The sequence below is a fragment of the Orbicella franksi genome, chromosome 8 (genome assembly GCF_964199315.1).
Source record: "Orbicella franksi chromosome 8, jaOrbFran1.1, whole genome shotgun sequence".
NCBI lineage: Eukaryota > Metazoa > Cnidaria > Anthozoa > Scleractinia > Merulinidae > Orbicella > Orbicella franksi.
The window spans coordinates 14,930,874-14,987,813 of NC_138152.1; the positions used below are offsets into that span (position 1 = coordinate 14,930,874).

The 56,940-nt window shown below is 41.2% G+C and overlaps 4 protein-coding genes and 1 pseudogene across 5 annotated transcripts; 4 read left to right on the forward strand and 1 right to left on the reverse strand.

Moving 5' to 3' along the window:
• The first annotated feature begins 1,610 nt into the window (after positions 1-1,610).
• LOC145494182 (steroid 17-alpha-hydroxylase/17,20 lyase-like) lies at positions 1,611-20,379 on the forward strand. The gene is made up of 4 exons (XM_081473641.1): positions 1,611-1,993; positions 14,229-14,386; positions 14,998-16,034; positions 20,233-20,379. Exons 1-4 carry the CDS (start codon positions 1,797-1,799, stop codon positions 20,377-20,379), a joined length of 1,539 nt encoding a protein of 512 aa, XP_081329767.1. The 5' UTR covers positions 1,611-1,796.
• Positions 20,380-25,844: 5,465 nt separating this feature from the next.
• Positions 25,845-32,803, forward strand: LOC145494754 (steroid 17-alpha-hydroxylase/17,20 lyase-like). The gene is made up of 4 exons (XM_081474323.1): positions 25,845-26,154; positions 27,253-27,410; positions 28,888-29,918; positions 29,995-32,803. The coding sequence occupies exons 1-4, from the start codon at positions 25,958-25,960 to the stop codon at positions 30,139-30,141; spliced, it is 1,533 nt and encodes a 510-aa protein (XP_081330449.1). The 5' UTR covers positions 25,845-25,957; the 3' UTR covers positions 30,142-32,803.
• Positions 32,804-34,971: 2,168 nt separating this feature from the next.
• Positions 34,972-42,610, forward strand: LOC145494950 (steroid 17-alpha-hydroxylase/17,20 lyase-like). 2 transcript variants are annotated; one of them, XM_081474522.1, is made up of 5 exons: positions 34,972-35,145; positions 35,374-35,635; positions 37,648-37,805; positions 38,449-39,479; positions 39,555-42,610. In XM_081474522.1, exons 2-5 carry the CDS (start codon positions 35,439-35,441, stop codon positions 39,699-39,701), a joined length of 1,533 nt encoding a protein of 510 aa, XP_081330648.1. In that variant the 5' UTR covers positions 34,972-35,145; positions 35,374-35,438; the 3' UTR covers positions 39,702-42,610. The 2 variants fall into 2 exon arrangements, with proteins under 2 accessions (XP_081330648.1, XP_081330649.1); XM_081474523.1 differs by having other exon boundaries at positions 34,972-35,635.
• Positions 42,611-44,887: 2,277 nt separating this feature from the next.
• Positions 44,888-46,631, forward strand: LOC145494951 (uncharacterized). Its single transcript, XM_081474524.1, has one exon. The coding sequence runs from the start codon at positions 45,485-45,487 to the stop codon at positions 46,475-46,477; it is 993 nt and encodes a 330-aa protein (XP_081330650.1). The 5' UTR covers positions 44,888-45,484; the 3' UTR covers positions 46,478-46,631.
• Positions 46,632-48,511: 1,880 nt separating this feature from the next.
• On the reverse strand, positions 48,512-50,583 carry LOC145494184 (steroid 17-alpha-hydroxylase/17,20 lyase-like; annotated as a pseudogene).
• Positions 50,584-56,940: the final 6,357 nt, after the last annotated feature.

The following is a 56,940-nucleotide window of genomic DNA, read 5'->3' on the forward strand; positions in this document are numbered from 1 at the left end:
ATTTTACGTACAATATATATTGAGACAAGCGCTTCCACATTGGAAAAGAAGTGCTGTCTCATAAGAAACCATACCTATAACCTTGAATGAAATGCAATGGAAACGCGTTTGTGAGCTCGTACGACTTGAATACATGCAAATTTTTCCAGCAGGCAAATCAACATCAAGATCTGGGCGTGAGAGAAGGGGGGGGAGGGGGGGAGGAGGGGGGGGAGAGTACTCTATGATTTGTTGGGCAGGAGTGTCCTCTGTGACCCAAGAACCTTTAGCCTTTACCACTCCATGTTTTGCTGCAATTTTGCCACCCTAGCTATTCTGGACGTATGTCTTTGTGATATGTGTGCAAAAAAAAAAAAAAACCCAACGAAAAAAGCCTACACTTTGTGAGTTAAGTGCGACCTTGCATGGTACAAACCCGGCTTGTTTTAACAGCATTTAATAATACACCAGTAATTGCAAGTTCACCAATATGTTTCATCTCTAGATTACCTAATCCACGAGTTTGACCATAGGTCTCCTTTGATTTTATTTTATTATTTTTTTAATTTAGGCGGGTCAACCAAACAACCGGAGCTTCCCCCTTCCCTCCCCTTAGATCCGTCCCAGGTTGTTACAATCACTCTTTATCAGTTGACGCTTCAATTGTGGTATCAAAAAACTGCTTCATCATTCTACAACAAGTTGTTATCATTTTTGCGACACAGTTACCATAGCAACAGTATGGCATGCACTGTAGTGCAAATTAACACGGGTAATTGTATGTAAGCTGGAGCAATTAAAAACTTGCTCCACTTATGATATTTGAATTTTTTTCCAAACTGCATTCGTTTAAAGGCTTGTACAATTGTGAGAAAATTTTGAAATATAATGAGTAGTGTAGATTCTTAATTTAATTTTGCACTCCCATTCATACAATGTTCAGTGTACCAATTAATTATTTCATGATTAAACAATCACCCACAAACTCACAATCCACTTTTGAACTTTTTTTCCGCGGTTTTATTTACAGGACAGACACTTTAAGTACTTACAGAACTAATATTATACTAGTACACAATACACTTACACTGTACTTCCAACTTACACGATATTTACACCACATACACTTACACTACTTACTATAAATAAATTACAATACAATTAAAATGCAATTGTATAAATATTTCCTTGAGTTTACTTTTGCTAAGGAAACGACTTTGAGCTACTTTGGTTTGTATCGAATCAACTTTAGATGTCTATCGAATCGACTTTGATATGTATCGAAACGACTTTGTATCGATACCACTTTATATCGAAAAGACTTCGATTTGTATCCAAACGACGTAGGTGAGTACAATGAGCATTGTTATACCTCCGAACTCAAATACGTTTTCCGATTAGAGGAGAACGTGTCACATGTCGTGGGTCAAAACTCACCAACTCCCTAGGGCGAACAAAACTCATTAACTCCCCACGAAAACAACAATTTGAACTTTCGACTCGCGCGTGATCAGGTCGTGCTCCTTGAAACCGCGCCAAGCCGGCGTCAAGCAAACGATTTCTTCGCATTTTTTTTTTTTTTTTTTTCAATTTCTGAGTTCTGAGATATAACAAAGCACTTAATGGCTGGTCCCGCGGGAAACAGTGAGTTGTGTTTCCCCTCGACCTCATTGAGCGTCTCGGGGAAACAAACTCACTGTTTCCCTTGGGGCCAGTTATTAAGAACTTATTATTCGGAGTGTCAATCATCGACATTGCCTTTCTTCTCTAGAGACGAGATCTGCATCGCGTGATCCATATATTTGCATATTTCGAAGATGGAGCTGCTGTTATCAGAATTTTTTACTCTTGGAAATATTTTCCTTGCCATCGTGTTCTTGCTGATTCTCAATCAACTGATTGAGCTGTATCAGTTCAGGAACATGCCGCCGGGACCACGCCTGACAAGTTTGCCTTTAATAGGAAATCTGTTGAGTTTTGAAACTGGAGAAAGCCTTCGCGAAGCCACAGCGAGGTTTGTTTACACAATTACCGTTAAGTTCCGATAGTAACGACCCTTCGAAAGTAGCGAGCCCCCGAAATTAACGTCAATTTTTTGTGGCCGCTAGTAAATCCCGAAAGTAGCGACACCCCGAAAGTGGCGCCCCCCGAAAGTAGCGACCTCCCGAAAGTAGCGACGCTCCCCCCCTCCCCCCGCGAAAGTAGCGAGACCAAGTTTTTTAAATTGTATACCCTATACCTTTAATTTGTCAATCAATAGTCAAAATTTAAATGTACAATAATATGTTTGTGCAGTGTCACAAATAATTTACGATAAGGTACTTTAATTTAAAACAAGGGGAAGCTTTATGCCCCCATTCGTCCTTGACATCAGTTCACCGATGTAGCGATGTAAGAACTAAACCGGTATAATTTCGTATTAACAACAGGGACGTTTCTTCAAATTGAAATTGAAAACTCTATATTGTTTTCGTCGATGAACATGATCGTGTTTCTTTCAATCAAATGACACTGACTCTGCGATACCGGTACGGGGTACAGACTAAAACGCAGCGGTGCGTCATGCAGTACAATCGAGGCAGTTTAGCTTTCCTCCTCTGAGTCAGTGAAGAACTCGATCTCCTCTATGTCGGCTGATTCACCCATGTTGTAGTTCGGTAAACCATCGATATTTATTTCACTGTCCCTACTACCGGAAATGGGTAGTGAAATTCCACATTTCACAAATAAACGGATAACTGTATCTTTCAGCCGGCGCGAGGTCTGTTGTCATGCCATACCCACCCATTTCGTGAAAAGCACATGCCGATCACCAGCAGTCACTTTTCCCGTCACAAAGCGCTCTGGATTTGGGGACAGGCATTCCGTGGCTAGTCTGTCAACACTTTTCTTAAATTCCGCATTAAAGGTAGCATCGAGTGGTTGAACCTTGATCGTTGCGCCCGGAGGTACAAGCCCCAATGTCGTCTGGCACTCTTGCGTCAGAATGGTCTTTACCTTCTCTGTTGTTTGAGCTCTATGCACATCATAGATAAGAAGTCTGTCGTGTGGTTGACCAAACATGTTTGGCTTCTTCTACATATTTCTAAGCCAGAAGACCATCATTTCGTCGTTGCACCACGCGTTCTCTTGGGACTTGACTACGACTCTTGGATCACACTGCCTCTTTTCTCTGTCTGGAATTCTTAACGATAAACAAGGGTTTGATGCAAGGCTTACCACCGGCAAATATGGTCAATTGCACGATACACTGTCTCTTATAGTGCAGATGACATGAAAAATAATTTGAGTTTATTTAAAAGGCATTTAAAAACAGAGAAGAATGGCGTTTTTCTTTTTGAAATATCTTTTTTCGTTTTAGAGATATTGACTTTTTTATAGTATGCAAATTTGATCAGTGATGACGTCATATTGTTTGCAACTAAAAAGTGGTAAAATACTGAATAACTGATATTTCTGGAAATATTGAAGCAGTGTTCTTGAAACTTGGCACCACAAATGTGCATCACAAAAGAAACAAAATGACACCCTTAGTGCTGTTGCCATGACAACAATTTTGCCGCTGGTGCTGCCTTAATAAACACTGAAATTCCCAGTTTTTGTCTTAAACCAAGAACCATCTACCCCACCCAATCTAATGATGGGATTTAAGACAATATGGGAACTATGTCTGTTCCAAGTAGGACCCTTTGTCTCACTTTAGAGGTTGCAAATGAGGATATTTGGTTTTTTGACAGAAAGAGAGTGGAGCCGAAAGAGTTGCTATGGCAACAGCCCTAAGGGTGTCATTTTGTTTCTTTTGTGATGCAAATTTGTGGTGCCAAGTTTCAAGAACACTGCTTCAATATTTCTAGAGATATTGTTTATTCAGTGTTCACGAAGTGTTTCAGACTGTTTCTGTGCAGCATTTGCCAGTCCGGGATCGTTATCAGATTTGATAACCTCGACCAAAACAAACCATTAACCAATCGCTGCACAAGTTTTCGTTCACGTGACATTATTTGGTAGCAACAGTGTATAATTCAATATGGCGGTCGACGGGGCGCTGCGATGAAAGGAGTTACTTTTTTGACAACATCACAATGCAATTTCATTTAATTAATTGTATGTTTGCTTCACAATAGGTTACTGAATTATGGAATAGAAACAGAGATGTATGGAAGAAAACGGTCTTTGTCCAAAAGCTACTGCGAAAAGTTTCATTTTCAGATCGACACCGTATAATATTTGTTCCGAGTAAAAACACACGAAGGTAGACAACAGTTATTCTGTTCACAAAAGCGTTGTTTATTGATACTAATATGATAGCTTCTATTTTCACTCAGTCTTCATTTTCTTGGTAGTTGGTGAAGCTGGCTGTTCAACAGTCTGTATAAAATATAAACGAAACACTAACAGTAAATACATCTTGAGTTCACAAATTGACACTGAACAAGTTGCTTCTATATTCCAAGCGGAGAGCTGTAACTGAATTTCGTTCAATTTGCATGAGCGAAGCGTGGTTAGGACCGAAACATCTCCTACTATGATTCATTACTATGAAATGGAAATAAAAGTATCGAAACAGTTCGCGACCCTCCCTCTGTCGACTCTCTGTCTAGATATACTGATGATAAAATAGCTTACCTCGATGGCCATATCCCATCCCTCGCCTAATTCCATTTCTGCGATTGCTAATTCAATCCCCTCTGCCGTGCTGTACATTTCGTTTCCATCTTCGTTGTGGGCTCGCCTGATATGGTTCTGGCACAACAACAAAAATATAGCAGGTATATTTACTTTAATTTGTGATACACCTCCGTTCAGTGGAATGGGTACATGCAGCACTTTATGTCGTGAGATGTGACAGTAAACTTGGAAGTCTTGGCATTTCCGGAAAAAAATTGTTTTAGTTGTAGATCAGTAGTCTATTGTTGTGCATTCGGTGATATGGAAAAAAGCTTTTAATGACCGATTCATATAAAAGAAACTATAATTCACGTAATATGTTTTCGTACCATAGTTCACTCGCTAAATCCAACAATAAGCTTCATTATATAACGACTGGTGTGCCAGAAAACTGACCTATTTTGGCCGGCATTTCCGGAAAATATTTCAGGACCGCGAGTTGTTAAAATTGACTCTAAAATATAGGCAACTTACCCTTTAATGTGATTGCCGATTTTCCGGCAGTCCGAAAGGTGTTTTAGTTCCCTGTTTAAGAAGTATTGCACCGGGCCTATCTGTCTTCCAGCAACTTCTCTCAAAGTGTAATTTTGCTTAGCGCTCTTGGATACCAGACTGTGGCACGTCTAGAAGTGTCTCGGGTATTTCTCTAATTTCTGGCAAAACACAATGAAGTGCGAACGGGTCTTTGTTTCCAATTTTCAGGAAGGACATGAAAAGGAGTTCCTTCTGGCCCCTTGATTTTGAACTCATGGTAACCCTTCAAAAGAAAATAAACGACTAATGTTAGATTCGCAAGTGGTTTCCCGACCACCTGGACTGCCGTACCATGAATCGAGCGACTCACTAAGAGCTATAATTTTTTCTGAAGGGGCTTAGATGATTTATGTAAGTTACTTACATTACTTAGTTGCTATTTTGATTATATGGGTACCAGCATCCGCCATCTCAATACCTAGGAACACATCAGTTACAGCTGTAAATATGGCCGCCGTTACGAACAACACATCGCAAATCAAAATACCCCCGCGCACTTTTTTCACAGATCGTGCACAACACTACAAACACGTTAAATCCCAAGAATATGGCGTGAAGATTAACGACATATTTTTTGTGATTTTCGCAAAAATCTCCAAGTAACTTAAATCTAATGACAAAATGAAAAACATACCTGGTTTGGACGCAAAATTGCAAGCGCTGTTTCACTTTACGAGTAGCATTTTACATCGTTTACGCTGGTCTTCAACCGCCATCTTCAAAACACCTGAGGCTCCCTCTTTTCTGGTAATTATCGAATAGAGTTATGGGTAAATTACTCGAGTATAATCGAACAAATAACGAGCAAAGCGAAGTGAATACGAAAATTCCCGGGTTTTGAAATGGCCGCCATGTTGTGACGTCACATGGTTATCAAATCTGATAACGATCCCGGACTGTTTGCTGGGCGCCGCAATCTGATATCACAGCGTGATTTAGCAATCAAACCAGTGGTTTGAAATTTTGAATTCCACTCCTGGATGCAGCTGCGCCATTAAAGTGCACCTAACACCAAAAAGGTTTTTTCGCTAAAACGAATCCACTTGTTATTCGAAGCATTTGGGCGAAAAAATTTTTTGAATATGGTTGAATCGTCGATTTTCTATGCCCTTTCAAAGTCGCGCTTAAAGTGCTGCAAGACCGCGTTTTAGGGAGTCTGGGTTGGCGGTTGCTGATGACGTCTACCCAGGAGCCAAACATAATGGCGCCTCCGTCAGCTCTCTTTATTTGCTCGAGAAAATGGCAAACAAAACTAATCGTTCCAATATATTTTGGAACTAAAACGGCCAAGTTTTGTTTCAGAATCATTTCTTTTTCGTCACTGGAGTGAGAGTTAAGTTTCGATTCGGAAGAATCCGAAATAAACTTCGATCGAGCACGTTCGACAACTGTGAACTCTCGCTTAGAGCTTTGTGAGCAATTTGCAATATTTCAAGCGACGACGGAGAAGACTTCTTTGCGGACGAACTGCTTGTATATTAGAAATGGAAAGCTAGATACGAAGTGGAGGAGCAGGCAAACGAAAAGCTGTAAAGAAAACTCAAGGACTGCTTTGGATGGTAATTTCGTCACCTAAACAGAAGATTCCCACGCGTGTTTATAGCCCGTTTACATTTGTCCTTAGCGAGAATGTATTCTGCCAAGGTATGGTTGTTCTGTTAAATCCAGTTTGTGTTTTACTTTCTGGATTGCTTCATGTTCATAAGAGCGACGTAAGTGTTGCAGTTTTCGAGACTTGATGACCTCCAAAATACTGGCTTCGATCGATTGAAAATCGTAGAACTGTTTTAGACCTGTAGTTTTGAGGCTGCGGGAAGAAAGGCGGAAGGAAACATTTCATACAATTACCGATTTCACATTGTCACGCGTTTTAATTCGTAACTCCAAATAGCCAATGTAACTTTTTCTCAAAGTTTGCAGTGAAATTCGTCGGACAAGCGAAAATGATGTGTCTCCTGAGCGGTCCGCAGATAATGTTACGCGGTCATATTTTCGACGCTATTGTACAGATTACGAATACGAACTATTGCACAGAATGTTTGTCGCACTGCTGATTTCCAAGCCTTCGAAAAACTCTGTGAGTCTAACAGTTTTATTATCGTGTAATTCTTAAGGATTAATCTTCGACTTTTATCTAAATCGAAAGAGGAATAAGTGTTGGGTGGCAGCGTACCGTTGCGACCTATATTTACCTATCATGATCAGTACATCGGTCGTAACGCTTCTTGATTGATCGCACAACTTTGCCGGCTATGTTATAAATACTGCGGGACTGGAAGATATAGGTTGTCGGTAGTACTTCTACGAATTGCTGGTTGGCTTTAAGCAGAAAATTTTGAAAATAGCGTTTGAAAGTCTGCGGAACAAATTAAAGGGAGAGTTCTTCAATGGTTCTCACGGACTCAGTTCGCTTGTTTCGGTTCGACAAAATCAACCACCGTTTACGTCTTTATTGTAGCATTGACCGCTCATCGCCAGTAAGTTGTACAGTATATCTTTCTTTATATCTGGGATATTGCTACAACAGCCGATAGCACTTCTGGAAGGCGTTTCTGAGCACTTTTTGAATGTTTACTGCACCATCCTGAAGGAAATGCGAGGACGTGAGATATTCAACCTTCCTGGGTAAACGTCACAACAGCCGCTGGACCCATCCTCCTCAAACTCGGTCGTGAAACAAAATGGCGGTGTTTTAGAGCTATTTTCGAAATTTCGTCGGGGCACAGAAAATCGAGGATTTAACCGACACCAAATTTTTTTTCGCAGAAGTATTTCAAATAGCAAATTCGTTTTAGCGAAAAAAAAAAAAAAAAAATGGGGGTTAGGTGCACTTTAACTGTTTGCATCGACTTCGAAACCACCATTCCTTAACCTTGACACCTTTCCCAGGTAGTTCCTGGAATTCCTCAAATAATTTCTTCTCCACGTCCGGAAAAGCTGTATGCCGACCAGCTCCTGCCCTTTTCGCTTTGCACTTTAAATTTCTAAGTTTATGTTCTTGGTTGATCCATGGATTGTGTGTGCTAGCTTTGACTTCGAAGTTACAGCGAGCTTTAAACTCTCTAGCGGCCTTTGCCTTGTTTTTGTATTTCTTGTAGAGATCTATGAACTCGAACTTTTGTTCCCTTGTCCACTGCTTTCTCTTGTCAGGGACCTTGATATCAGTGCCTTTGCTGCTACTGTTTGTCTTTGTCTTAAGGGCTTCGGAGACTACGCCGGTTGAACTTTGCTCATTTTCTGTTTCAAACTGATCTGGCCTGGTTTCGTGGGAAGCCTCCATATCCTCTAACACTGATTCATCATTGGTATCACCACGATAGCCGGCAATGGCAGTATCGTTGCATTTGTTACAAATTCCAACCTTACTCATGGGCTTAAATTCTGGCTCATCTTCAGCATGAGTTCTGAATTTCGGGAGCACACAAGACACAAACGGTTAGTCTACGGTTGTCTCACATCGTATACATTAATATTTTGTAATGGTTTCCGAGAATATTTGCACAATTTGCCTCGAAAATTTTCACACAGAATATGGAAAGTGTGTCGTCACAGTACCGCTGTTTTCTGAAACTTCGAACAAAGAGTTTTCTAATGTTTTGTGTAAAAAACCTGTCATTCTCATGGAATTATTTCTCGAGTTGAGAATTGTTGTGATTCAAGATAGTGAAGACGGCAAAAGGTCTGTCTACAAAAAATGCGCTAGGAAAATAATGAGTTGCTACAGAATGTTTACGGAGTTACGGGAGACATTGGCGGGTGGTAGGGCCCTCGACGAGGCGAAGGAAAGCGCTCCACGAACTCCTTCGAGAGCCAGTCCTAGAGGTTGAATTCCTGTTCGAGGCCAGCGATCCCCAACTGGAGTGACTTCAAAGGCGAAGCGGCCAAAAAAAGAGCACTTGTGAAAATGAAGATGAAGGGGCTCAGCGAGGACCTTCAACAAAAAGAGTTCCTTATCAAGAAAACCGGCTCAACATTGATAACAGTAGGCATTGTTATAAGACCTAAAATTGGTCTTATATGGTCATTTTGAACAATGGCGGTATAAGCTTCTAAATGCCCGCGGGAGTTTTTGAAATTTCCGATTACCATACGAGCGCGAAATTTAAACGATCGGAAAGACTGAATGGAAGACAAATTCTCCCGAGGGGAGATGGTATTGGTAAAATCCTGTCGGTGCAAATAGTTGCGGTGGGGTGGCTGGTAGGGTGGCAGTTGTACACATGTATTTAAAAGTGAAAGTAAAATCTGCCGACAAGTAAGGCATCGTTTTGCTTTAAAATTGCTCTAACCTGGTAAACTCACCATGCGTGGGAGTGAAAGTGAAGTTCGCATTTGGCTAGATTGCGAACAGGCTCTCTTATGCTCCAAAACCCATAAGATCAGTGTAGGATGAACGCGAAAATAGCGAGCGCGATAATCGAGCGGCAAAGCTGCTCGCTTCGCGCTCCCGCTGTTTCCGCGTTCGACCCACGGATTGAAAAGCAGGAGGAGAGACTGCTCTCAGTCGAGCATTCGGCCACAGATTAATAGCTCTTAACAGCGCTTCGAAGCTCGCGCATCTTTCCTCGCCGACCGATTGATGTCCACAGCGATTTCCAGCGGAAAGAAATCAGGGAACAAATAATTAAAATTACAGACGCGATGTTTTGGGTAGCGTTTCTCCGCTCTTAAGTAATTTCCGCTTTACTCTCAACGTATTTTTTGTGAATCACGACCCCACCGTTCTAGATTTGTTTACTAAAATTGAGTTCATTCAAATGCCGCGCTTCATTCATCAGGTTAAGTGTTCTTTTATTAGCGTGCATGAAAAGCATTATCCCCGCCCTCTCCCACTATTTCCTCCCACTGGCTAACGCTTTTGTAAAATCATTAATCAATCTCCTTCAAGAAATTTTAGTCTTACTCAAATACTTACGATATATATTCCCCGTTTAACCCTGAGTAAAATTTTTAAGTTAAACTTGAACATAAATTATCAGAATTCGGTTGCAACGGTCAATTGCTTTGGAAGAGATTTATTCACGAGAAGTATCTATTATCAGTCTATGAATAGAAAAAAGTCACACCTCTGTCGCGTGCAACGTGTTTCAGTGATTGAAATCGAAGAAAAACGCACGCGCTCTTTGACCAAGGATGTATATTTAACATCAGTTTTTTTCAGACAAATTCACGAGTAAAACTTTTTTATTCGTTAATGGTTACAACTCTTCGATACCTTATTTCATTTCCAGACTGATAGTTGTTCTACAGAAAAGATCACACCTTCGTTTGCTGCGAGCTGGATTGAAAACAACGGCGCTCTTTCACAACTAAAAAGTCACACCTCGTTTATAAAGTGCCGCGCGCTCGACTGAAAACAGTTGAGTCAAAATCTGGACGCTCTGCGAACACTCAAAAAATTGAAAACGAATAACTTCCATGACGATTGCCAGGTTTTAGAGAAAGATTTATACGCGCAAAAACAGAATTTCAGTCACGCATTCTTCACTCTAACCACCGCGCGGTCGACTTAATAAAAAGCAGAAAAGTTATAACGCCGCACGAATGACAGACAAAGAATGTTTTCAGCAGCATACCTATTAAAAGGAGTCGGAATTAGAATAAAAAGGGATTTAAACCGGGGGTTGTATTTAGAGAGACGTGGTCCGAATGCGACACATGTGGATAATTAGTTTTTGAATTGTGATCACCTCGATGTGCACAGCGGCGGTCAATTTGCCTTGGGGTACACCGGTGAGAATTGACTTTACGAGAGAAAAAATTATGCTGCCCACCCCCAAGTGCAGCTTAATTGTTCTGCCGAAAGTTTTCCGAACAACGGCGACGATTTTGGTTTGGCTTCGGACGAAGTCCCTCAGGGTTACCAAGAACAACAGGCTATTCAGTTTTGCTGAACGTGTGATGTTGAGCCGGAACAATAGACCATTTCTTGATACGCGGTTTTCTGACCAATACCCTGAGCTCGACGGTGAAATAACAAGCCTGGTGAATATCCCGACAGAAAAGAATTTACCACCAATCGAAATGCTTTTACTTCCGGTAGTGTGACGTCATGTTGCATTGTGTATTATCCAATCAGCGTAACATCCAGATTTTGGATGTTGGACATAAGCCAAGTAAAACGTTTGTGTCAGGCCTTTCTCTGCAATTTCCCCTACCCCTACCCTCTTGCTAAGAAAGGCCTGATACTCAGATTATGAAGATGAAAAACACCAACGGCGGCGAACAAGATACGACTACATTTGGACACGTGCCTGATAGTCTAGCGGAGGTCCTGTACAAGCCTTTACTGGAAAAGGAAATCAAGATGACTTGCCGTGCATCTGGCCAGAGCAGGAGTGCGCCTGATGGTGTATGGGTTCAAAGAGGAGGCATCGTAATTCCTTGCGTTTATGAAATTGGCGTCAAGAAAACACTTAGAAGTCTAAGGAAAGAACTGAGAGACAAACTAATACAACTCGTCCCGACCACTGACAACACAATCTAGGAAGACATCCGGAGCCCACCCATGTCGTAGTTAAAACATGAAACTGGTTAGACGAATTTTGTCTCATTTGTTTATTAGTGTTGATATTGATTTATTTTATTATTGCTGTATTTATCATGGTTACCTTCTTTTATGAAACACAATCTATACATATGGAATGCAAATAAAATGTTGTTCTTTTTTGAATTTTATGTTGTTCATTTTAATTTCGGAAAAAAGCTCGCGCCAGCTCTATTTGTAAACGATTTTTGTTCCCCGAAAGTAACGACCCCCGAAAGTAGCGACCCCCAAAGGCTGCTAATATCGAAAGTAACGAGGGTCGCTACTATCGGAACTTTACGGTAGCTATTAGTTCTGCGTGTGATTTACGTTCTTTATGATTATTACTACTAATTTCGCTAGCCAGTTTATTGAGGTGGTTTAACGGTTCACCGAACAACTTGCAACGACGAAATTGAACTCCGTGTAAAGGTCATGTTACATCAAAAGATTTTTAACGCAAAATTGGAAATTTGGGTAGCAACTGCAACATCGCCCCGAGCTCCATGTCGCATCATATGGATTCGTAACGTAATATTGTTGCGTTAAAAATCGGGTCGTGTAACAGTGATAACATTGATGAAAAGCCTTTATTAAATGGCTTGTTTCTCATAATTAACGCGTATGCATTAAGTGTACTAGTAACTGATAACTATCAATGCAAGAGTTTGTGTTGAATTTTCAATCCGACCAAGCTAGGTATCTGGTCAGGATATCGAGTATGAATTTCTAGTCAGGATCTCAAGTCAGGATTTTTCGAGTTGCTGGTCCTTCGTAATCGTTTCGTTTTAAGCACGTGAAGCCGTTATAAATTTTGAATTATTTGTAGGGTTCGTATGGTGACCCATGCTTCCTTTGAACTCCACTCACTTTAAACATAAATGATTTTAGTCCGGTTCTATTCTCTGCTATTAGTATTATGATTGATTGATTAATTGATTGATTGATTTCGGACTCTTCCTCACTCACTGAAATCAAAGTTGAAGTGATTGAATAAAATGTTGTGATGAGTGAACTCGATTTACTCACCAAGTGATTTACTATAATGGCAATGGGTCCTTTCGTGGATCGTTCTGACGGTCCACAGTTAGGCCCTCGGTGGTTGGGGACGCGGAAATAAAAGAGGGCGAGCGAGAGAAAAAACGAGGGAGGACTAAGTCCTTTCTTGTTTTTCTCGGTCGCCCTCTTTTTTCGCTCCTCCCCAACTACCGAGAGCCTGCACCAGGTTAGTCCATAGTGTATTTTGGAATCTTCAAGCTCACACGGGTCGGTGATCGACCACAGGCTCCTTAGGTTTATTGTTTGTAAAGCTCACGATGGCCTAAGTCGTAAGTAAGAGTTCCAGTTTCTGTGATGAAATTATAATGCTATGTAACGTGCAAATATAGAACGTTGGATTTTGAGATCTATTACAGCATTTCAAACTCTTTTCTCTGCAAATCTTTCCCCAAAGTCATAGTTGTTCTTTCACGGCACACGTAGGTAGATCCTCGGGGCTCCACCTTCACTCAACTCTGTGGCAACCTAGGTCTTCCCCGAGGTGATAGCTGATAAATATATATTTTTAAATACTGTTGTCCTCACTAAATTAGTATATATTACTTGAGTAAGTGGCCTGGAAACTGCCACTCGTTTGTAGTTCATTTTCGAAGTTCCAAGGCTTATAACCACTTTCAGTTTTAATTTTAAAATACACTAGCATGAAAAATATATATATAGTTTTGCCCTAGGAAAGTAAAGCAGGAACACAGCTAACCGCAAGCAAGTCGGAGTGAAAGGCAATCGATGCCCTGATGGAAATCTATGGTCGATTTCCGCCGCTCTCACGAGTCTGTTGTAGGTTCTTCTCAAGAACAGAAGCTTGCTATCGATTCAAGTGGAATTCCTGACTCAACATCCTAGAAATCCATTCCAATTGGAGCTTTTTGCTTCTTGCTATACTATCTATCCCGTGTTTCAATGAAATATCACCATACGACAGTTTTTTTTGTTGTTGTTGTTTAATTTTTTTAGCGAAGACCCTGGCGGCCCGAGCTCCAGCTGTGATGATCATCTCGCGTAAAAGCGATTCCAGCGAAATAATAATTGCTTCTACGGGAGCCTTTTCCAACGGTTTTAGGAAGTAAAAATGCTGGCTATACGTTCTTGACAGAATAATTCATTTTACTTCCACGCTGTTCTGCTTGTTGTCTGCTCGCTAACGTTCCATTATCAACCTGTAATTCTAGGTCATACGGATCGTAAGAAGCCGCGAAGACATTAACCACGACACTAGTAACCCAGCCTCCTTTGCAAACTGAGCCTTACCAGCCCACAACTTATCGGTCAAATGGTGTCAATTTTCTATCTAGACCCTGCACTTTTTTTTTTTTTTGAGATTTGATATCTAAATTTGCCGTCTCACCTATATAAGATTTACATGTACACGTAAAACTGAGCTGCCCCACACGCGATTAACTTTCAGGAACAATCCATGGCAACGTATTATGTGACTTTTTTTCGTTTCTGTTCTATTACAAAGCGTGAGAAAGAAGTATGGCACAGTGTATTCGTTGAAAGTTGGCAGTTTTAAACTTGTAGTCGCTGAAGATGCTGATTCTGTGAGGGAAGTACTAGTTAAGAGGTCTGCTGATTATGCTGGACGGCCTCCGTTCCACCGCTACCACATAACCTCATTTGGTATGTTTTGTGAACAGCCGAAGAAATATAAAGCACTTGCATTAAAAGGAAAAGGTGCAATTGCTGGTTAACGGTTCAGGGTGCGCTTCTTTGAGAAAATCCACGATTGGATTCTTAAATCCAAAACGGATTTTGCATTTCTTACCTAAACAGATTAATCCAAGATCACTCGGATCATGGCGCATCAAAGAAACCGAATAATCCACTTTGGGCAGGGATTCTTCGGTTCCTTTGATGCACCATGATTCGAGTGATCTTGGATTAATCTGTTTAGGAAAGAAACGTAAAGTCGGTTTTTAGATTTAAGAATCCAAACTTAGATTTTCCCAAAGAAACACGCCCTCAATTATCACAGCGCATCTCTGAGGTTCTCAATCATGTTGTCTACAATTGCAAACACAACTGTTCCTCGTGAGAGCACCGCCTTTGAAATGTTACAGAGGTTGCAGTAATTGCGTTAACAAATAAAGAAGAAGAATAAGCTAGAATAAGAAAAAGCGAAGAAGTGCGTGTCATATTTAAGTTTGCAAATATTGGCTTAGGTTCAAATCATTGACTATGTTTAAATTATATGCTCGCGTCTTTTTTTATTCTTTCTTTCACCATTTTAGGCGGAAAAAGTATCGCTTTTGGGAACTATGGTCCCGACTGGAGATTTCATCGTAAGCTGTTAATAGCAGCTGTTCGCAAGTATATTTCTGATCAGCAGCTGGTGGAAGAGAGAATCTCGGAGCAGGCAAGAAGGCTGATGCAATATTTTGAAGCCCAACAGGGAAATGACTTTGATCCTTCACAGATTCTTATGGAAAGCGTTGCAAACGTGATTTGTCGAGTCACATTTGGAAAGCACTTCGATTCTTCCCATCCAGACTTGCAGGAACTCTTGCAGCTAATTAATCAAAGTTTTACCGACACTGAAATGAATGCTCAAGAATATATTTTGGACTTTTTTCCAATAGCAAAGTACTTTCCATTTCAATGTTATCAATTACAAAAGAACATAGCTGACCGTGTTTGTGAAATTCTTCGGCAACAGTTAAATATACAGAGGGAGGAGTTCGACCCTACAGCGGACATTGAAAACCTCACTGGAAGTCTTTTGAAAGAGAGGGTTGCTGCTGAAAATGAGGTTGATGAAGAAGATCTGGACAAGACATCTCTGTTGTCAGATGACTACATCATCAACACTATAAAGGACATGTTTGCGGCTGGTTATGAGACCACCAGTACCACCCTGCGTTGGACCATTGCATACCTGGTTCATCATCCCCAATGGCAAACAGAGATACAGAACCAGTTAGATGAAGTAGTCGGAAGGGACCGAATGCCGGGGCTGGATCATCGTTCGCATCTACCGCTCGTTCAAGCCACCATCATGGAAACGCTACGACTTGGAAATGTGACTGAAGCAGCTCTTCATCATTACACTTTGAAAGACACCTCGCTGGCAGGATACCGTGTTCCGAAGGATACAGTAGTGCTGGTCAATTTGATGAACGTTCATCTAGATCCAAACTGCTGGGAAAATCCCAACTCGTTCAACCCTCGCCGCCATATTGATGCTGATGGCCAGCTCGTCGCCAACTCTAGTAACTTTCTGCCTTTCTCAGCAGGACGCCGAGTTTGCGCTGGTGAAGCACTAGCAAAGGTGAGACTGGAAAGTCATATTTTTGTTAATTTAACTAGGAGGCGGAGCAAGGAGCCTGAACAGTTCTGATAGCTCATTGCTAGCACCAAACTACGGAACTCTTACATAATTTGACTGGCTTGGGATTGCTAACCTCCAACCCCTCATTCAGATTGTGTTGCATCAAAGGAACTAATAAATTCATTACCAGAGTTCGTCGGGTACCTTGAAGCCAATTTCCGCATTCTTTCGACCGTCTCCGCCACGCTCCGTAATTTTTCCGCTCCAGACCTCGTGTCAGTTAACAAGTATTTCATTTTTTTTTTTAATAGCAACCAAGAAACAAATAAGACGTCGCATCTTTTATCTGCCCTATAGTTAGAGTGGAGGGCTCCCTGTCCCTAACCCGTTCACAAATCATGATTATGAGTAAGTCACTGTGGAACACTCCCTACAGAATAATTAAAGCCAAAATTGAGAAATGCTGGCCCTACTAATGTATCAGCTTCTTTATTTCTCTGATACAGCGGACTTGCACACGGCGATGAAATTAAGCAATGCTTTCAGCAATTTTTTGAGATTTACTGATGTTTTTGCTGTATTTTACAATAACTTTCACTATTAGTTACTTGTGATAATAAGAGAAGATCAACGTAAGAGAGTGAATTAATCCCCCTTATTATATGGCTTGCTCCGTGAGTGGGCAAGATGAATCAAATCCTGCGCTGTTGTTGGCTACCCGAGCGGGCAAGATGGAACTATCTTGCCCGCTCAGGACTACCCACCGTGTCCCGCAAGGAAAATTTCCCCGAGAGCCATATAATAAATCCATTATTGACCAAGTTTGCTCGGTCAAGATGGCTGGATATTAGCCTCGTTCTTTTTTTGCGACTTTATGGACCTCGACTCCGTCTCGGTCCATAAACTCGCAAAAACGAACTTGACCAACCTCCAGCCATCTTAACCTCACACTTGGTCAATAACCCATATATATATATATATATATATATATATATATATATATATATATATATATATATATATATATAGTATATATATATTCTTTTTTATATATATTTATATATTTATATATTCTTTATATATATATTTTATATATTTATATATTTTATATATATACTTTATATATTCTTTATATATATTTATATATTTTATATATATATAGTATATATATTCTTTTTTATATATATTTATATATTTATATATTCTTTATATATATATATTATATATTTATATATTTTATATATATACTTTATATATTCTTTATATATATTTATATATTTTATATATATATATATATAACGTTTGATAAAGCAAGGACGGACAACTTCTGACGGTAAAAAAGTTAAAAAGTTAAAAATTTAATAGAAAAACGTTTCGGTCTTAGACCTTCATCAGTTACAAGAGAAAAAGGACGAAAACTAAGTTTAAATACGGTTATAGTGTGGGAGATTACGTAACGAAATGATAAATACAATATTGTGCTATTAATACATCGTGATTAATACAATACAGGAAGAAAATGCAAAACGAGAAATACAATGCTGTACTATAAATTGCGTCATACAGGGTGATAATTAATAGACCAAACGAAAAGAATACAATACTGTGCATAAATTACATTATAGAGCGTGATAATTGCAGAACTAGGTTAAATTCAACCTAAAAACTAAAAGAGTTAAAATAGATAAAACGGACTCTTGCAATGCGGTAAATATAAAAGAAGAAACCTACGTTTACGCTGGACAAGGTTAATAACAAAATCCCAAATCGAGGCCTTTGGAGCATTAAAGGGTTGACAAACAACAAAATCCCTGGAGGGGTCCTTAAACAATAAGCTGTAATAAGATCCCAGGCAGGGCCTTTGAGCATACCTAACACCCAAAAAGCTGACAAAATCCAAGGAAGGGCCTTTGAACTGCCTTATGGCGCGAACGCATATTTACACAAGAGAAAGTTAATTATAACAAATTCTGTTTTTGGAGTGAAATTCTTTTCTTTTATTTAAGCCATGGGGAGCCAAAGAGAACAGTTGAGCACTCCAATAAGCCTCTTTCGTAATTAAAAACCTATCGATCTCGTCTAATTCTAAAAACTTGATCTATTTAGTTTCCTGCAAGAAATGTCGTTTACAGTACATAGGATCAACTACCACCGATTTTCGGGTTAGGTTTCGTAACCACAAGTCTGCTATGCTCACAAACAAAACCACTTGTGAGGTAGCAGTACATTTCAATAAAATTCCACACTCCTTGGATGATTTTGAATTCCAATGCATTGATCAGGTGCAGGCCCCTAATGACTCAGACGAGATCGATAGGTTTTTAATTACGAAAGAGGCTTATTGGAGTGCTCAACTGTTCTCTTTGGCTCCCCATGGCTTAAATAAAAGAAAAGAATTTCACTCCAAAAACAGAATTTGTTATAATTAACTTTCTCTTGTGTAAATCTGCGTTCGCGCCATAAGGCAGTTCAAAGGCCCTTCCTTGGATTTTGTCAGCTTTTTGGGTGTTAGGTATGCTCAAAGGCCCTGCCTGGGATCTTATTACAGCTTATTGTTTAAGGGCCCCTCCAGGGATTTTGTTGTTTGTCAACCCTTTAATGCTCCAAAGGCCTCGATTTGGGATTTTGTTATTAACCTTGTCCAGCGTAAACGTAGGTTTCTTCTTTTATATTTACCGCATTGCAAGAGTCCGTTTTATCTATTTTAACTCTTTTAGTTTTTAGGTTGAATTTAACCTAGTTCTGCAATTATCACGTTCTATAATGTAATTTATGCACAGTATTGTATTCTTTTCGTTTGGTCTATTAATTATCACCCTGTATGACGCAATTTATAGTACAGCATTGTATTTCTCGTTTTGCATTTTCTTCCTGTATTGTATTAATCACGATGTATTAATAGCACAATATTGTATTTTTCATTTCGTTACGTAATCTCCCACACTATAACCGTATTTAAACTTAGTTTTCGTCCTTTTTCTCTTGTAACTGATGAAGGTCTAAGACCGAAACGTTTTTCTATTAAATTTTTAAATTTTTAACTTTTTTACCGTCAGAAGTTGTCCGTCCTTGCTTTATCAAACGTTTTTAAATTCATTTTTGCGGTGAGGCTTGGACTGTGAATCTTCATTGATCCTCCTGACGCAGTGGCATTCTTTGTTGGCTTGAGGCATTTTATAACTTTATATATATATATATAGGTCCTATACCCAAGGTAATCCCTGTGAAGTGTTTTAGGCATGGTACCCGGTTCTTCCTCGGATGCTACTTACCCGACCGTTATTGGGATGTTTTCGTGGAAGATATGTGTATGTCCTGTTTACAAAGTGAACGAAAACGAATGCTATCTTTAATATTTCAACCCTCGGACGTACAAGGTAGCTCATTAGCTCATATCCCAGCGTGGTTCAAGGGGGTCGGGATGGGGTGGATCTAGCTCCTCTCTGGTTTTTCGTTTTGTTAGGACAGCGAAATTAATTTACATTGATTAGATAGCCCTGAGCTTGCTCCACAAGATGATACCATTTTTCTTGGTTATGACGTAAAATGACGTCACTTGACCCGCCATGTTGGATCCGTCGTGTTGGATTTCATATTTTTCTTAAGAAGTCAAGAAATAACGGAAATTAACACAAAATCAAGTCAGAATAATTATAAAATGTACAAATTCATGAATTTCTGCAATTTGATGAAGAAAACTGGAAAAAAACATCGGAATTATCTCAAAAAAGTTGATTTTTGGCCAGAACTACTTGAAATTTGATGGTTGCCATGGCAACCTCAAAAATGATGGAGACACAATTAAGTTATCAAAATTTCTGCGGAGAATGAAGGAACAGCTGCTGAAAGTTTCAGCCCCTTAGAGTAAATGGTCTTTTGAAAAATTTCAAAAACTTTAGGATCAGCATTTCATGTCGATAAACAGCTTATGTTGTTGTTTAAGCGCCCCTCCGTCTTCTCCTAAATTTGAAATAAGCACCCCGGGCGCTAATTCGAGGATTCACGGTACCTTAGCACAAGTCCTATGTGGCGGATTCATTCTCTTACCTTGATCTTGCCTTGGTTGTACAGATGATTACTGTGCCAAATCGAAATATGTTATTCTTAAGATACAAAAAGAGGTTTGATGTGTTTTCTGGCAGGGTATATTTCATTTTTGTTTGTTCAGACATTTTATTTCGTCCTTGTACATGTGTAGGTGGAGCTGTTCCTTTTCCTGTCCTGGATGCTGCACAAGTTTACATTTTTACCGTCGAAGGAAGGCAGCCTTCCGGATCTAAAAGGAGTCGATGGTTTTACTAGGTCTCCAGCTTCTTACCAGATTAGAGTTGAAAAACGAAATTAAACTAGATGAAGGGTGGATAGCATTTTTACAATCCGAACCTCTTCGTTTAGAACGTAGTAGTCTAACGCCTTATCAAGAACTTAATATCAAAGCCTACCAGAGGTTAACCATGGATTGTTGAATTCTATTCAAATCAATAATAATGATCAAAATATTCGCATTTCGAGAGCCAATAGAATGAAAATAGCGATTGCTGACTGAAATCTCAGAATTTTCACAAGAAGCGTTAAACAGTGTGTCCCACTAAATGTAACTATGAACAGTCAACTATGAATCGATATGTGGCGAGACCACGTCGAATTGCGATCATATGCTAGGGACGAATTATCCGACGCCGAATTTATATTAGTAGACGATTTGTTGAGCTGAGACTCATTGACGGATAAATAGTCTAGGTACAAATTGCGGCCGGTTTAGATGAATTATATCGCCAAACAGTTCGTGTTCGGATGATTCGTCTATTCACAAGCTAAGTCTACCGTACCAGTGGGGTGTGTCGCGAAATTTTTGCTGCTTTTGTTATTTGTATCGTTGGATCTTACATCCGGGACAGTAGTCTCCGGCATTGGTTGAGTAAGAGTAAAGTGATAGGCTTCCTGGAGAGAGAAAAGCTGATTAATAAATATGTTATTAGCACTTCGATGTGCTGAAACGGTGCTTGTATTTTGACTCGCGCACCGTACGTGCTTGTCAAATTAAATCCTGCGTGACGCGTAAAAATAGACAGCGATAGATTGACACTAAAATGAATAAAAGGCCATACGCGTATTTCTAATATACAGATTTAATCAAGCCTAAAAGCGGAGCTCCTGATTGCAATAACTGACGATAAAGGAAAAAGAGAAATTTTTTTCTTGGATCAGAAATTCGAAAATGATCAATTGTGAGCATGTAATTGTTCAGAGTGTGGTTTTGCTATTTTTTCCAGTTAAAATTTTAATAAACTATACCCAACAAGCCTAACCAAGGTTGTAGAAATTACGTACGCAATATATCAGGGACTTTCCAAGAGACGATTGCGCAAGGAATATGTCGGAGGAAAAGCCAACAACGCGCCAGGGGTTAATTTGCGCCAAAATTTTGCCTTTGCGAGTACTTCTTCCTTCTCCCCCAGAGAAATAACGTGACTTGAAGCCGCGATCCAATCGGTAAACCAGTAACTGGTCAGCGGTCAACTTTAAAGAAAGATGCAACCTCGAGCTCTAAACCTGAGCCCGCGATATAGTCACGTGATTCTGGTCAGTGGATAGCTTGTTGTGACAGCTGTAAATTAACAATAGTATGGACGCCCAAAATGAAAGATGTAGCTATGGTAATGCTGCTACTCTCTTAGTTTTCAAGGTATTGGCGTACGGGCGGTCGGACGTACGTTCGTACGTATGGACAGTCACGTGACAACCAAAATTTTTCAGTTCGATGTGTTACTAAATTTTCTAAGGTATGGGGTTCCGCTCGCGCGCCTACATTACTGTGTGTTACTCTTATGCCACTCCTGTGCTACTTGAAGTTTAGCATTTGTGAAATTTAAGCCTGAAAAAAGTCAGACTTGAGCGGGATTCGAACCCATGACATATGTGATACCGTTGCAATGTTCTACCAACTGAGCTATTAAGCCACATCGTGAAGAATGGAAGTGAATAAATAAAAGATCTTATAACGGTTTGAACTACAGGAAATGATTCAAAGACATGAACGACGATGATGATCATTTATGGATTTTATGTGATTACATCTTAATCCGCAGTTAAAATCAACAAAGGAAGTTCCTCTGTTCCTCTGTGCCTACTGTTTCTCTGTTCCTCTGTTCCTCTGTGCTTACTGTTTCTCTTTCCTTCTGTTCCTCTGTCTCTCTGTGCCTACTGTTCCTCTTTTCCTCTGTTCCTCCGTTCCTCTGTTCCTCTATTGCTCTGTTGCTCTGTTGCTCTGTTGCTCTGTTGCTCTGTTGCTCTGTTGCTCTGTTGCTCTGTTGCTCTGTTGCTCTGTTGCTCTGTTGCTCTGTTGCTCTGTTGCTCTGTTGCTCTGTTGCTCTGTTGCTCTGTTGCTCTGTTGCTCTGTTGCTCTGTTGCTCTGTTGCTCTGTTGCTCTGTTGCTCTGTTGCTCTGTTGCTCTGTTGCTCTGTTGCTCTGTTGCTCTGTTGCTCTGTTGCTCTGTTGCTCTGTTGCTCTGTTGCTCTGTTGCTCTGTTGCTCTGTTGCTCTGTTGCTCTGTTGCTCTGTTCCTCCGTTCCTCCGTTGCTCTGTTGCTCTGTTGCTCTGTTGCTCTGTTGCTCTGTTGCTCTGTTGCTCTGTTGCTCTGTTGCTCTGTTGCTCTGTTGCTCTGTTGCTCTGTTGCTCTGTTGCTCTGTTGCTCTGTTGCTCTGTTGCTCTGTTGCTCTGTTGCTCTGTTGCTCTGTTGCTCTGTTGCTCTGTTGCTCTGTTGCTCTGTTGCTCTGTTGCTCTGTTGCTCTGTTGCTCTGTTGCTCTGTTGCTCTGTTGCTCTGTTGCTCTGTTGCTCTGTTGCTCTGTTGCTCTGTTGCTCTGTTGCTCTGTTGCTCTGTTGCTCTGTTGCTCTGTTGCTCTGTTGCTCTGTTCCTCCGTTCCTCTGTTGCTCTGTTGCTCTGTTGCTCTGTTGCTCTGTTGCTCTGTTGCTCTGTTGCTCTGTTGCTCTGTTGCTCTGTTGCTCTGTTGCTCTGTTGCTCTGTTGCTCTGTTGCTCTGTTGCTCTGTTGCTCTGTTGCTCTGTTGCTCCGTTCCTCTGTTCCTCTGTTGCTCTGTTGCTCTGTTGCTCTGTTGCTCTGTTGCTCTGTTGCTCTGTTGCTCTGTTGCTCTGTTGCTCTGTTGCTCTGTTGCTCTGTTGCTCTGTTGCTCTGTTGCTCTGTTGCTCTGTTGCTCTGTTGCTCTGTTGCTCTGTTGCTCTGTTGCTCTGTTGCTCTGTTGCTCTGTTGCTCTGTTGCTCTGTTGCTCTGTTGCTCTGTTGCTCTGTTGCTCTGTTGCTCTGTTGCTCTGTTGCTCTGTTGCTCTGTTGCTCTGTTCCTCTGTTGCTCTGTTGCTCTGTTCCTCTGTTGCTCTGTTGCTCTGTTGCTCTGTTCCTCTGTTGCTCTGTTCCTCTGTTCCTCTGTTGCTCTGTTGCTCTGTTGCTCTGTTGCTCTGTTGCTCTGTTGCTCTGTTCCTCTGTTGCTCTGTTGCTCTGTTGCTCTGTTGCTCTGTTGCTCTGTTGCTCTGTTGCTCTGTTGCTCTGTTGCTCTGTTGCTCTGTTGCTCTGTTGCTCTGTTGCTCTGTTCCTCCGTTCCTCTGTTCCTCTGTTGCTCTGTTGCTCTGTTCCTCTGTTGCTCTGTTGCTCTGTTGCTCTGTTGCTCTGTTGCTCTGTTGCTCTGTTGCTCTGTTGCTCTGTTGCTCTGTTGCTCTGTTGCTCTGTTGCTCTGTTGCTCTGTTGCTCTGTTGCTCTGTTGCTCTGTTGCTCTGTTGCTCTGTTGCTCTGTTGCTCTGTTGCTCTGTTGCTCTGTTGCTCTGTTGCTCTGTTGCTCTGTTGCTCTGTTGCTCTGTTGCTCTGTTGCTCTGTTGCTCTGTTGCTCTGTTGCTCTGTTGCTCTGTTGCTCTGTTGCTCTGTTGCTCTGTTGCTCTGTTCCTCCGTTCCTCTGTTCCTCTGTTGCTCTGTTGCTCTGTTGCTCTGTTGCTCTGTTGCTCTGTTGCTCTGTTGCTCTGTTGCTCTGTTGCTCTGTTGCTCTGTTGCTCTGTTGCTCTGTTGCTCTGTTGCTCTGTTGCTCTGTTGCTCTGTTGCTCTGTTGCTCTGTTGCTCTGTTGCTCTGTTGCTCTGTTGCTCTGTTGCTCTGTTGCTCTGTTGCTCTGTTGCTCTGTTGCTCTGTTGCTCTGTTGCTCTGTTGCTCTGTTGCTCTGTTGCTCTGTTGCTCTGTTGCTCTGTTGCTCTGTTGCTCTGTTGCTCTGTTCCTCTGTTGCTCTGTTGCTCTGTTGCTCTGTTGCTCTGTTGCTCTGTTGCTCTGTTGCTCTGTTGCTCTGTTGCTCTGTTGCTCTGTTGCTCTGTTCCTCTGTTGCTCTGTTGCTCTGTTCCTCTGTTGCTCTGTTGCTCTGTTGCTCTGTTGCTCTGTTGCTCTGTTGCTCTGTTGCTCTGTTGCTCTGTTGCTCTGTTGCTCTGTTGCTCTGTTGCTCTGTTGCTCTGTTGCTCTGTTGCTCTGTTCCTCTGTTGCTCTGTTGCTCTGTTGCTCTGTTGCTCTGTTGCTCTGTTGCTCTGTTGCTCTGTTGCTCTGTTGCTCTGTTGCTCTGTTCCTCTGTTGCTCTGTTGCTCTGTTCCTCTGTTGCTCTGTTGCTCTGTTGCTCTGTTGCTCTGTTGCTCTGTTGCTCTGTTGCTCTGTTGCTCTGTTGCTCTGTTGCTCTGTTGCTCTGTTGCTCTGTTGCTCTGTTGCTCTGTTGCTCTGTTGCTCTGTTGCTCTGTTGCTCTGTTGCTCTGTTGCTCTGTTGCTCTGTTGCTCTGTTGCTCTGTTGCTCTGTTGCTCTGTTGCTCTGTTGCTCTGTTGCTCTGTTGCTCTGTTGCTCTGTTGCTCTGTTGCTCTGTTGCTCTGTTGCTCTGTTGCTCTGTTGCTCTGTTGCTCTGTTGCTCTGTTGCTCTGTTGCTCTGTTGCTCTGTTGCTCTGTTGCTCTGTTGCTCTGTTGCTCTGTTCCTCCGTTCCTCCGTTCCTCTGTTGCTCTGTTGCTCTGTTGCTCTGTTGCTCTGTTGCTCTGTTGCTCTGTTGCTCTGTTGCTCTGTTGCTCTGTTGCTCTGTTGCTCTGTTGCTCTGTTGCTCTGTTGCTCTGTTGCTCTGTTGCTCTGTTGCTCTGTTGCTCTGTTGCTCTGTTGCTCTGTTGCTCTGTTGCTCTGTTGCTCTGTTGCTCTGTTGCTCTGTTGCTCTGTTGCTCTGTTGCTCTGTTGCTCTGTTGCTCTGTTGCTCTGTTGCTCTGTTCCTCTGTTGCTCTGTTGCTCTGTTCCTCTGTTGCTCTGTTGCTCTGTTGCTCTGTTCCTCTGTTGCTCTGTTCCTCTGTTCCTCTGTTGCTCTGTTGCTCTGTTGCTCTGTTGCTCTGTTGCTCTGTTGCTCTGTTCCTCTGTTCCTCTGTTCCTTAAACATCCTAGTCAAATTCCTCCGGGGACTGACCCTCGTTTGCGTCTCATTGGTATTTGTCAGCACGAATGACCGTGTGTGACTCGTATGTCACTCCTGTTCCCATCTCGAGGTATTTCACTACACGCGTCCGCTAAAATGCGTGTTGTTGTTAGAGATAACATTTTCTAATAAATCGCGTGAACATGAACACACCACATCGGCATTCTTGCCTTATTTTATTGATTTATTTGATTTTTATTTTCTCGTGTTTTATTACCCTGAAGAAAAAGTGAATTTGAAGTTACTTAGCTCTCTGGAGGTTATTTCTGCGCCAAAAATAATCAGATGGAATATGCTTAAAAAAGGAATTTGCTTAAAAAAGCAATAAGACTGTAAATTGTGTTGAAATATCTTACAAAAGCCATTGTTCTGATTGTTAATTACTTGCATTGCCTTTCATCTCGTGACATTACGTGACGTCAGGATGCAGCTGATATTTGCATATTTCGAAGATGGAGCTGTTGTTATCAGAATATTTTACTCTTGGAAATATTTTCCTTGCCATCGTGTTCTTGCTGATTCTCAATCAACTGATTGAGCTGTATCAGTTCAGGAACATGCCGCCGGGACCTCGTCTGACAAGTTTGCCTTTTATAGGAAATCTGTTGAGCTTTGATGCTGGAGAAAGCCTTCGCGAGGCCACAGCGAGGTTTGTTTACACGCTTCGATGATGGTTTGCGTTCATTGCGTTTTAGCTTCTTTAAGCTTATCAACTTTGTGTTTGTAATAGTGTTAATGAAAGCTTGTCTCTACTAAAATAGCTTTGGAAAGTTCATGCATTAAGGAGGTTTATTATGTGATCGATATCGTGAATATTATTGCGAAAGAGCTACAGTGGAAAATGTAAATAACAGGAAAATAACATTAACAATGTAGTCTGTGAGCAGGCCCTCATGCGTTGCGGCAGGAGCAAAGTCACGAGAGATGAGTCAACGAGCGAAGGAAGTCGGTGAAGTGCCTGGCACTTTGCTCGTGCCATCAACGATGAGAGCCTGCGAGCAGGCTATTTCTAAACAGTCAGTGTCTTCTTATTCTCTGTTTTTTCTCTTTCGTGCTCGTTGCTCCACCTGCAAGATCATGACCAAAACTACACTCAAGAACTAGGTCTAACATACGGATAACAACCCTGAGATACATATGACTTTACATAGATTCCATACAGGTACATATGAGTAACACCCAGGGGACCCGGGGACGGATGAATACAAATACAAAGGAACATTCGAGCCATACTCCAAGTACATATGAGTGCATACGATTATTAGCCGCTCCCTGCATTTCTTCTTTCTCTTTACAGGCTTGGTTTTTGTTTCTTTAGCTTTGTTTTCCTTTGCTTTGTTTTTTTTTAATTTTCATGCTTGCTTCTCATGAGTGGTCCAACTAGCCCTGCGTATCACCCCTGGCATGCCCTTGCATAGAGGTGATTGCGTGATGCAATATATTACCTTGAAAATTTTAACAAGTTTAGTTTCAAGTTACGGTTGGGTCCTATCATCAACTGTTGTTTTGTTTGGGGCCGTCAACAATTCACCTGTTCCTCACTTAACGTGCACTGGACATTTAGGCCTGAGGAATTTTGTTTTGGAAATTGCCCAGTCCGCCACCACTCAAAAAAATAACGGTCCGTCCGTTTCGTAAACTGCTTTTCCCGCAACGCGCCGTCATAGTCCAGCAAGCACCTCAGCATAACAATCATAGCAACTTATAACATTTCCCATATACTTTTGTTTCTGTTTCATTACAAAAGCATGAGAAAGAAGTATGGTGCTGTGTATTCAATGAAAGTGGGCAGTTTTAAACTTGTAGTGGCTGAAGATGCTGATTCTGTAAAGGAAGTGCTAGTGAAGAAGTCTGCTGATTACGCTGGAAGGCCTCCATTTCACAGCCTTGTAATGACTACACTTGGTATGTCTTTCTTTGAAACGCAGATAGATGTTTAAAAAGAACTGCAAGGAAGTGCAATTCTCAAACTCAGTAACAATTCATCAAGTTAAAATTCATCAATTCATCAACTTAAACGATTAAACTCTTTAGTACGAGAGTGCTTTGGATATTTAATCTTGACTGACATAGAATTTTCAGTTACAGTTCTCACGTTTCTACTTAAATTTTCTCTCAACTGAGAAGTGTATATCAAAAACTCCACCTGCTGTTTCATCAAAGTTCCGATCACCCTGACAACCCCTCTCGTGTTCGCTAAATTGAGGCGCACGCTTGATACGGTTTTGTTTTACTATGTGATGGGGATGATACAGTGGGTGTACACATATAGGAGAATCTTTGTTTACAATATTTGTCTCATTACCATAAGCTATACAATTTCTGATGGAGCTACAAAGAGATTAATCCCGGGCGGTACTTTGGGAATTTCTGGGTGGGGAAGTGCCGCTGGACCCTGGAACCCTTAACCTATACCAGAGATAGTTCAGCTGAATTTTGCTACCCTATACTAGAGTAAACTCCCCAAATCCCCCCATCTATCGACACTGTTGAGGCTGATTTGCGTTAATTTAAACTTGCCGATTTGATGTTTTTATATTTTTGAGTGGCAATTCCTGATTCCCTTAGTCTAGATAAAATCTTCAACCAACTAATCAGCTTTGTGAAAAATTATAACCTATTCTAGACCCAAACGCTCTGATTTATATACCCTCTCCTAGAGTAAACGGCTTGAAAATCATACCCTTCACAGCGGCACATACCTATATAGCCCATATATGGCAGTGCCTCCCCCGGGAGATTAATAGTGAATATTGAAAGGGCACAGCACGGTTAACTGTCCCAAGGAATTTGAGCGCGATGTATTGAATACTTTTTGTGCGACGAGGGTTTAAAAGCTCAAAATTTTACAAAGAATTTATTAGCTCATTAGCGCTTTTGCCACACAGAAATTTTGATGTTTTTAAAAACGAATCAATTTCTCCTCGAATATTACACCCAAACAGCCAAAAATTTCACCACTTACTAAGTTTCACAAGCTCTTTAAGTTTTTCTAGTAAAATCGTGTCTAGCAATGCCTTCTATGGGCAAAGTCGTATGCTAATGAGGAAAAATGTAAACAATGACGTCAGCAAAGATTCGCCTACACCGAGGGGAAATATGCAATTGGTAATTTATGGTTCTCGCCCTTTATATGCTCGCCAACTCTATGAGGTGTGTCTGCAGGGAATCATGGTAGTTGTATTCATCATCTTGGACTGGATATTTGTTTTCATTCAAAAAAATTACTATGATTTCCGGCAGGCACATCTCAAAGACGGAATTGGCCATTCATTGCAAACATGCATATTTTTTTTTCTTTTTTTTTTTTAATCTCTGCCTTTGAAACTTCACAACGAAGATTTTATTCAAGTAATCTTTTTATATCCTTTCTACATTTCAGGCGGAAAGGATATCGCTTTTGCGAACTATGGCCCTGGCTGGAAATTTCATCGTAAACTGTTCATGACAGCTGTGCGAAAGTATCTCTCTGATCAGCAAGTGGTGGAAGAAAGGATCTCTGAGCAGGCGGCAAGGCTGATGCAGTACTTTGAAGACCAAAAGGGAAAGGACTTTGACCCTGCTCAGATTCTTATGGAAAGTGTTGCAAATGTTATTTGTCGAGTTACGTTTGGAAAACACTTCGATTCTTCCCACCCAGACTTCCAGGAACTCTTGCAACTGAATAATCAAGCCTTTACAGACACTGATCTGAATACCCAAGTCTTTTTGCTAGATTTCTTTCCAATAGCAAAATTCTTTCCGTTCCGTGCATATCAAACAGAGGAGAAAATGGCCGACCGAATGTTTGAAATTCTTCGCCATCAGTTAAAGGTACAGGAAGAAGAGTTTGATCCTACAGGGGACATTGAAAGCCTTACTGGAAGTCTCTTAAAAGAGAGGATTGCTGCTGGAAATGAGGTTGGTGAAGACGACAAGGAATCTCTCTTATCAGATGACTACATCGTTAACACCATGGAAGACATGTTCAGCGCCGGTTATGAGACCACCAGTACCACTCTGCGTTGGACCATTGCATACCTGGTTCATCATCCCCAATGCCAAACAGAGATACAAAACCAGTTAGATGAAGTGGTTGGAAGGGACCGAATGCCCGGCCTAGATGATCGTCCACATCTACCACTCGTTCAGGCCACCATCATGGAAGCACTACGACTTGGAAATGTGGCTGAAACAGCTCTCCCCCATTACACGTTGAAGGACACCTCGCTGGCTGGCTACCGTGTTCCAAAGGATACAGTGGTGTTGGTCAATTTGATGAACGTTCATCTTGATCCAACCTGCTGGGAGAATCCGAGCTCGTTCAACCCTCGCCGCCATATTGATGCTGATGGCCAGCTCATCACCAACTCTGGTAACTTTCTGCCTTTCTCAGCAGGACGCCGGGTTTGTGCTGGTGAATCACTGGCAAAGGTGAGACTGTCTTAATTGTAGAATCCTAATGCTTTAGCGGTCTTACATGTTCATGTATTTTATTCTCTCTTTGTAGGTGGAGCTGTTCTTTTTCTTGTCCTGGATGCTTCACAAGTTTACATTTTTACCATCAAAGGCAGGGAGTCTTCCGGATCTCAAAGGAGTAGCTGGTTTTACTCGTTTTCCGGCTCCTTACCAAATAAGAGTTCAAGAAAGACAGTAAATACTATAAAAGATGGAAAACGCTGTTACGATCAGAAACTATACTATGGCTAACACTTCATCAAAAACATTATTACCTTATAATTTTGCTAGCGTAGCTCTTTAGAAAGCAGTATATCCAGTTAATGAAATACATATGTTGAACGTTGCAAAAGAGGAGAAATTTGGCACCTGATTAAGGAAATGATAATTTGTTTTACAGTGCGACTAATCTAACTGGGCCACTTGGTAAAGAGTTAACCAATCAGAGCGTTGCTTGAGAACAAAGGATAGCGCTCTTTTTTCTCAGTCAATTAAAATAAAACTGAGGAATACGAAAAATAGCCCTTAACAAATCTAAAAACCCAACAAAGTGCGAAGCTGTTACGAACCTCTCAGGAAACTTTGTCATTTGTTGATTGGTAGGCGATCCTAAATTCTGTACGCTTTTCAATGGTTTCGGTTCAGTTGTCGCAAATGAGTTTTCAAGCCAGATATTTCGAGCGAGATTTATAATTATGATAATTCGTCGTCAAGGACTGAATTGGTAAGGTTGTATATAACGCACAATCGATAATGTTTATGTTTTCATGTCAAACAGACCGTTACTTGCCGTCACTAGAAGCTACCAGTCCATAGTTTTCAGTTAACGTTTTGATTGGCTAGTTTTCTGGTTCGAGTAGTCGCGCTGTAAACTATATTTTCTGTAATTGTGGAAAGCAGAGTAGATAGCTTTATAGGTGTAGTCCAACAGCAAATGTCGAGGAAATACGGCAAAACGATAATAATCGATATCGGGAGTCTGAATCTTTCATTAAACGCCTGTCAGGTGTTATATTTTAGTTGCTTGTTGTTACATTGATTATGGAAATTAGCAAAGTCGGTCACCTGGAATTTTATATTTGACAATAGGCCATTTCCGAATTACCCCTAGCATCTTTCTTAACCTTTTGAGCCCTAATCACGTATATACGCGTAATTAATGGTCGTGCTATTTGTACCACTTGTGACGTCATCAATTTTAACTTCACCAGTTATTCTTGATATGCAGATAGTAGAGCTAGGATGGACCTTTCCGTACAACGGTCGGTCCAAAATTTGGCATATGCGCATGCACCGAATTGAAATATTGCACATTTTTGTACCTAATCTTTGGGAAATCTATCTTTGTGGTAAAACATAGCCTTTTTAGCAAAACTTAGGCCCATTTAGCGTCACGCCAAAAAAGCTGATTAAACGGTTAAAAAACGGTATTTTTTTTGGTGAAAATCTCGTCTCCAAAGTGTTAAAGCGAGCCTTGGTATCCATCCTTTTATATGAAAATGAGATTACATTCACACGCAAATTATACTCATCTTTTTATATGAATGGTTGTGCACCTGGCCTCGCTTTGATAGAGAGGCTTGTGGCAACTCGGAAATGGGCTATTAGGTTATGAGCATGAGATTTGTATGCGTTGATACTGAGTTGAGGATGTCAAGTGCCAAATGAACTACCACCTCGATCATTGAAATCGAAAGCGAATAATCCTACTTCAAGGTAAGATTGTAACTTAATTTCCTTCAAATGTCGATTTCCAACCACTTCTCAACGTAATATATCTTAAATTTCACACTTGGGCAAAATCGTGCGGACTGAATGGTTACTTGAAATTGACTAGCAGTTGTGCACGCGCGCTCGTCTGAGGTAAGTTCATTGAAAAATTTGAAGTTTTAAAGCTGCTTAACGGTGAATTTTGTTTCTTTGGTGTTCTTGGGAATTGAATTATCCAGTAGTGTTTTAAAATCTTCCTCGAAACATTAGAGAAAGCAGAAAACGGTGTAGACGACCTCCAGCCACTGCACAATAATTAAACATAGAGTGCTTTTGTCGAGGAAATTTCCTGTTCTTAAAATACGTATTTGGGCTTCAAGGGCAAATATGCCAGTTTTCAGAATATCAAATTTCCAAGAGGCAATTATCAAACCGATAGTTCTGAGACATAAACACTCTGTTGTCTTTATTGCTCACCACTAAATTTTCTTCCGCGCACAAAAATCATGTTGAATTATTTTCAACTTTCTCTTTAGATGAAAGGCTTGAAAGGCAGATGTAAAATCTGTAAAAGAAAACAGACTTTCAAAAAAACTTTTTTTTTTTCTTTAAGCCCGCTTTTCAAGGAAAATTTTGACGGACGAAAACCATCTATTGGAGTATTTTCCTCGGACGATCGAGTCTCTCTGCGGATGAGCACTATCGCTTGAGGTAATCAGTTTAAACCAAAAACGACCGGTGAACTATACTGAGCTGATAGCATGCGAATGTAATGGCTCTGCCGATCAGATTGTAGCATTTGCATTATTTTAAAAGTAAAATTCTACTAAAAACTGTGAGATATCCTAACTAGTCTATACGTAAATTGGACAGGACAAGGATTTAAGGACTTAACCCATGGTCTCTATTAGCCCCCACCGGCCTCCCCACCTCTGTCAGGAGACCCATAGTCTCTTTAGTAGTCCCCAATCTCTGTCAGGAGACCCTCAACCCCTTCCCCTCTCCTTTACATGGATGCTTAGTGTGTAAAATTGTTTTGATCAGTTCCCTTAATCGTTTATGACACTTCCATTATTGGTTCATTTTCTCTTGAGAGCATAATCTTCCCTTCCTAGAGCTGACACCTGAACATATAGCCTGTCGAGTAAACTGGACGTATGACAGGAACTTGTCGTGTAACAAGTTTTTGCAGTTTATGGCTATTGGGAAAGTTTTGTCTGTTACAACAGTTAGTAGTGGGTCTTTGGTTTTGGATTTTAGGACACGATGACGTCCCATGAAAACGGTTTATTCAATTTCCATTTATTTTTCGCGCACGAAGGATCTCTGGACGGTTAGCAATTTGAAATTTATTTTTCTCGTCAAAGTAGTAAAATATAATAACAGAGTACAAAATCAAATAAACCAATAGAACGAGGAAAGAAAGTGGGTTTTCTTTCGAAAATTATGAGAAAAGGGACCACTTACAACAACACGACAAAAAGAAAGTCCCGAGTGAAATTCCTTCGGGGAAGGGTGGACAGAAAACATTTGATGGGCTTTCAGAGTGAACCTCCCGAGTGAAACTACTTCGGCGAAGTGTGGACAGAAAACATTTGGCGCACTTTCAGAGTGAAACTCCCAAACAAAATTCCTCCGGCGAAGTGTGGACAGAAATCATTTGTTGCGCTTTCAGAGTGAAACTCCTAAGTGAAATTCCTTCGGCGACTCGGAAGTGCCGACAGAAAACGTCTGATACGTTTTCAGAGTGAGACTCCCGAGTGAAACTCCTTCGGCGAAGTGTGGACAGAAAATACTTGATGCGCTTTCAGAGTAAAACTCCCGAGTAAAATTCCTTCGGCGAAGTGTGGACAGAAAACATTTGGAGCGCTTTCTGAGTGGAACTCCCGAGTGAAATTTCTTTGGCGAAGTGTGAACAGAGAAGATTTGATGCGTTTTCAGAGTGAAACTCCCGAGTAAAATTCCTTCGGCGAAGTGTCCACAGAAAACGTTTGATTCGTTTTCAGAGTGAAAGTCCCGAGGGAAATTCCTTCGGCGAAGGGTGGACAGAAAACATTTGATATGCTTTCAGAGTGAAACTCCCGAGTGAAATTCCTTCGGCGAACGGTGGACAGAAAATATTTGCTGCGCTTTCAGAGTGAAACTCCCGAGTGAAATTCCTTCGGCGAAGGGTGGACAGGAAACATTTCATGCGTTTTCAGAGTGAAACTCCCGAGTGCAAATTCCTTCGGCGAAGTGTGCACAGAGAACATTTGATGTGCTTTCAGAGTGAAACTTTCGAGTGACATTATTTCAGGGAAGCGTGAACAGAAAACATTTGATGTGCTTTCAGAGTGAAACTCCCGAGTGAAATTCCTTCGGAGAACGGTGGACAGAAAATATTTGATGCGCTTTCAGAGTGAAACTTCCGAGTGAAATTCCCTCGGCGAAGGGTGCACAGAAAACATTTGATGCGTTTTTAGAGTGAAAATCCCGAGTGAAATTCCTTCGGCGAAGTGTGGACAGAAAACATTTGATGCGTTTTCAGAGTGAAAGTCCAGAGTGAAATTGGTTAATAAGTTAACGCGAGAAATGAATTGTTTGCGTGGATAAGGCGACAGAATCGTCTCCATTCGTTTCAAACACTGGACTTTCTTCTGTTTCTTTAGGAGATCCACCCCAATCAACCTCTGACGTGACTAATGTACAGGAATGGCTCCGATTGCGAGATCAGTGAGTGGTCCACTCATCAATACTTTGACACGTATCACTGCATCACACAGGACGAAAAAACAAGAATATAAGTTTATTTGTGCACACAGGATCTGCTTATGCTTATTGCAACTCACTATATAAAACTGGAGCAAATGTTGCGTAATGACCGAGAGTCACGTTATCTTCGTTAATTATTACTAAAAATCAAAGGCGAAGGGAGGGGCGGGGCAATGCATAATTAATACTTGATATGTAAACATTTCTGCTAGCTCTTGTTTTTTGGCATGAAACTCTATTCAATTTTGCAAGGACTTTGCCTGGTTTATTTTTTCTTCAGAAAAAATATCGAGAATATAAAAATAAACAGAAATACTAATACAGTGATGTAGTGATACGTGTCAAAGTATTGATTCGAGGACCACTCACTGGTCTCGCGATCGGAGCCATTCCTGTACATTCGTCACGTCAGAGGCTGAATACAGGATTCGCTCCGGAAAACTAAGACAGCTAGCGCTGTTTGCTATTCTCAATCTCATATTTTGCTAAAGAGAGAAGCAAGACGGGCTTATTATAGTTTGTCAATCGACTATAACTTTGTTTCGCTGTTCTGGGGTGGATCTCCTAAAGAAACAGAAGAAAGTCCAGTGTTCAGTTTAAGAAAACGTGATGGTCAATCAGCGATGGGAGCTATTCCTGTACAGCGGTTAAATACAGGAATCGCTCTGAGTCTAAGTTATGTTTGAAACGAACGGAGACGATTCTGTCGCCTTATCCACGCAAACAATTCATTTCCCGCGATGTAAGTAGATGAATTTGCCTGCCTTAATTGCTTTTAGATTCTTTATGCACATGTCAACGATTATCGCAATTTTGGCGGCAATGAACAGAACAAAAGAGCAACGCGAGCGGCTTATAAAACTAAAAATAAATACACGAAACGTTCGAGAGATCATGTGAGGTGAAAATTGTCATTTCGAGTCAAACGTGAACTTATTAAGTAATTACTATTTTCATCATCCAATTACAGGTCGGAGCCATTCCTGTATTTAGCCGCTAGTGTCAGGCTGCAGCTAACATTTGCATATTTCGAAGATGGAGCTGTTGTTATCAGAATATTTTACTCTTGGAAATATTTTCCTTGCCATCGTGTTCTTGCTGATTCTCAATCAACTGATTGAGCTATATCAGTTCAGGAACATGCCTCCGGGACCTCGTCTGACAAGTTTACCTTTTATAGGAAATCTGTTGAGCTTTGATGCTGGAGAAAGCCTTCGCGAGGCCACAACGAGGTTTGTTTACACGCTTCGATGGTTTGCATTCTGTGCGTTTTAGCTTCTTCATTCTTGTCAACTTTGTTTTTGTAATAATGTTAATGAAAGCTTGTCTCTACTAAAATAGCTTTGAAGCGTTTATGCATTAAGGGAGTTAATTATGTGATCGATATCGGGAATATTATTGCGAAAGAGCTACAGTGAAAAATGTAAATAACAGGAAAATAACATTAATAATCAAAGTCACGAGAAATGAGTCAACGAGCGAAACAAGGCGGTGAAGGGCCTGGCACTTTGCTCGTGTCATTAACGATGAGAGCCTGCGAGCAGGCTATTTCTAAACAATCAGTGTCTTCTTATTCTCTGGTTTTTCTCTTTCGTGCGCGTTGCTCCACCTGCGGGATCATGACTAAAACTACACTCAAGAACTACAAGTAGGTCTAACAGACGGATAACAACACTGAGATACATATGACTTTACATAGATCCCATACAGGTACATATGGGTAACACCTTGGGGACCCGCGGACGGATTAATACAAACAAGAAGATCTTTTAGATTTTATAACCGCGCTTTTAAAATTTAATTGTTTTCCTAGCACTACAGTCGCAACACAGTGCACATTCCAAAGCAGTCCTTGATGATTCATTGATTACTGTAGACACCACATCACTTAATCAACACAAACTGTATTATTGCACCATCGCTCTTAGCCTTTGTAAAATCTATGATGACGTAAAGGTCTTAATCTGGAAGTTCGCTCGAAAAGGAAACGAGTATCACGCTATTAATTGCTCTATTAATAAACAGCTTTCTTCCTTAAAAGTCAAAATTTAATTTGGTTGTGCTATGAGTAGAGGACGAGCAAAGTATTCACGCAAGTCACACAATCCGAGGTTTACGCTATCCACAGCTAATTTTAGAACGGTTGTGTTTTTCCCCTAGCATCGACATAAGCGCCTCAAGTTCTGGCAAGCTCTTGTTTACCTCAGCAAATATTTAATTTTCCTTCAAATCTCTTAACTCACTTTGATAAAACAGCCAAAGAATTCACGTCATTTGCCTAAACCCACAAGAAACACTCGCAAAATTGTACATAAATTAATGACCGTCGCTTCTGGTGAAATAAACCACGATCTTACTTGTCACGTAGCGAAAGTGAAAGCTGCAACGTCAGCGCATTCCATGGCTGACGTAATACCTATTTTTAGCGTATTGAATATTCCCTTCGAAGCCAACGCTTCGATAAAACCAAAGAAAATATCTTTTAGACACAATAAAGAAAACAATATCCGTAACATAGTCCGTGTATTAATGTTTCAACAGCTTTTGGCGAATAAACATCACACGTTGCGTGATTCAAAATTTGGCCGAGAGAAAGTTTGGCTCTGCTCACCGACAAAACCCTGTGCAGAACGTGAACCGCACTCGGCTCATGGCCGCGCGGTTAAAATAAAAATAAACCCCGTCCAGAGCGGGGCTGCAGAGCAAGAACCGCGCTCGGCCCATGGTCGCGCGGTTAAGGAGTACATATGAGTTGCATACGATTATAAGCCGTTCCCTGCATTGTTTCTTTATCTTTCCAGTCTTGGTTTTTGTTTGTTTAGCTTTGTTTTCCTCGTTTTTCAATTTTCACGCTTGCTTCTCATGAGTAGTCCAGCCTTGCGTATCACCCCTGGGATGCCCTTGCATGGAGGTGATTGCGTGATACCATATATTACCTTGAAATTTTTAACAGGATTAGTTTCAAATTACGGTTGGGTCCTATCATCAACTGTTGTTTTTTTGCGGGGCCGTCACTTGCTCCCCACTTAACGTGCACTGGACATTTACGCCAGAGGAATTTTGTTTTTGAACACCACTCAAACAAGTAATGGTCCGTCCCTTTCGTAAGCTGCGTTTCGTGCAACGCGCCGTCATTTTGAACACAGAGGACGCCCTATAAAATAGTCCAGCAAGCACCTCGGCATAACGACCATAGAAACTGATAACATTTCTCTTACATTTTTTTTCTGTTTCATTGCAAAAGCATGAGAAAGAAGTATGGCGCTGTGTATTCAATGAAAGTGGGCAGTTTTAAACTTGTAGTGGCTGAAGATGCTGATTCTGTAAAGGAAGTGCTAGTGAAGAAGTCTGCTGATTACGCTGGAAGGCCTCCATTTCACAGCCTTGTAATGACTACACTCGGTATGTCTGTCTTTGAATCGCTAGATAGATGTTTAAAAAGAACAGCAAGGAAGTGCAATTTTCAAAGTCAGTATTAATTCATCAAGTCTAAATTCGTCAACTTTAAGCGATTTTAAACTCTTAAGTACGACAGTGGTTCGGATATCTGATCTTGATTGACATAGAATTTTCAGTTACAGTTCTCAAGTTTCTACTCAGATTTTCTCTCGACTGAGAAGTGATATATCAAAAAGTCCACCTGCTGTTTCATCGAAGTTCCGATCACCTAGAGAACCCTCTCGTGTTCGCTAAATTGAGGTGCACGCTTGATACAGTTTGGTTTTACTATGTGATGGGGGTGATACAGTGGATGTACACATGTACCGAGGGGAAATATGCAATTGGTAATTTACGGTTCTCGCCCTTTATCCTTGCTACCTCTATGAGATATGTGTGCAGGGAATCATGGCAGTTGTATTCATCATCTTGGACTGGATATTTGTCTTCATTGAAAAATAGATTACCATGATTTCCTGAAGGCACATCTCAAAGGTGGAATTGCCCATTCATTGCGAACATGCCAATTTTTCTTGAATCTCTGCCCTTTGAACTTCACAACGAAGATTTTATTCCAGTAATCTTTTATGTCCTTTCTACATTTTAGGAGGAAAGGATATCGCTTTTGCGAACTATGGCCCTGGCTGGAAATTTCATCGTAAGCTGTTCATGGCAGCTGTGCGAAAGTATCTCTCTGATCAGCAAGTGGTGGAAGAAAGGATCTCTGAGCAGGCGGCAAGGCTGATGCAGTACTTTGAAGACCAAAAGGGAAAGGACTTTGACCCTGCTCAGATTCTTATGGAAAGTGTTGCAAATGTTATTTGTCGAGTTACGTTTGGGAAACACTTCGATTCTTCTCACCCAGACTTCCAGGAACTCTTGGAGCTGAATAATCGAGTCTTTACAGATACTGAATTGAGTACCCAAGTCTTTTTGTTAGATTTCTTTCCAATAGCAAAATTCTTTCCGTTCAGTGCATATCAAACAGAAGAGCAAATAGCCGACCGAACGTTTGAAATTCTTCGCCATCAGTTAAAGGTACAGGAAGAAGAGTTTGATCCTGCAGGGGACATTGAAAGCCTTACTGGAAGTCTCTTAAAAGAGAGGATTGCTGCTGGAAATGAGGTTGGTGAAGACGACAAGGAATCTCTCTTATCAGATGACTACATCGTCAACACCATGGGAGACATGTTCAGCGCCGGTTATGAGACCACCAGTACCACTCTGCGTTGGACCATTGCATACCTGGTTCATCATCCCCAATGCCAAACAGAGATACAAAACCAGTTAGATGAAGTGGTTGGAAGGGACCGAATGCCCGGACTAGATGATCGTCCACATCTACCACTCGTTCAGGCCACCATCATGGAAGCACTACGACTTGGAAATGTGGCTGAAGCAGCTCTTCCCCATTACACGTTGAAGGACACCTCGCTGGCTGGCTACCGTGTTCCAAAGGATACAGTGGTGTTGGTCAATTTGATGAACGTTCATCTGGATCCAAACTGCTGGGAAAGTCCGAGCTCGTTCAACCCTCGCCGCCATATTGATGCTGATGGCCAGCTCATCACCAACTCTGGTAACTTTCTGCCTTTCTCAGCAGGACGCCGGGTTTGTGCTGGTGAATCACTGGCAAAGGTGAGACTGGCTTAATTGTAGAATCTAATGCTTTAGCGGTCTTACATGTTCATGTATTTTGTTCTCTCTTTGTAGGTGGAGCTGTTCTTTTTCTTGTCCTGGATGCTTCACAAGTTTACATTTTTACCATCAAAGGCAGGGAGTCTTCCGGATCTCAAAGGAGTAGCTGGTTTTACTCGTTTTCCAGCTCTTTACCAAATAAGAGTTCAAGAAAGACAGTAAATACTATAAAAGATGGAAAGCGCTGTTACGATCAGAAACTATACTATGGCTAACACTTCATCAAAAACATCATTACCTTATAATTTTGTTAGCGTAGCTCTTTAGAAAGCGGTATATGCAGTTCATGAAATACGTATGTTGCACGTTGCAAAAGAGGAGAAAATTCGTCGCCTGATTAAGAGAATAATAATTCGTTTTACAGTGCGACTAATCTAACTGGGCCACTTGGTGAAGAGTTAGCCAATCAGAGCGTTGCTTGAGAACAAAGGATAGCGCTCTTTTTTCTCAGTCAATTAAAATAAAACTGAGGAATACGAAAAATAGTCCTTAACAAAACTAAAAACCCAACAAAGTGTGAAGCTGCTACGAACCTCTCAGGAAACTTTGCCATTTGTTGATTGGTACGCGATCCGAAATTCTGTATGCTTTTCAATGGTTTCGGTTTAGTTGTCGCAAATGAGTTTTGAAGCCAAATATTTTGAGCGAGATTGATAATTATGATAATTCGCCGTCAAGGACTGAATTGCTAAGGTTGTATATAACGCACAATCGATAATGTTTATGTTTTCACGTCAAACAGACCGTTACTTGCCGTCACTAGAAGCCACCAGTCCATAGTTTTCAGTTAACGTTTTGATTGGCTAGTTTTCTGGTTCGAGTAGTCGCGCTGTAAACTATATTTTCTGTAATTGTGGAAAGCAGAGTAGATAGTTTTATAGGTGTAGTCCAACAGCAAATGTCGAGGAAATACGGCAAAACGATAATAATCGATATCGGGAGTCTGAATCTTTCATTAAACGTCTGTCAGGTGTTATATTGTAGTTGCTTGTTGTTATATTGATTATTGAAATTAGCAAAGTCGGTCACCTGGAATTTTATATTTGACAATAGGCCATTTCGGAATTACCCTTAGCATCTTTCTTAACCTTTTGAGCCCTAACCACGCGTATACGCGTAATTAATGGTCGTGCTATTTGTACCACTTGACGTCATCAATTTAAAGTCACCAGATATTCGTGATAAGCAGATAGTAGAGTTAGGATGGACCTTTCCGTACAACGGTCGGTCCAAAATTTGGCTTATGCGCATGCACCGAATTGAAATATTGCACATTTTTGTACCTAATCTTTCGGAAAATCTATCTTTGTGGTAAAACATAGCTATTTTAGCAAAACCTAGGCCCATTTAGCGTCACGGCAGCCAGAAAAGCTGATTAAACGGTTAAAAACGGTATCTTTTTTGGTGAAAATCTCGTTCCCAAAGGGTTAAAGCGAGCCTTGGTAAAAGCTGAGACCTGAACATAGCCTATCGAGTAAAATGGGTGTATGACGGGAACTTGTCGTGTAACGAGTTTTTTGCAGTTTATGGTTATTGGGAAAGTTTGGTCCGTTAAAACAGTTAGAAGTGGCTCTTTAGTTTTGGATTTTAGACACGATGACGTCACGTGAAAACGGTTTATTCGATTTCCATTTATTTTTTTCCGCACGAAGGATCTCTGGACGGTCAGCAATTTGAGATTTATTTTTCTCGTCAAGGTAGTAAAATATAATAACGCGGAAAACAAAATCAAATAGATCAATAAACGAGGAAAGAAAGTGGGTTTTCTTTCGAAAATTATAAGAAAAGGGACCACTTACAACGACACAACAACTGTTTAAATATGAGTAAAAGACGTAATAGTCATAAGCTTACTACAAGTAGCACATAAGAAAAGGTCAAAACATAGTACATAAAAATACATACGATTGTCATACAATTAGAAGTTTAAGCATTTAAACTGTGGTTGATGAGCTTTGTAGTCTACATCATAGCTGTCATCTAAGGTTGTCACCAGTTCTGTTATCTTCCCCCTATTAGGCATTGTGCAATAACCTTAGGTCAATGTCCAATGCAACCCGATAGTTTTACCATATGGGAAATCATACGACAAAGCTCCCAGTGATTTTCCACCATGCTCTCATTTGATTTCAGCAAGCTATACCCCTCCCAACTCCCTCAATGCCCAGTTAGTAAAATCCCATTGTTTTCTGAGCCTGTCCCAGTTGTGAGCTAGTATTCAAGCTAGGCCGTTCGACGCTCTCTCTGCCGGCTTTTGTGGCGTAAAATCTTTCAGCTACGATGCCTAAATCCCATAAAACTCGCAGCAACCGTTCTCAAGCCGCTGCAAACCAAACCGGACCCGGTCGTCCAACGTCTGGCGCCGGACAATCGCAAATCATGTCAGCCAACAATCTGACTATTAACTATACAGCCATGCCCACGGAGACTCTCCGTTTTACGCTGTCGCAACGCCACCCAAACCAAACCGGTCCGCGTCGCGTCCTGATCACTCGCCTCCGAGAAAGCGACTCTCCGGCTACGAATACTGCGCCGCAGGTTCCCGAACAGTTATCGGCGATGATAACCTCCATAGTGGAAGCCAAACTGGCCAATTTAAACTCCAGCTCCACAAGTGGACCGGCCATCCCGCCTGAAATAGAACCGGCTCAAGCCTCGCCAACTCAACCAACACTGACAGGCGCTACAAATCTCGTTCCAGTCCACAAGCCATCAGTCGTCCCCACTCTTCCTCCTGCACGGTCTTTCAATGGCGGACAAGATGGCGGACCTGCTGCTTTAGACCTCGGCAATCCGGAAGAGGTCGCCTCCATCCACATGAACTACAGGCTTCCGTCGGTAGCCAGCCACCTTTTTAACAGCCAGATAGCGGCCATCACAAACGGTGAGTACGTAGACCTTGCTAGCCTTCTCCCTTTTTCCTCCCTCTTACGCGATCGAGTAAATTCCAACTTAAAGCTCCAGGTAGGGAACGAGGGCCTTACTATCCCCCTGCCATCTCCCGCCCAACGCACTAAAATCATTAGCATCGCTCGTTGGCTCGATGCTTTCGCCGTATAGTCCTCCGTCATTCTGTATTCCTACCCTTCCCGCGGGGTTGACTTAATCTCTTACCAGCAGCTGATCCGTGAATCAGCGAGAAAATTCCCGGGTATGGTTTGGTACGTCTATGACGTAGAATTTAGGCGCCGGGCTTCCCACAACCTCTCAAAGAAATGGGGGAGCGGGATGTCCAGCTTTACTTGGATACATTTACGGGCTTACCAAAGTCCATCCTTTGTAAGTCCTGTAGCAGTAGCGACCACTTTACGGATGCTTGCCCCCTCTCTCCCAGGTCCAAGGACTCTCCCGGCCCAAACCATGCTGACCTATGCTACAATTTCAACAAAGGGGTCCCCTGTGCCCGCACCCCCTGCCCATACAGACACCAGTGCAACAAACTTGGATGCTCAGCAGCCCACCCTGGAAAGGACCACCATGATTCGTCCAACTCAGGATCCCAGCCAAAGTCAGCTAGCCGCTCTAGCCATTCCTCCCGAAGCCGTACCTGATTACCTGTCAAAGTTGTCCCCTTCCACTCCCATTGATATCCCTCAGCTTTCCTCTTACCTGCATGATCATCCTGACTGCGACTCCATTGACAATCTCCTTACTGGTCTCACTCAAGGGTTTAGAATTGGTTTTCAAGGTCCACGGACCCCCAAAGAATATTCTAACCTCCTGTCTGCCAGGGATAACCCCTCCATAATCAGCAAGAATATTCTGAAAGAGGTGCAATTGGGCCACATAGCTGGCCCTTTCATCTCCCCCCCCCCCCCCCTTTCCCAACTTCCAGGTTTATCCCATTGGGGTTGTTCCAAAGAAACACTCCTCTGATTGGCGTACAATTTTCCACCTGTCATATCCCAAACATCACTCCACAAGTGTCAACGCTCATATTGGCCCCAGCGATTATTCATTACATTATATTACAGTTGATAATGCCATCTCAATCATCCAGAAACTTGGTCAGGGGTGTTTTATGTCTAAGCTAGACATCAAGTCTGCCTTCCGCAACATCCCCGTCCACCCGTCAGACTGGGAACTCTTAGACATGAAATGGAGGGGCATGTACTACTGCGACACCGTTCTCTCCTTCGGCTTGCGGAGTGCTCCTTACCTCTTTGACAAATTTTCCCGCAAACTTGAATGGGTTATTAAGACCAAACTGGGTATTCCTAATGTCATCTATATCCTGGATGATTTCTTTTTTGTTACCAAGCCACCCCGGTCTGACTGCCTCACAGCTCTCTGTAACATCCTTTCTCTGTTTACAGAGCTCGATATCCCTATCGCCCCGGGTAAAACCTTCCCTCCCACCACATCCCTGGAGTTTATGTGTGTTCTCCTGGATTCCAACAAAATGGAAGCCCGCCTCCCACTAGACAAGCTAACCAGGACCAAAGAGGCCTTGCATGAGTGGTTTTGTAAGAAATGTGCTACCCTGAAAGAACTTCAGTCCCTGATTGGTACCCTTCAGTTTGCCTGCAGAGTTGTGGTCCCAGGCCGAGCTTTTCTGCAGCACATTATTAGTTTAACCAAGGGTATTTCCAACTCCAGATGGTACATCAAACTTAATACAGAATTCTGCAAGGACGTTTCCATGTGGCTGACCTTTCTTGACCACTGGAGTGGGGTTAGTTTCTTCTTGGGGGACACTGTTCTCTCCTCCCCAGATCTCCAGTTATTTACTGATGCCTCTGGGTCTCTCGGTTATGGTGGGTATAATAATGGGCAATGGTTTCAAAGCCACTGGCTCCCTCAGCACTGCCTTAACCCTGTTACTAGGATCAGCATTGACTGGCAGGAACTTTTTGCTATTTATATTGCCTGCTTTCTCTGGGGTCCCCACTGGTCGGTTAAATGTATTTGTTTCTGGTGTGACAACCTCCCTGTTGTTACCATCATTAATTCGAAACGTTCCAAGTCATCATGGATCTGGTCCGCTCCATTACCATTTTGACCCTAGAACATAACTTTACTTTCACTGCCAAACATATCCCAGGGCTGGACAACTCTATAGCTGACTCTTTGTCCCGTTTTCAGATGGATCGCTTCCACTCTCTGGCTCCCAATGCCTCACCCACCCCCTGTACCATCCCTCCATCAGCAATGGCCATTTGGTGCCTCACTGGCCTCTAATACCCATCGAGCCTATGGTGTCGGTCAGAATCATTTTATTTCCTTTTGCCTCCTACAAAGTATCATTGGTCCATCTTGCCCTCTTCTCCCGGCATCCGAAATCACCTTAATTTATTTCGCTGCCCACCTGGCCAAAACCATATGCTACACTAGTAGTAATCAGAGATTATGAGAGTGCGTTCGACGCTCTCACTTTAATATATAATTATATATCGTAAATAAATGATTTCACTAGCTGACTTTTAACCTTTGTCTATTGCTAAAATCAACATTTTCAGCAGCAACCGAGGTTTTACAGTCAGATATGCATAGTGTCAAAGTCCATGCTAATGAAGAGGTCACGATTTGTTGATACGTTGCGTGACGCTGCCAGTTTCTGTATTCTCTCAAGTTTCATAGAATATTTAAATTACGTACATTATTCTAAGCTAGCAATTGCAGTCGCGTGCTCGTTTCGCGACTAATTCGAGTATTTCCCCTGATGAATAAAGTAGTCTTATGGATCTTGCCTTCAGAGTACTTTTCCACCGATTCCAAACAATAAAATTTCGACCGGATAAAGACTGAGCTATCTGTCGCGACTGGAACTAATCAACAAATGCAATCAAAATGTAGCTGTTCCCACGGTTTATCGTCCCAAAGCCAAGTCGTGTTAATAAACAAGGACAATTCCCTCAGATTGCGATAAATGCTGCCGTCGAAGCGTTTAAATTCGCCAAAATCTGACGCTGAGAGCACATAACAGCGAGGCGTACGGCGACTGAATGGAAAGAAGTCAAAAAAAGATCAATCGGAAAGACGAGCTCACATGGCCTGCTCACATACTCACATGTTCGCCACATGTCTTATCACATGTCTTAGCATTAAACGGTACCAGTTTGCTGGCCGTGACATGCCCCCGCAAAAATCAAGCGGGGTGGCCATTTTGGTGTCCTTACAGGAATGTGGTTGTTTTCGGCCTAGAACCGTGCACAGGGAGACCAACTCCGAAAAGCCACAGGTCAAAATTAGGTTTGCGTTCCACTTCGTCGAACGCAAAAATGAATCGCCTGCAAAAGGTCCTCACTGGCATCAAACTGTCCCAGATGCCTCCCAAATTAACTCGCCACCCCATAACTATTCAAATTTTGATTTCAATTTACAATTATTTCCAGCCTTCCCAAAGTTACAATGTAGACCATATAATGCTGTGGGCTGCCTTCACCCTAGCCTTTTATGGTTTTCTACGCGCAAGTGAATTTACTTGTAATAGCAGTAGTTTTGACCCTACTGTCCATCTTTGTCTAAGGGATATTACCTTTATCCCTAACATTGAATCCCCCAACCACATGCTTGTTTCCATTAAGCAATCCAAAACTGACCCTTTTCGCAAAGGCTGTACCTTAACCATAGCAAGGTCCACCACCTCTACCTGTTCTGTGATGGCTACGAGAGACTACCTGCTACAATGTAAATCAGTTGCTACAGGCCCTTTGTTTACCTTCACAAATGGCAAGTGGCTCTCCCGTGGCTCCCTGACTAAGGAGCTCCGTTCTGTACTGCAATGTTGTGGCCTACCTGCTAATCATTATTTCACACACAGTTTCCGCATTGGTGCAGCTACCACTGCAGCCGCAGCAGGGGTCCCTTCGTGGCTTATCAAGGTACTGGGCCGCTGGAGCTCAGACTGTTATGAACGCTACATCAGAACTCCTCAAAAAACACTATTAGCTATCCCTAAGAAATTAGTCATGGATAATTCTAATTTTGTAATTTAGGTCTACTGTAGGATCTGCTTGGACCCTTTCAGCCCTATTATCAACATGCAAATTCTCCCCACTGGCTTACCCTATTTACACTGAAATTTAGAAGTGTGCACGGTTTTCCCCCCAGGTAAATTACCTTGAGAGAATTTTATCTTAAGGTATGAATAGACCCCAAATAATCATCATTCGTTGGCGCCGCTTTACGGTCGGACGTTTGACGAAAACTCAGTAAAGTATGTAAAACATTTTAAGATTACGAAGATATATCCTTGAAAAATCTTTCTAATGTTTTTTTGAACACACTACACAATTTCCCAGGATAGAGGTCCACTAACCACGTTCACGGTTACCGGTCGGATTTGCATAAGCGGGAGTGATCAATATTGTTATGTCTTCTTGACACCTTTTTCTAGAAAAAAAAAAAAAAATCGGAAAATTTTGATTACCTGTCTGGTTTCATAAACCTACATTCCGTTCACTATAATTGTCATAACTATTGAAAGAAGCCAATCTGAAAAAAAAAAATATAGACATTCCCCTACACGTTTTTTTTTTTTTTTTTTTTTTGCCTGATTATCGAGCAGCATCCTCTACAAATTTTAGCGACAAACGTTAAAAAACTGGCCGAAAACGAGTCAAAATGTGCATGAACTCCACTCGCTTTAATTTTCATATCGAACTACGAAGGTAAGTATACTTTGGGGCGATATTCCCCTGGAATGGGAGAAATACACAACAGAGTGCGAAAATGATGACACGTTTATCAAAAAGTGAAGGATCGTTTTACTTTAATAAACGATGGAGCTCGTATCAATTACCAGGGAGTCTCGAATGTTGCCTCCTGCATGAAACATCCTCTGCAAGATCTGAATTCCACCGCTCGCCCACCCAAATGTAGATTAGTAAGTCAGAAAATAAGTTTTGTGTCTGTTTGTTCTTTTCGATCGTCAATATGCGTTAACTTAATGTGGATTCACATTCTCTTTATCGGTACAGGTTAGGAGATGCTGCAGACAATGAAAAAGCGCATTTGTCAGTAAACAAAATGAAGGGAACCCTCGACATACCGATAGAGATGTTAACATTACCGCTTGGAATGGGTGAAAGCCCAAGAAAGGGATCCTAAAAAATGTCCTCATCTAGCATCGTCCATCATCTAGTGCAAGCAACTTCACCGGTTCGAAGTAGGAACCTTTGTTGTTAGCAGCTGATGCATCAGCCCAATCCTTAACGAATGATTTGGGGCTATTTTTCCTCCGTGGAGTTTATTTCGCACTTGCAAAAGGACACGAACTTTTGCGCTTCTTCTCCGACGACATGGAATATATAAGCATAGATCTACAATTCACAAATGCAGAAGACTGGAAGCAGCTCGACGTTGAAACATCAGTGCTTTTCTTTATGAAAAGAGTAATTCCCTGTTATGCAACGGTAGGCGCATATAGATCATCTTTCACTGGAAATTTTAAGAGCTAGCTCATAGAGCACTTTGATTGTTTTTTTCGCGTCCTGGACGTAACGTGTCTCATGCACTTTAGTTCATTTCGAAGAAGCTCAAACTCGTATGAAGTTTAAAAAGAAATATAACCTGAACATAAAACAACCAGGTCTGTGATTTTATCGGCAACCTCGCTCTTCTTTAACTGACAATATTATGAAAAATGTGTAGTGGAAGCAGCCACCAAGTAGTCATCGCCTGCTGTAACCACTAATTCTAAGGATGATCGAGGAAGAGAGAAAGCTCGCTCATGGTAAATTACCTTGTCTAAGAACACACCGCACAATGGCACAGAGGTCGTTTTAACTCGCAACTCACTCTCATTCATTCACCATCTCGAGCGGCGTCGTGGAATAATTGTCAGGTTAGGCTATTTGGGTTAAAGTCCTGTCCAGGTTCATTGTGTAGTGCTCTTAAGCAAGGCACTTAACTTTCACAGTACCTCTCCCCAACCAGGAATAAAAATGGGTTCCTTCAAATTCAATGCTAAAGGGTAGCCATGCGGTACACTAGCATTCCTTCTTGGGGGGGGGGGGGGGGGCGGGGGGGGGGGTTGGAAAGAGGTGGGAAGAATACTTCTGGTCGCTTTGAGGCTACAGAAACCGGAAAAAGCTCTGGTGGAATGTGCCACTTGATCCCACCCACACCGCCATACCGTTTTTCTGAAACATTTACCATTAGACAATTGTACATCCCTAACGCTGAGAGTGGGTGCCACAAATCCCAGAACTGCTGGTTACTGCTGTTTGGGGAAGGGGCCTGCAGAGAGTGCGACCCAGTTTGTCAAATTATATAAGGGCTCAATAGGGCTAGGTACTAGCAGTTAGCCATCAGGTTTGTCGATGCTCACCCCTACCCCCTCTTCCCTCAAATGATGGCAACATAATCTCACCTTTGCCAGTGCCAAACCAGCACAAAATCGGCCTCCTGCTGAGAAAGGCAGAAAGTTACCATTGTTTATTACCAGTGGTAATGAGCTGGCCATCAGCATCAATATGGCGGCGAGCGTTGAACGAGTTGGGATTCTCCCAGCAGTTTGGATCCAGATGAACGTTCATCAAATTGACGAACACTACCGTATCCTTTGGAACACGGTATCCAGCAAGCGAGGTGTCCTTCAACGTGTAATGAGAAAGAGCCGCCTCAGCAATATTTGCTAGTCGAAGTACTTCCATGATGGTGGCCTGAACTAGAGGAAGATGCGGACGATCATCCAGTCCAGGCATTCGGTCCCTTCCAACCACTTCATCTAACTGGTCCTGTATCTCTGTTTGGCATTGGGGATGATGAACCAGGTATGCAATGGTCCAACGCAGGGTGATACTGATAGGCAGAAAACCGCTGAACATGTCTTCCATGGTGTTGACGATGCAGTCATCTAATAAAAGAGGTAACTTGCTTTCCTCACCAGTCTCATTTTCAGCTGCAATTCTCTCCTTTAAGAGACTTCCAGTAAGGTTTTCGCTGTCCGCTGTAGGGTCGAACTCTTCCTTCTGTATCTCTAATAGATGACGAATAATTTCAAAGAGTCTGTCGGCCATTTTCTGGTCTGATTGGTAACCGTTGAATGGAAAGTACTTTGCTATTGGAAAGAAATCCAAAACAAACATCTGCGCATTTGTTTCAATGTTTGAGGTGGCCTCATTATGCAAGTGCAGAAGTTCTTGTAAGTCTGGATGGGACGAATCTAAATGCTTTCCAAATGCGATTCGACAAATCACGTTTGTAACACTTTCGTCAATAATCTGTGCAGGATCAAAATCCTTTCCCTTTTGGTCTTCATAGTACAGCATCATTCTTGCTGCCTGCTGAAATATATTTTCTTCCATCAGCTTCCGATCAGAGGTATACTTTCGTACAGCAGTCATGAACAGCTTGCGATGGACCATCCAGCCAGGGCCATAGTTCCCAAAAGCGATATCCTTTCCGCCTTAAGTACAAAATGTAAGAAGAAAAAAGGTTCACCGGAACACAATTTTAAAGCTGACCCAACATCACAAGAATAAACACCGCCTTCTTCCGTGTATCTTTGTAAAATTTCATAGGCATGATCTCAGGAGGAACAGTTGTTCTGTAATTATAAATAAGTGAGTTAACCTCCAGGATGTGAAAAACGCACGACTTGAAAAACATTAAATGCGAGAACTTTAGATCAGCCTAATAATTGCATGTTTTCCTTTTTGTACAGGGGTGTTATATTTCCCTATATGGTTTATTTGAAGTTATTGCTTGTGCTTGTACAAAACATACGGAGTGAGGTAGAAACGTATGTAAATAGACAGGAATCGTTTTTATACTTATATTATATTTTAATTTTAACAGTGTCCCCGATTAGTAAGCTTAAGGCTAGCTAGGAGACTAGACACTTAAATAAAGTTATTATTATTATATTATTATTATAGGTGTGAAATGGAGGCCGTCCAACATAATCACCAGACTTCAGACTTCAGACTTCTTAACAAACACTTCCTTAACAGAATCAGCATCGTCAGCGACCACAAGTTTAAAACTGCCAACCTTCATTGAATACACTGTGCCATACTTCTTTCTCAAGCTTTGTGGTTGAACAGAAACAAAGGAAAACGGACATAATAAGTATCTCTGGAGTGTTTAAGTGCATGATAGAGTCCGTTTTATTGGTTCATCGAATGTACCTAGGATGGCAAATAAAGATTCAAAATCTCAAATATATAGTGTAGTGAGTCTGCATGGGGAACCTGGAAACTTGTACCTGGGAAAGGGTCAAAATTTGAACTGTGTCTGCTGAGAAATGAAGCGATATTTAACTAATAATGTAGCTAAGATTGAAGAAGTTTACTGATAGCTAAAAACATTTGTGAGCCTTAAGCATATTTAAAAACTAAAGATATTATATGAGTTCGATGTACGTTTTCACACGAAAGTGGGGAAGTCCAATTATTTGTCATGTTTTACTGACTGTACAAAACACGCATCGGCGGGCGCTCTTATTCATCGACAGCAGACAAATTATTGGATTTTTACCTGACAAACAAAACTGAGCAGCATCTACAGAAATAAACTTTATTGTCACTTATTGGGCCTTGATAAAACATCAAGCGTTGCTTACAATTCAGGCGAAACTCAAACTTGCAATTATTATTATTTTTTTTTACTTTTCGGTCGAGATAGACTCTGGCGAAATCCTCGCAAGCGTGTGGCAACAGAAGGGAAACTTTGAAGTCCTGAAACAATGCTATATCCAAATATATTCAACTAGTTTTTTGCTGTGTTTTGGAAAAGCTGTTGATCTTCAACATACAGTATGTGAAACTTAGAGTGGAGTAATGTGGAGCTCTTGCAAAAGAAACAGCGGAACACAACTTGGTCAGTGATATAAAGCGACACATAACTAAATTCGACACTGTCTTACTTCACTCAAACTGGAGCAGCTTACGACGAAAATACTGAAGTAAAATTCCAACAGACATGAACGTATTGAGTTGTGGGCCAAAAGCATCAAACATTTCGGGAATTTCGGACGCCATTTTCCCGCGCTACATCGGCAAAAATCCTCGCAGCATGTACGCGCGTGTGCCGCTCGGGATGGCGCAATTTGTTCTAAAAATAGAAAAATTGTCCCATATCATAGGGACAGCCCCAATACTAGAAATTGTACGCACTTACGGTCTCCGTCCCCGATTATGGCTCCTGATCTGAGTAAGTATAGAAAGTTTCTGTCGTGCCTTAAGGACGGTGCCTACTTTTGTTGGTGCGCACACGTTCTGCGCATCACGCAAGTCATGTTTTAAAGGCAACGCGCGCGCTGCAATGGACATTGCACAATCAACTACGCTACCAAGTACACGACTAAAATGAACGCAAACTTTTCTTACTGTGACCAAATCAAGTTTAATGAACCTGTAATTAAACCAGGAATACCAGAATAGCATGCAGTATATCGCTAACCATTAACTGTTAACGTCTTCCAGCTGAAAAACCAGCTGTTATCTGTCGAAAATTATGCTGAAATCCAACTATAAACATAATAATAATAATAATAATAATAATAATAGATTTGTATAGCGCCATATCCATGGCTGATGGCGCTTTACAGTAAAAAATGTTATTAAAAATAAAATTTACATTAAAAATTTACATCAGTGATAAAAAATTACTAACAAATAAAATAGCTAAGCTGTAAAATTGAAAGTAAAACTAGGAATCATTAAAACCTTTAAATAAAAACTGACTAACTTAACTAAGTGACTGACTAACTAACTAGCTAAATTATCTAATCTACTAATTAACTAACTAACCAAAAGTCTAGTTATAAAATTTGTTAAAAAGATATGTCTTTATACAAGTCTTAAAATCTGATAGCGAGCCGCTCCCTCTTATATTGTTCGGAAGAGGGTTCCATAGGCTAGGTGCTACAAAAGAGAAACACCTATGACCATAGCCTATTAACTTGACAGGTGGTACTTTCAAGAGGTTTTTGGAGGAGGATCGAAGATAAACATGTGCCTGCAGATGGCGTAGTGCGCGCAAAACAAGTGCGAGATACGTAAATGTTTTACTTACTGGGGAGGTGACAGGAAAAAATGTAACGGGCATCGTAAAAGTTTTCAAAAAAGATCAATAACTTAAAAAAACGCGTGGTTACCACTACATTTTATGCTATGAAATGGAAGTGGCGAGCTTCTTCAACACGTCATTAGTTTCTGGTTGTGAGCGAAAGATATTTAGACTGTATTTTTGCTGAACCAGAGGAAGGTTGTCAGAGACGCTAACAGCGCTGTTGCAACGATTTTGTTATTAAAAACATACTAAAAATGGTTTTTATGTTACCATTTACCACGCAGTTTTAAGATAAATGTATTTGCTTTTCTGTATGTAAAGGCGAATTCTAAGTTAATCTGTGAAGAGATGTCATTTACTTCCGTTTTCAGAAAATGCTGATGTCAACATTTTTGATGAGATTCAAGGCTAATTATCTCGAAAAAATGCGCCGCTACACCAATTTTTCTTTATGGATTCTAATAGCCTTTAGAAAGATCTACTTTCTGCGCGTGGTCCTACCCTGGCGCAAAAACCTTTGTATTTAGGAGGCACCGTCCTTAAAACGTTGGAATAAGTTGGACCATCAGATAAGCTTGTTAGAGAAGACCTGAAAACACTTCTGCCACGATATATATATGCGATTTTTTATATTGCATTGAACCGTTTTTAACCTTGTTTTGCTAATACTATTATATTTATGAGCCTTGATACGTAGTAATGGTTTTAATAAATATCAGTAAGTTGTACATACAATTCGAAATACCCATTTGAGAGAAACTAATAAATGGTACATGTATTGTGTTGTATATCACCGTACCCCCATCCAGATGCTCACTGTACACAATGTTGAAAAATGTCATGTGGAAAAATATCAGTTTTTAGCTCTCGAAGAAAAATTTCGTATCTCTCCGCAGCCATGTAGTATATCCCACAAGTCAGTGATTCCCTTCTTTTTCTGCTCGGTGAGAGACAAGAGGGAACCTCTGCTGCAATCGCTTGATCGTTTGATGAGCTGCCGTCCACAACCAGGTACGAATAAATTTTAAAAAAATACTGGTTTTTGACAAGTTTTAACCGGTTTTTCACTTACGCGCGACAGAGAGGATTCAAAACGATGTCCGTTGACGAGACTGCTGACAACTATCTAAAGCCCTGTGATTGGCTACAAAAGAACTATTAGCAAGGCAACACTGCACGGATGATGGGTTCGTTACGCTTCAAATCTAAAACTTTTGTCTGATGAACAACTGGGTATCTTTGATCTTTCATTAACTCACCGTAACAAGCTATTCATTGTCAAAGAAGCACGAATGGAGAGTTCATAGGCAGGTTATTAAGTTCAAAGTTGTTCAAATTCGGTTTGTTTATCTGAAGCTAGCTTGCAGTTTGCAAAGCAGTCACTGGACAGCGTGGTCTTCAACGACGCCAATTTTGGTTTAATTCGTCTGTTCCTTTTGTTGCTCAGTACTTTGTAGAACTTTACGAAATTTCTGTAGTTTCTCTAACAAATAAACGGTAGAAAATTCGAAATTCAAGTGCAAGATTTACTTAAAATATGTAACTAGAAAAAATTTGACTGCGTGTAAACGTTTCGCATGATTAAGATTAGTACAGCTGAAGATTAGTACAGCTCATTTTGGCTAATTGTACAGCGCCTACAGCAGGCATGGATAGGCGCTATATAAATATTTATTTATTATTATTTATTATGACAAAGCACGACACATTCATGCTGAAGTAGTTACATTCGCGCATGCACAGTAGGAAATTGACCGGTTGTGTGCAGAGGTTTCACCGATCTCTATTACTAGAATGCAGTTAAACCCGTATACGAGTATACACGTACTGCACTTTAGTATACACTAGTAAGCATGTATACACGTTAACTCCGAGAAATTTTGTGAAAAGTTATGAAATAAAGGTTGGTTATCATTAACATTATCACAAGCATAAAGAACCTCCCGTGCACACTTTGCAAGCCAAGGAAGTATGTAAACAAATCTCGCTGTGGCCTCGCGAAGGCTTTTCTCCAGCATCAAAGCTCAACAGATTTCCTATAAAAGGCAAACTTGTCAGACGTGGTCCCGGCGGCATGTTCCTGAACTGATACAGCTCAATTAGTTGATTTAGAATCAGCAAGAATACAATGGCAAGGAAAATATTTCCAAGAGTAAAATATTCTGATAACAGCAGCTCCATCTTCGAAGTATGCGATTCTGCAATTCTTCAACGTCACTCGTCTCGAGACGAAAGGAATGTCGGTGATTGACACTGAGGCAGAAGAATGCTTATTGTAAACTGAAATCTCAACGCGATTTTATTTGCATATTGAAAGCTCATACTAAAGTCCAACTGTTTTAGTTGGAACTCTCTCTGTTTTTACTCTATCTAATTTATATCTTTTCACACAAGAATGATTTCTAGCCGTGCTGCTTAGCGGTTTCATATTTACCTTTTCCTCCAAGGTAATGAAATTTAATACTTACCCAGACGAAGTCGATGTTAATATTCACCAATGTTCACTGAGCCTGAGGCGAATAATTATTTTAGCATAATTTTCAGACGTGAATATCACGGACTGAAAAAACGGACTAAAACAAAGAACTATAGACGTAATTGTTCGTTTGCATACAAATATGCAGCCGCAGTTTTAATAATAAGCCACAAACAAGCGAAACTCTACGAAAAATGAATTGCTCCGGTACCTTTGGTATATCGTATTTGACTACATTCACAGTTGTACTCATCGTCCAAACAGTAGTAACTCCAGTTTAAGGAAAAAATAGTTTCGTTCACTCGATTTGACCTGTTGGCAATCAACGAAATCACTGCGTTTACGATTCCTAAATGCCTTGAATACGAGTTCTATAAGGTCAACAATGGTCATTGGAAAAATTTCCCATGTTTTTAAGTGTCTTGGAGTTGGAGCGATGTCTTTCGAATATATGAAAATTAAATCAGCAACTGCCCGCCACGTTTACTTGCCAAGATTTCAGAGCAACTTCGTCCCCGGGGCCTTCTCCTCGAAGATTTTCAAAATGGTGGCTCGTCGGGAGAAGACCTTGGCAACCTCGTCCCCATGGCCTTCTCCTCGACGGTTTTCAAAATGGCGGCTCGTCCGCGCTCTACATACATACATACATTCTTTATTCAAGACGCAAAGTTACAAAAGTATACATATAAAAACAACAAATAAAAAAAGAAAAGACGTCTCGAAAAGGAAGTTATGAGGTGAACCCTATGTAAAAACTCCCTAAAATAATACGAGAAATACAGAAAATATATAAAAACAAGGATCCTTAATTAAACATTCAGATACAATTTGAGCTTGGATCGGAATAGCTGGAAGCTATCAGCTTCCACTAAGTCTCTTGGTAAATTATTCCATAGCTTAACTATTCTAATAAAAAAAGAATGTTTGTAACAATTGAGTTTGGCAGGTTTGATATAAAGTTTGTATGAATGATTAGCTCTCGTACACTTAGTTGTGGCGAATTCGAAAAAGTCTTCAAATTTCAGATGATAAAAAACTAAAAACAATCTTATAACACTCAACTAAAGATAAATATATTCTACGTCATCACAGTGGTCAAAATTTGTTGTGGACTCACGAGGCGCAGCCGATTGAGTCCACAACTTGTTGACCACTGCGATGACGCGTACTCGTTGTCGATAAGAGTACTGACCAGGCTAAACCACATTCGATCTGTTTTTTTACGACAATATCAAAGATAACGAAATAAATCTTTGTCAAGATTGTACGGATTAGAGTGGACGGTAGGCTCTGATACAGCTCAATCAGTTGATTCAAAATCAACAGGAAAACGACGACAAGAAAAATACTTCCGAGAATCAACATGAAAATGACGACGAGGAAAATACTTCGGAGAGTAGTGCCCGGTCCAAACGCTGCTCCACTCATTTGCGAACCAAACTTGATAAAGTTCGACTTTAGAGCGACTTTGGAGCGACGGCTGGTTCAGACGGCGTACTTACATCGAACGTAATTCTGGAAGCCGGTGGTAACAATTTTCGACGAGAAAATATGCGTTCTGACTTCAAGAAACTCTGTCCAAATAAAAAAGCTGTGATTAACATTTCGTTGTTATAGCAAGATTTAGGCAAGCAAATTCAAACTCATGGTTCAGTGTTTGTATTTGGACAGGTTTTTTCCCGGTTAATTCGACTTGATAAAGGGAAATCTAATAAGCTGGGCTATTATCACGAAGAAAAAGCAAAAAAATGAATTTGCGCTAAAGAAACTCGCTTATACAGTCCCATTTCTCGTAAATCGAAGACATGCTGGTATTTTAGCGACGACTTTGAGGTTCATGCATGACTGGCCACGCCACTCAATTTTGACCCAATCACGAGTCCCGTTATATGAAAAATAAGTTACAGTAATTTATGCATTAGGTTCGACACATGAGAACGCCGTATGAATCAGCTGCCGCTC

Excerpts from the sequence above, each read along its gene's own strand:
- LOC145494182 (XM_081473641.1), top strand. The coding sequence starts at position 1,797 with ATGGAGCTGCTGTTATCAGAATTTTTTACTCTTGGAAATATTTTCCTT. Across the intron at positions 1,994-14,228 it reads CTTCGCGAAGCCACAGCGAG|CGTGAGAAAGAAGTATGGCA; the intron begins GTTTGTTTACAC and ends TCTATTACAAAG. Across the intron at positions 14,387-14,997 it reads CTACCACATAACCTCATTTG|GCGGAAAAAGTATCGCTTTT; the intron begins GTATGTTTTGTG and ends TCACCATTTTAG.
- LOC145494754 (XM_081474323.1), top strand. The coding sequence starts at position 25,958 with ATGGAGCTGTTGTTATCAGAATATTTTACTCTTGGAAATATTTTCCTT. Across the intron at positions 26,155-27,252 it reads CTTCGCGAGGCCACAGCGAG|CATGAGAAAGAAGTATGGTG; the intron begins GTTTGTTTACAC and ends TCATTACAAAAG. Across the intron at positions 29,919-29,994 it reads CTGGTGAATCACTGGCAAAG|GTGGAGCTGTTCTTTTTCTT; the intron begins GTGAGACTGTCT and ends CTCTCTTTGTAG.
- LOC145494950 (XM_081474523.1), top strand. The coding sequence starts at position 35,439 with ATGGAGCTGTTGTTATCAGAATATTTTACTCTTGGAAATATTTTCCTT. Across the intron at positions 35,636-37,647 it reads CTTCGCGAGGCCACAACGAG|CATGAGAAAGAAGTATGGCG; the intron begins GTTTGTTTACAC and ends TCATTGCAAAAG. Across the intron at positions 39,480-39,554 it reads CTGGTGAATCACTGGCAAAG|GTGGAGCTGTTCTTTTTCTT; the intron begins GTGAGACTGGCT and ends CTCTCTTTGTAG.
- LOC145494951 (XM_081474524.1), top strand. The coding sequence starts at position 45,485 with ATGGAAAGAAGTCAAAAAAAGATCAATCGGAAAGACGAGCTCACATGG.